The sequence below is a fragment of the Heterodontus francisci genome, unplaced genomic scaffold (genome assembly GCF_036365525.1).
Source record: "Heterodontus francisci isolate sHetFra1 unplaced genomic scaffold, sHetFra1.hap1 HAP1_SCAFFOLD_286, whole genome shotgun sequence".
Taxonomy (NCBI): domain Eukaryota; kingdom Metazoa; phylum Chordata; class Chondrichthyes; order Heterodontiformes; family Heterodontidae; genus Heterodontus; species Heterodontus francisci.
In genome coordinates, this window is record NW_027141006.1 from 2,207,727 (window position 1) to 2,279,815 (window position 72,089).

At 46.5% G+C, this 72,089-nt stretch overlaps 2 non-coding genes across 2 annotated transcripts; both read right to left on the reverse strand.

Moving 5' to 3' along the window:
* Positions 1–24,573: 24,573 nt before the first annotated feature.
* Positions 24,574–24,656, reverse strand: trnal-uag (transfer RNA leucine (anticodon UAG)). Its single transcript has one exon. It is a non-coding gene; the product is annotated as a tRNA-Leu (tRNA).
* Positions 24,657–28,372: 3,716 nt separating this feature from the next.
* On the reverse strand, positions 28,373–28,455 carry trnal-uaa (transfer RNA leucine (anticodon UAA)). Its single transcript has one exon. It is a non-coding gene; the product is annotated as a tRNA-Leu (tRNA).
* Between the last annotated feature and the right edge of the window lie 43,634 nt (positions 28,456–72,089).

Genomic DNA, 72,089 nt, shown 5'->3' on the forward strand with positions numbered 1-72,089 from the left:
TATATTTGGGCTGTGTAAATTCTCTTACCTTTTCGTTGTGCAGCTTTTCCAGGTGCATAGGCATTGCGAGCGAGGAGTGAACAGCTGGGAAGTCAATTTCATCGGGAGTTTCGGTGGAGCAGGGACTGCTGGGTAAGTAGAAACCTATATATTTGGGCTGTGTAAATTCTCTTACCTTTTCGTTGTGCAGCTTTTCCAGGAACACAGGCATTGCGAGCGAAGAGTGAACAGCTGGGAAGTCAATTTCATCGGGAGTTTCGGTGGAGCAGGGACTGCTGGGTAAGCAGAAACCTAAATATTTGGGCTGTGTAAATTCTCTTACCTTTTCGTTGTGCAGCTTTTCCAGGAGCACAGGCATTGCGAGCGAGGAGTGAACAGCTGGGAAGTCAATTTCATCGGGAGTTTCGGTGGAGCAGGGACTGCTGGGTAAGTAGAAACCTATATATTTGGGCTGTGTAAATTCTCTTACCTTTTCGTTGTGCAGCTTTTCCAGGAGCACAGGCATTGCGAGCGAGGAGTGAACTGCTGGGAAGTCAATTTCATCGGGCGTTTCGGTGGAGCAGGGACTGCTGGGAAAGTAGAAACCTATATATTTGGGCTGTGTAAATTCTCTTACCTTTTCGTTGTGCAGCTTTTCCAGGAGCACAGGCATTGCGAGCGAAGAGTGAGCAGCTGGGAAGTCAATTTCATCGGGAGTTTCGGTGGAGCAGGGACTGCTGGGTAAGTAGAAACCTATATATTTGGGCTGTGTAAATTCTCTTACCTTTTCATTGTGCAGCTTTTCCAGGAGCACAGGCATTGCGAGCGAAGAGTGAACAGCTGGGAAGTCAATTTCATCGGGAGTTTCGGTGGAGCAGGGACTGCTGGGTAAGTAGAAACCTATATATTTGGGCTGTGTAAATTCTCTTACCTTTTCGTTGTGCAGCTTTTCCAGGAGCACAGGCATTGCGAGCGAAGAGTGAACAGCTGGGAAGTCAATTTCATCGGGAGTTTCGGTGGAGCAGGGACTGCTGGGTAAGAAGAAACCTATATATTTGGGCTGTGTAAATTCTCTTACCTTTTCGTTGTGCAGCTTTTCCAGGAGCACAGGCATTGCGAGCGAAGAGTGAACAGCTGGGAAGTCAATTTCATCGGGAGTTTCGGTGGAGCAGGGACTGCTGGGTAAGTAGAAACCTATATATTTGGGCTGTGTAAATTCTCTTACCTTTTCGTTGTGCAGCTTTTCCAGGAGCACAGGCATTGCGAGCGAAGAGTGAACAGCTGGGAAGTCAATTTCATCGGGAGTTTCGGTGGAGCAGGGACTGCTGGGTAAGTAGAAACCTATATATTTGGGCTGTGTAAATTCTCTTACCTTTTCGTTGTGTAGCATTTCCAGGAGCACAGGCATTGCGAGCGAGGAGTGAACAGCTGGGAAGTCAATTTCATCGGGAGTTTCGGTAGAGCAGGGACTGCTGGGTAAGTAGAAACCTATATATTTGGGCTGTGTAAATTCTCTTACCTTTTCGTTGTGCAGCCTTTCCAGGAGCACAGGCATTGCGAGCGAGGAGTGAACAGCTGGGAAGTCAATTTCATTGGGGGTTTCGGTGGAGCAGGGACTGCTGGGTAAGTAGAAACCTATATATTTGGGCTGTGTAAATTCCCTTACGTTTTCGTTGTGCAGCTTTTCCAGGAGCACAGGCATTGCGAGCGAGGAGTGAACAGCTGGGAAGTCAATTTCATCGGGAGTTTCGGTGGAGCAGGGACTGCTGGGTAAGTAGAAACCTATATATTTGGGCTGTGTAAATTCTCTTACCTTTTCGTTGTGTAGCATTTCCAGGAGCACAGGCATTGCGAGCGAGGAGTGAACAGCTGGGAAGTCAATTTCATCGGGAGTTTCGGTAGAGCAGGGACTGCTGGGTAAGTAGAAACCTATATATTTGGGCTGTGTAAATTCTCTTACCTTTTCGTTGTGCAGCTTTTCCAGGAGCACAGGCATTGCGAGCGAGGAGTGAACAGCTGGGAAGTCAATTTCATTGGGGGTTTCGGTGGAGCAGGGACTGCTGGGTAAGTAGAAACCTATATATTTGGGCTGTGTAAATTCCCTTACGTTTTCGTTGTGCAGCTTTTCCAGGAGCACAGGCATTGCGAGCGAGGAGTGAACAGCTGGGAAGTCAATTTCATCGGGAGTTTCGGTGGAGCAGGGACTGCTGGGTAAGTAGAAACCTATATATTTGGGCTGTGTAAATTCTCTTACCTTTTCGTTGTGCAGCTTTTCCAGGAGCACAGGCATTGCGAGCGAAGAGTGAACAGCTGGGAACTCAATTTCATCGGGAGTTTCGGTGGAGCAGGGACTGCTGGGTAAGTAGAAACCTATATATTTGGGCTGTGTAAATTCTCTGACCTTTTCGTTGTGCAGCTTTTCCAGGAGCACAGGCATTGCGAGCGAAGAGTGAACAGCTGGGAAGTCAATTTCATCGGGAGTTTCGGTGGAGCAGGGACTGCTGGGTAAGTAGAAACCGATATATTTGGGCTGTGTAAATTCTCTTACCTTTTCGTTGTGCAGCTTTTCCAGGAGCACAGGCATTGCGAGCGAAGAGTGAACAGCTGGGAAGTCAATTTCATCGGGAGTTTCGGTGGAGCAGGGACTGCTGGGTAAGTAGAAACCTATATATTTGGGCTGTGTAAATTCTCTTACCTTTTCGTTGTGCAGCTTTTCCAGGAGCACAGGCATTGCGAGCGAGGAGTGAACAGCTGGGAAGTCAATTTCATCGGGAGTTTCGGTGGAGCAGGGACTGCTGGGTAAGTAGAAACCTATATATTTGGGCTGTGTAAATTCTCTTACCTTTTCGTTGTGCAGCTTTTCCAGGAGCACAGGCATTGCGAGCGAGGAGTGAACAGCTGGGAAGTCAATTTCATCGGGCGTTTCGGTGGAGCAGGGACTGCTGGGAAAGTAGAAACCTATATATTTGGGCTGTGTAAATTCTCTTACCTTTTCGTTGTGCAGCTTTTCCAGGAGCACAGGCATTGCGAGCGAACAGTGAGCAGCTGGGAAGTCAATTTCGTCGGGAGTTTCGGTGGAGCAGGGACTGCTGGGTAAGTAGAAACCTATATATTTGGGCTGTGTAAATTCTCTTACCTTTTCGTTGTGCAGCTTTTCCAGGAGCACAGGCATTGCGAGCGAGGAGTGAACAGCTGGGAAGTCAATTTCATCGGGAGTTTCGGTGGAGCAGGGACTGCTGGGTAAGTAGAAACCTATATATTTGGGCTGTGTAAATTCTCTTACCTTTTCGTTGTGCAGCTTTTCCAGGAGCACAGGCATTGCGAGCGAAGAGTGAACAGCTGGGAAGTCAATTTCATCGGGAGTTTCGGTGGAGCAGGGACTGCTGGGTAAATAGAAACCTATATATTTGGGCAGTGTAAATTCTCTTACCTTTTCGTTGTGCAGCTTTTCCAGGAGCACAGGCATTGCGAGCGAGGAGTGAACTGCTGGGAAGTCAATTTCATCGGGCGTTTCGGTGGAGCAGGGACTGCTGGGAAAGTAGAAACCTATATATTTGGGCTGTGTAAATTCTCTTACCTTTTCGTTGTGCAGCTTTTCCAGGAGCACAGGCATTGCGAGCGAAGAGTGAACAGCTGGGAAGTCAATTTCATCGGGAGTTTCGGTGGAGCAGGGACTGCTGGGTAAGTAGAAACCTATATATTTGGGCTGTGTAAATTCTCTTACCTTTTCGTTGTGTAGCATTTCCAGGAGCACAGGCATTGCGAGCGAGGAGTGAACAGCTGGGAAGTAAATTTCATCGGGAGTTTCGGTGGAGCAGGGACTGCTGGGTAAGTAGAAACCTATATATTTGGGCTGTGTAAATTCTCTTACCTTTTCGTTGTGCAGCTTTTCCAGGAGCACAGGCATTGCGAGCGAGGAGTGAACAGCTGGGAAGTCAATTTCATTGGGGGTTTCGGTGGAGTAGGGACTGCTGGGTAAGTAGAAACCTATATATTTGGGCTGTGTAAATTCTCTTACGTTTTCGTTGTGCAGCTTTTCCAGGAGCACAGGCATTGCGAGCGAAGAGTGAACAGCTGGGAAGTCAATTTCATCGGGAGTTTCGGTGGAGCAGGGACTGCTGGGTAAGTAGAAACCTATATATTTGGGCTGTGTAAATTCTCTTACCTTTTCGTTGTGCAGCTTTTCCAGGAGCACAGGCATTGCGAGCGAAGAGTGAACAGCTGGGAAGTCAATTTCATCGGGAGTTTCGGTGGAGCAGGGACTGCTGGGTAAGTAGAAACCTATATATTTGGGCTGTGTAAATTCTCTTACCTTTTCGTTGTGCAGCTTTTCCAGGAGCACAGGCATTGCGAGCGAGGAGTGAACAGCTGGGAAGTCAATTTCATCGGGAGTTTCGGTGGAGCAGGGACTGCTGGGTAAGTAGAAACCTATATATTTGGGCTGTGTAAATTCTCTTACCTTTTCGTTGTGCAGCTTTTCCAGGTGCATAGGCATTGCGAGCGAGGAGTGAACAGCTGGGAAGTCAATTTCATCGGGAGTTTCGGTGGAGCAGGGACTGCTGGGTAAGTAGAAACCTATATATTTGGGCTGTGTAAATTCTCTGACCTTTTCGTTGTGCAGCTTTTCCAGGAGCACAGGCATTGCGAGCGAAGAGTGAACAGCTGGGAAGTCAATTTCATCGGGAGTTTCGGTGGAGCAGGGACTGCTGGGTAAGTAGAAACCTATATATTTGGGCTGTGTAAATTCTCTTACCTTTTCGTTGTGCAGCTTTTCCAGGAGCACAGGCATTGCGAGCGAGGAGTGAACAGCTGGGAAGTCAATTTCATCGGGGGTTTCGGTGGAGCAGGGACTGCTGGGTAAGTAGAAACCTATATATTTGGGCTGTGTAAATTCTCTTACCTTTTCGTTGTGCAGCTTTTCCAGGAGCACAGGCATTGCGAGCGAGGAGTGAACAGCTGGGAAGTCAATTTCATCGGGAGTTTCGGTGGAGCAGGGACTGCTGAGTAAGTAGAAACCTATATATTTGGGCTGTGTAAATTCTCTTACCTTTTCGTTGTGCAGCTTTTCAAGGAGCACAGGCATTGCGAGCGAAGAGTGAACAGCTGGGAAGTCAATTTCATCGGGAGTTTCGGTGGAGCAGGGACTGCTGGGTAAGTAGAAACCTATATATTTGGGCTGTGTAAATTCTCTTACCTTTTCGTTGTGCAGCATTTCCAGGAGCACAGGCATTGCGAGCGAGGAGTGAACAGCTGGGAAGTCAATTTCATCGGGAGTTTCGGTGGAGCAGGGACTGCTGGGTAAGTAGAAACCGATATATTTGGGCTGTGTAAATTCTCTTACCTTTTCGTTGTGCAGCTTTTCCAGGAACACAGGCATTGCGAGCGAAGAGTGAACAGCTGGGATGTCAATTTCATCGGGAGTTTCGGTGGAGCAGGGACTGCTGGGTAAGCAGAAACCTAAATATTTGGGCTGTGTAAATTCTCTTACCTTTTCGTTGTGCAGCTTTTCCAGGAGCACAGGCATTGCGAGCGAGGAGTGAACAGCTGGGAAGTCAATTACATCGGGAGTTTCGGTGGAGCAGGGACTGCTGGGTAAGTAGAAACCTATATATTTGGGCTGTGTAAATTCTCTTACCTTTTCGTTGTGCAGCTTTTCCAGGAGCACAGGCATTGCGAGCGAGGAGTGAACTGCTGGGAAGTCAATTTCTTCGGGCGTTTCGGTGGAGCAGGGACTGCTGGGAAAGTAGAAACCTATATATTTGGGCTGTGTAAATTCTCTTACCTTTTCGTTGTGTAGCTTTTCCAGGAGCACAGGCATTGCGAGCGAAGAGTGAGCAGCTGGGAAGTCAATTTCATCGGGAGTTTCGGTGGAGCAGGGACTGCTGGGTAAGTAGAAACCTATATATTTGGGCTGTGTAAATTCTCTTACCTTTTCGTTGTGCAGCTTTTCCAGGAGCACAGGCATTGCGAGCGAGGAGTGAACAGCTGGGAAGTCAATTTCATCGGGAGTTTCGGTGGAGCAGGGACTGCTGGGTAAGTAGAAACCTATATATTTGGGCTGTGTAAATTCTCTTACCTTTTCGTTGTGCAGCTTTTCCAGGAGCACAGGCATTGCGAGCGAAGAGTGAACAGCTGGGAAGTCAATTTCATCGGGAGTTTCGGTGGAGCAGGGACTGCTGGGTAAGTAGAAACCTATATATTTGGGCTGTGTAAATTCTCTTACCTTTTCGCTGTGCAGCTTTTCCAGGAGCACAGGCATTGCGAGCGAGGAGTGAACAGCTGGGAAGTCAATTTCATCGGGAGTTTCGGTGGAGCAGGGACTGCTGGGTAAGTAGAAACCTATATATTTGGGCTGTGTAAATTCTCTTACCTTTTCGTTGTGCAGCTTTTCCAGGAGCACAGGCATTGCGAGCGAAGAGTGAACAGCTGGGAAGTCAATTTCATCGGGAGTTTCGGTGGAGCAGGGACTGCTGGGTAAGTAGAAACCTATATATTTGGGCTGTGTAAATTCTCTTACCTTTTCGTTGTGCAGCTTTTCCAGGAGCACAGGCATTGCGAGCGAAGAGTGAACAGCTGGGAAGTCAATTTCATCGGGAGTTTCGGTGGAGCAGGGACTGCTGGGTAAGTAGAAACCTATATATTTGGGCTGTGTAAATTCTCTTACCTTTTCGTTGTGCAGCTTTTCCAGGAGCACAGGCATTGCGAGCGAGGAGTGAACAGCTGGGAAGTCAATTTCATCGGGAGTTTCGGTGGAGCAGGGACTGCTGGGTAAGTAGAAACCTATATATTTGGGCTGTGTAAATTCTCTTACCTTTTCGTTGTGCAGCTTTTCCAGGAGCACAGGCATTGCGAGCGAAGAGTGAACAGCTGGGAAGTCAATTTCATCGGGAGTTTCGGTGGAGCAGGGACTGCTGGGTAAGTAGAAACCTATATATTTGGGCTGTGTAAATTCTCTTACCTTTTCGTTGTGTAGCATTTCCAGGAGCACAGGCATTGCGAGCGAGGAGTGAACAGCTGGGAAGTCAATTTCATCGGGAGTTTCGGTGGAGCAGGGACTGCTGGGTAAGTAGAAACCTATATATTTGGGCTGTGTAAATTCTCTTACCTTTTCGTTGTGCAGCTTTTCCAGGAGCACAGGCATTGCGAGCGAGGAGTGAACAGCTGGGAAGTCAATTTCATCGGGAGTTTCGGTGGAGCAGGGACTGCTGGGTAAGTAGAAACCTATATATTTGGGCTGTGTAAATTCTCTTACCTTTTCGTTGTGCAGCTTTTCCAGGAGCACAGGCATTGCGAGCGAAGAGTGAACAGCTGGGAAGTCAATTTCATCGGGAGTTTCGGTGGAGCAGGGACTGCTGGGTAAGTAGAAACCTATATATTTGGGCTGTGTAAATTCTCTTACCTTTTCGTTGTGCAGCTTTTCCAGGAGCACAGGCATTGCGAGCGAGGAGTGAACAGCTGGGAAGTCAATTTCATCGGGAGTTTCGGTGGAGCAGGGACTGCTGGGTAAGTAGAAACCTATATATTTGGGCTGTGTAAATTCTCTTACCTTTTCGTTGTGCAGCTTTTCCAGGAGCACAGGCATTGCGAGCGAGGAGTGAACAGCTGGGAAGTCAATTTCATCGGGAGTTTCGGTGGAGCAGGGACTGCTGGGTAAGTAGAAACCTATATATTTGGGCTGTGTAAATTCTCTTACCTTTTCGTTGTGTAGCATTTCCAGGAGCACAGGCATTGCGAGCGAGGAGTGAACAGCTGGGAAGTCAATTTCATCGGGAGTTTCGGTGGAGCAGGGACTGCTGGGTAAGTAGAAACCTATATATTTGTGCTGTGTAAATTCTCTTACCTTTTCGTTGTGCAGCTTTTCCAGGAGCACAGGCATTGCGAGCGAGGAGTGAACAGATGGGAAGTCAATTTCATTGGGGGTTTCGGTGGAGCAGGGACTGCTGGGTAAGTAGAAACCTATATATTTGGGCTGTGTAAATTCTCTTACGTTTTCGTTGTGCAGCTTTTCCAGGAGCACAGGCATTGCGAGCGAAGAGTGAACAGCTGGGAAGTCAATTTCATCGGGAGTTTCGGTGGAGCAGGGACTGCTGGGTAAGTAGAAACCTATATATTTGGGCTGTGTAAATTCTCTTACCTTTTCGTTGTGCAGCTTTTCCAGGAGCACAGGCATTGCGAGCGAAGAGTGAACAGCTGGGAAGTCAATTTCATCGGGAGTTTCGGTGGAGCAGGGACTGCTGGGTAAGTAGAAACCTATATATTTGGGCTGTGTAAATTCTCTTACCTTTTCGTTGTGCAGCTTTTCCAGGAGCACAGGCATTGCGAGCGAGGAGTGAACAGCTGGGAAGTCAATTTCATCGGGAGTTTCGGTGGAGCAGGGACTGCTGGGTAAGTAGAAACCTATATATTTGGGCTGTGTAAATTCTCTTACCTTTTCGTTGTGCAGCTTTTCCAGGAGCACAGGCATTGCGAGCGAAGAGTGAACAGCTGGGAAGTCAATTTCATCGGGAGTTTCGGTGGAGCAGGGACTGCTGGGTAGGTAGAAACCTATATATTTGGGCTGTGTAAATTCTCTTACCTTTTCGTTGTGCAGCATTTCCAGGAGCACAGGCATTGCGAGCGAGGAGTGAACAGCTGGGAAGTCAATTTCATCGGGAGTTTCGGTGGAGCAGGGACTGCTGGGTAAGTAGAAACCTATATATTTGGGCTGTGTAAATTCTCTTACCTTTTCGTTGTGCAGCTTTTCCAGGAGCACAGGCATTGCGAGCGAGGAGTGAACAGCTGGGAAGTCAATTTCATCGGGAGTTTCGGTGGAGCAGGGACTGCTGGGTAAGTAGAAACCTATATATTTGGGCTGTGTAAATTCTCTTACGTTTTCGTTGTGCAGCTTTTCCAGGAGCACAGGCATTGCGAGCGAAGAGTGAACAGCTGGGAAGTCAATTTCATCGGGAGTTTCGGTGGAGCAGGGACTGCTGGGTAAGTAGAAACCTATATATTTGGGCTGTGTAAATTCTCTTACCTTTTCGTTGTGCAGCTTTTCCAGGAGCACAGGCATTGCGAGCGATGAGTGAACAGCTGGGAAGTCAATTTCATCGGGAGTTTCGGTGGAGCAGGGACTGCTGGGTAAGTAGAAACCTATATATTTGGGCTGTGTAAATTCTCTTACCTTTTCGTTGTGCAGCTTTTCCAGGAGCACAGGCATTGCGAGCGAGGAGTGAACAGCTGGGAAGTCAATTTCATCGGGAGTTTCGGTGGAGCAGGGACTGCTGGGTAAGTAGAAACCTGTATATTTGGGCTGTGTAAATTCTCTTACCTTTTCGTTGTGCAGCTTTTCCAGGAGCACAGGCATTGCGAGCGAAGAGTGAACAGCTGGGAAGTCAATTTCATCGGGAGTTTCGGTGGAGCAGGGACTGCTGGGTAAGTAGAAACCTATATATTTGGGCTGTGTAAATTCTCTTACCTTTTCGTTGTGCAGCTTTTCCAGGAGCACAGGCATTGCGAGCGAAGAGTGAACAGCTGGGAAGTCAATTTCATCGGGCGTTTCGGTGGAGCAGGGACTGCTGGGTAAGTAGAAACCTACATATTTGAGCTGTTTCTGAACCCGAGACACTACTCTTGTAGTGTCTCCCACCCGCCCTCCTCCTCTTACCAAAAAAAAAGGACTCGGTTGTGTGTAGGTAAGGTAAGGCTTTTTCTATTTCTCTTCTTGTTTTATTGTGTGATTGGTTAAAAACTTGGGTATTTAGAATAGTGGGAATGGAGGTTAAGGCAGTTGAATGTTCCTCCTGCAGAATGTGGGAGGTAAGGGTCGCCAAGGGTGTCCCTGCTGACTGCATCTGCAGGAAGTGCACCCAGCTCCAGCTCCTCGAGGACCGCGTTAGGGAACTGGAGCTGGAGCTGGAGCTGGAGGAACTTCGGATCATTCGGGAGGCGGAGGGGATTATTGAGAGGAGTTATCGGGAGGCAGTCACACCTCAGGTAAAAGAAGAAGGTAGATGGGTTACTGTCAGGGGAAGGAGAGGGAACCAGCAGGCAGTGCAGGGATCCCCTGTGGCCGTTTCCCTCAACAACAGGTATACCGTTTTGGATACTGTTGGGGGAGACGACTTACCAGGGGTAGGCAATGGGATACAGGTCTCTGGCGCAGAGTCTGTCCCTGATGCTCAGAAGGGAAGGGGTAAGAGGAGCAGAGCATTAGTCATTGGGGACTCCATAGTTAGGGGAACAGATAGGAGGTTTTGTGGAACGAGAGAGACTCACGGTTGGTGTGTTGCCTCCCAGGTGCCAGGGTACGTGATGTCTCTGATCGTGTTTTTGGGATCCTCAAGGGGGAGGGGGAGCAGCCCCAAGTCGTGGTACAAATAGGCACCAACGACATAGGTAGGAAGACAGATGGGGATTTAAGGCAGAAATTCAGGGAGCTAGGGTGGAAGCTTAGAGCGAGAACAAACAGAGTTGTTATCTCTGGGTTGTTGCCCGTGCCACGTGCTAGCGAAGTGAGGAATAGGGAGAGAGAGGAGTTGAACACGTGGCTGCAGGGATGGTGTAGGAGGGAGGGTTTTGGTTTCCTGGATAATTGGGGCTCTTTCTGGGGTAGATGGGACCTCTACAAACAGGATGGTCTTCACCTGAACCAGAGGGGTACCAATATCCTGGGGGGGAGATTTGCTAGTGCTCTTCGGGGGAGTTTAAACTAATTCAGCAGGGGGATGGGAACCTAAATTGTAGTTCCAGTGTGCAGGATGTTGAGAGTAGTGAGGGCAGAGATAAGCTTATAAGGACACAAGAGGGCACTGGCAAGCAAGAGCTTGGTTTAAAATGTGTCTACTTCAACGCCAGGAGCATCCGGAATAAGGTGGGTGAGTTTGCAGCATGGGTTGGTACCTGGGATCTCGATGTAGTGGCCATTTCAGAGACATGGGGAGAGCAGGGGCAGGAATGGATGTTGCGGGTTCCGGGATTTAGATGTTTCACTAAGAACAGAGAAGAGGGTAAAAGAGGGGGGGGAGGTGGTGTGGCATTGTTAGTCAAGGAAAGTATTACAGCGGCAGAAAGGACGTTTGAGGACTCGTCTACAGAGGTAGTATGGGCCGAGGTTAGAAACAGGAGAGGTGAGGTCACCCTGTTGGGAGTTTTCTATAGACCTCCAAATAGTTCCAGAGATGTAGAGGAAAGGATAGCAAAGATGATTCTTGACAGGAGCGAGAGTAACAGGGTAGTGGTTTTGGGGGACTTTAACATTCCAAATATTGACTGGAAATACTATAGTTCGAGTACTTTAGATGGGTCTGTTTTTGTCCAGTGTGTGCAGGAGGGTTTTCTGACACAGTATGTAGACAGGTCAACCAGGGGCGATGCCACATTGGATTTGGTCCTGGGTAATGAACCCGGCCAGGTGTTAGATTTAGAAGTTGGTGAGCACTTTGGTGATAGTGATCGCAATTCGGTTAGGTTTACCTTCGCGATGGGCAGGGACAGGCATATACAGCAGGGCAAGAATTATAGCTGGGGGAAAGGAAATTATGATGCGATTAGGCAAGATTTAGGATGCGTAGGATGGGGAAGGAAACTGCAGGGGATGGGAACAATCGAAATGTGGAGCTTATTCAAGGAGCAGCTACTGTGTGTCCTTGATAAGTATGTACCTGTCAGGCAGGGAGGAAGTTGTCGAGCGAGGGAGCTGTGGTTTACTAAAGAAGTTGAAGAGCTTGTCAAGAGGAAGAAGAAGGCTTATGTTAGGATGAGACAAGCTAGCCAGGAAGGATCTAAAGGGAGATATAAGAAGAGCAAGGAGAGGACACGAGAAGTCATTGGCGGATAGGATCAAAGAAAACCCTAAGGCTTTCTATAGGTATATCAGGAATAAAAGAATGACGAGAGATAGGTTAGGGCCAAACAAGGATAGTAGTAGGAAGTTGTGTGTGGAATCGGAAGAGATAGGGGAAGTGTTAAATGAATATTTTTCGTCAGTATTTACTGTGGAGAAAGAAAATGTTGTCGAGGAGAATACTGAGATACAGACGACTAGGCTAGATGGGATTGAGGTTCACAAGGAGGAGGTGTTAGCAATTTTGGAGAGTGTGAAAATGGATAAGTCCCCTTGGCCAGATGGGATTTATCCTAGGATTCTCTGGGAAGCCAGGGAGGAGATTGCAGAGCCTTTGTCCTTGATTTTTATGTCGTCATTGTCGACAGGAATAGTGCCGGAAGACTGGAGGATAGCAAATGTTGTCCCCTTGTTCAAGAAGGGGAGTAGAGACAGCCCTGGTAATTATAGACCTGTGAGCCTTACTTTGGTTGTGGGTAAAATGTTGGAAAAGGTTGTAAGAGATAGGATTTATAATCATCTTGAAAAGAATAAGTTCATTAGAGATAGTCAGCACGGTTTTGTGAAGGGTAGGTCGTGCCTCACAAACCTCATTGAGTTTTTTGACAAGGTGACCAAACAGGTGGATGAGGGTAAAGCCGTGTATGTGGTATATATGGATTTCAGTAAGGCGTTTGATAAAGTTCCCCACGGTAGGCTATTGCAGAAAATACGGAAGTATGGGATTGAAGGTGAATTAGTGCTTTGGATCAGAAATTGGCTAGCTGAAAGAAGACAGAGGGTGGTGGTTAATGGGAAATGTTCATCCTGGAGTATAGTTTCTAGTGGTGTACCGCAAGGATCTGTTTTGGGGCCACAGCTGTTTGTCATTTCTATAAATGACCTGGATGAGGGTGCAGAAGGTGGGTTAGTAAATTTGCGGATGACACGAAGGTCGGTGGAGTTGTGGATAGTGCCGAAGGATGTTGTAGGTTACAGAGGGACATAGATAGGCTGCAGAGCTGGGCTGAGAGATGGCAAATGGAGTTTAATGCGGAAAAGTGTGAGGTGATTCACTTCGGAAGGAGTAACAGGATTGCAGAATACTGGGCTCATGGGAAGATTCTTGGTAGTGTAGATGAGCAGAGAGATCTTGGTGTCCAGGTACATAAATCCCTGAAAGTTGCCACCCAGGTTAATAGAGCTGTTAAGAAGGCATATGGTGTGTTAGCTTTTATTAGTAGGGGGATCGAGTTTAGGAGCCACGAGGTCATGCTGCAGCTGTACAAAACTCTGGTGCGGCCGCACCTGGAGTATTGCGTGCAGTTCTGGTCACCGCATTATCGGAAGGATGTGGAAGCTCTGGAAAAGGTGCAGAGGAGATTTACTAGGATGTTGCCTGGCATGGAGGGAAGGTCTTACGAGGAAAGGCTGAGGGACTTGAGGTTGTTTTCGTTAGAGAGAAGGAGGAGAAGAGGTGACTTCACAGAGACATATAAGATAATCAGAGGGCTGGACAGGGTGGACAGTGAGAGCCTTTTTCCTCGGATGGTGATGGCAAACACGAGGGGACATAGCTGTAAGTTGAGGGGTGATAGATATAGGACAGATGTCAGATGTAGTTTCTTTACACAGAGAGTAGTCGGGGCGTGGAACGCCCTGCCTGCAACAGCAGTAGACTCGCCAACTTTAAGGGCATTTAAGTGGTCATTGGATAGACATATGGATGAAAATGGAATAGTGTAGGTCAGATGGTTTCACAGGTCGGCGCAACATCGAGGGCTGAAGGGCCTGTACTGCGTTGTAATGTTCTATGTTCTATAACTCTCTGCAGCATCTCGCTGTGAAAGATTGAACTTTATCTCATTTCTTTTTCAGCTGGGAGTCAGTGCGGCTCAGTGGGACTACTAGCTGTCTCCCACCTCACAATCCATCAGTGCTGAGAAAGCAATGGGAGATATTACTCATGGCTGAGCAAGCACAGGACACCGATTTAAGGTGAATGGGAAAAGAACCAAAGGCAACATGAGGAAAAACCTTTTTTATGCAGCAAATGGTTAAGATCTGATAAGTACTGCCTGAGAGTGGACGGAGGAAGATTCAACCATAGCTTTCAAAAGGATATATGATAATTATCTGAAGGAAAAAAAAATTCAGGTTTTCATGGAATACATGAGGATGTGGCATGAGCTGAGTTGCTTGTGCAGAGAGGCAGCACAAGCACGATGAGCTGAAACCTCCTTTTGTGCTGTAAGTATTCTGTGATCTATGATTCTATACAAAGTGAAACCAACACTCACATCTGAGAAACTGACAGGTACAGTGTAAACCCCACACTAACAAACCAGCAAATGCCAGGGACAGAGTAAAACCAACAGTCCTCGACAAGAAACTGACAGATACTGTGTGAAACCCAAAAATCACTTATCAGGATTTGGCAGTTAATGTGTAAAAACCTCTCTTCAATATCCATCCTGCAAGGTACAAAGAAAATTAGGTACAAACCCAGGCTCATACTTCGAAGACTGAGAGATAAAGAGCAAAACACAGACTCACCTACAAGAGGCTGACAAGTACAGAGAATAAAATAGAGGGGGTGCAGATTAAAAACACATGCATGTAACGGATACTGATAGGGATAGAATCAAACCCTTTCTCACACATGACACGAAAATTGGTGGTGTCGTAAATAGTGAGGAGGAAAGCCTTAGATTACAGGCCAATATATATCGTCCGAGGCAGAGAATATAAGAGCAGGGAGGTTATGACGGAGCTGTATAAAAAACTAGTTAGGCCACAGCTGGAGTACTGTGTACTGTTCTGGGCACCACACTATAGGAAGGATGTGATTGCACTGGAGAGGGTGCAGAAGAGAGTCACCAGGATGTTGCTTGGGCTGGAGCATTTCAGCTATGAAGAGAGACTGGAAAGGCTAGGGTTGTTTTCCTTAGAGCAGAGAAGGCTGAGGGGAGATAAGATTGAGGTTTACAAAATTATGAGGGGCATTGATGGGTGAGATAGGAAGAAACATTTTACCTTAGCGGAGGGGTCAATAACCAGGTGGCATAGATTTAAGGTAAGGGGCAGGAGGTTTAGATGGGATTTGAGGAAAAAAATTTTACCCAGAGGGTGGTTGGAATCTGGAACGCACTCCCTGAAGAGGTGGTAGAGGCCGGAACCCTCACAACATTTAAGAAGTATTTAGATGAGCACTTGAAATGCTATAGCATACAAGGCTACGGGCCAAATACTGGAAAATGGGATTAGAATAGTTAGGTGCTTAATGGCCAGCACAGACACAATGGGCTGAAGGGCCTGTTTCTGTGCTGTATAACTCTATGACTCTATATCAGAAACTGATAGATCTGGACAAAAGCTGATGTTCACATCAAGTTGTTGACAGATATGTGGTGAAACTCACATTTTTTTTTATTTCCAAAATATACTTTATTCATAAAAATCTGTAAAAATTACATTCCCAAACAGTTTAAAACAGCATCAAGTCAAAGAATACAAACAGTGCAAAGGTGATCAGTTACCTTCTGTACAACCATGAGTTGCCTCACAACCCTTCCATTTCATTGTCATGCCATATACATTTTTACATTTACAGCACACAAAATTTCTCCGATACAGTTCGAGGGGTTTCCCATAGATCCAGCCCCTCAGTTCAGCTTGGTGGGGGGACCTTACACTGTGGTCTTTCCCCATTGAGCCTTTGCTGCGGCTGCCCCAAGCTTTAGTGCGTCCCTCAGCACGTAGTCCTGGACCTTGGAATGTGCCAGTCTGCAACATTCGGTGGTGGACAACTCTTTTCGCTGGAAGACCAGCAAGTTTCGGGCAGACCAAAGGGCGTCTTTCACCGAATTGATAGTCCTCCAGCAGCAGTTGATGTTTGTCTCGGTGTGCGTCCCTGGGAACAGCCCGTAGAGCACAGACTCCTGTGCTACAGAGCTGCTTGGGATGAACATCGACAAAAACCACTGCATCTCTTTCCACAAAGTTAACTCACATAGCAATAGCAGAAACAGTCACAAACCAAAAACTGAAACATACAGAGTAAAAACCCACATTCTCACACCAGAAATTCACGGCTACAAAGTGAAGCTGACTCTCTCCTCCCAGGCACTGACAGGTTCAAAAGAAAACACGCACTAACATACCAGGAAATGAAATGTAGGAAATAAAACCTGATTATCATGTCAGAGATTGGCATTAATGACAGTTGTGGTACCCAGAATGCTCTGCGCTCCAGAATTTGCCTTGTCTCTGAGAAGGAGCAGGCGCGGTAGTGGCTGACCTCCATCTGCAGCTGGAGCGGAATATTCACAAAGTGCAGGGAGACCGCGCCCTTAGTGGGTGCACACAGCTGGAGCAGGGCGTCAAGGCCACAATAGGATGGAACAATCCCGTTTGTGTCCCTGCGGGTGGCGGTGAAGCTTTTCCCTGTGAGGCGTCCCGAAACTGCCCGCCAGCAAGGTCAACTGGTCAGAGAGCGTCTGTAAATGGATAGGAATTGGGGATTGGACAGGGAGCGTCACTAAATGAATAAGATTTGGGGACTGGGCAAGGAGCGTCTGTAAATGGATAAGAATTGGGGATTTGGCAGGGAGCGTTTTTTTATCCGTTCGTGGGATGTGGGCGTCGCTGGCTCGATCTCAGCTGCAGTAATGTGTCCAGTTCTGGGCACCAGGTTTCAGAAAGGACATCAAAGCTTTTGAGACAGTTCGGAGGAGATTTACGAGAATGATACCAGAGATGAGGGGTTTCAGTTCTCTGGACAGGGTGGTGAAGCTGGGATTGTTGGCCAAAAATGTCAAGGGGAGGTGAGGAGAGATCTTTTTACCCAGTAACTGATTCGGATTTGGAATGAATTGTCTGACAGGGTGCTGGAAACAGATTCAATTATAACTTTCATAAAGGAATTGGACAAATATTTAAAAGTGAATTTCTCCAGGACTATGGGGAAATAGGCAGGGGGTTGGACTAATTGCATCATTTTTTTCACAGATTCAGCACAGGCACAAAAGACCGATTGGCCTCCTTCTGTGCTGTATGATTCTATGAAATAGTGACAGTCAGGGCAAGTCTGTATAAGAAGGAGAAATGGAGACAGGTCAGGGAGAGCACATCACCAAAACTGGGAGATACTACATTGGACAGGGAGGGTCGGAGGGGGAGAGAGCACGTACATACAGTCAGAATCAGCACCTTCAGGGGAGGAGAGAGAGAGGAACCAGTGAGTGTAGAACTGCACCCAGCCAGAGTCAACCTGCTGAAACACCAGTGAGTTCACACTGGGGAGAGATCATTCACCTGCTCCGTGTGTGGGCAGGGGTTCACTCAGTCATCCAACCTCACTGAACATCAACTTGTTCACACTGATCAGAGACCTTTTCAATGTCCTGACTGTGAGAATAGCTTGAAAAGCAGTAATGATCTGCTGAAACACCAACACATTCACTCTGGGGAGAGGCCGTTCCCCTGCCATGTGTGTGGGAAGGGATTCACTCAGTCATTCAATCTGCTGCAACATCAGCAAGTTCACATGTAACTGCAGGGGTTGGATTCTGCTGTTGTTGCTTCTATTCATCACTTTCAGAGACAAAGTTGGGTCTTACTTTATAACCAGTGTAGTCCAGAGCAAAAGCGTCTTCATAATGTTGAGATAAACGGGAGAAGAAACCGGTAAGTGGCGGCGAGGATGGGGGAGGTGCTGCACCATCACTTTAATGGTGGACCCTCCCTCCCCCGGGGTCCTTGCTGCACGTCCGCCAGGCCCAGTGGCTCTGATTGGGGTCCTGAGAGCCCCTGAGACTCGGTGCAGCTGAGGCTGCGCTCACCCCCGCTCAGCTCTGTTGTGATATTTAAAATACGAAAGGCCTGTCGGACTGAGAGCTGATCTGGAATTTAGAAAGCAGCATTACTGGAGGCTCATTGCTGCTCAGCACAATCTCACCCCCCGCTCCTGGGAATTGTTGATTCTACATCCTGTAGTTCTGTTCTTCACTTAACTAGAGGGGGAGATGTGTGACCAGAAAAACAGAGCAAATTAAAAAACACAGCTGGACAGATGTGCAACAGGTCAATCTACTGTTACAATAACTCCATCACTGACTCCCTCCTGACAGTAACCAGCCCTTTCACAGAGACTGTGGGTGGCTCTGAAAAGAGCCTTTGGTTTATTAGATGTCATTTCGGCCGCTTTCCTTTTTCTGGGAGCTCTGAGCGCTGGTTTTCTTGGGCAGCAGCAAGGCCTGGATATCAGGCAGCACCCCGCCCTGAGCGATGGTCACGTCTCCCAGCAGCTTGATGAGCTCCTCGTTGTTGTGGACGGCCAGCTGCAGGTGTCTGGGGATGATGCGGGTCTTCTTCAACGTTCCAGGGGCGGCACAGTGGCGCAGTGGTTAGCACTGCAGCCTCACAGCTCCAGCGACCCGGGTTCAATCCTGGAACTGCCTGTGTGGAGTTTGCAAGTTCTCCCTGTGTCTGCATGAGTTTTCTCCGGGTGCTCTGGTTTCCTCCCACAAGCCAAAACACTTGCAGGTTGGTAGGTAAATTGGCCATTATAAATTGTCACTCGTTTTGGTAGGTGGTAGGGAATGTAGGGACAGGTGGGGATGTTTGGTAGGAATATGGGATTAGTGTAGGATTAGTATAAATGGGTGGTTGATGTTCGGCACAGACTCGGTGGCCCGAAGGGCCTGTTTCAGTGCTGTATCTCGAAAACTAAAAACTTCTTGTTGTCCCGGGCCACGTTACCGGCCAGCTCGAGGATTTCAGCGGTCAGATACTCGAGCACAGCAGCCAGATAGACCGGGGCTCCGGCACCCACACGCTCAGCAGAGTTACCCTTTCTCAGGAGCCTGTGATCATGGCCCACCAGGAACTGCAGTCCAGCCCGTGAGGAGCGAGACTTGGCCTTGGACCGAGCTTTCCTGCCGGTCTTTCCTCTTCCAGATATTTCCACAATCTCACAAATACTTTCACAAAGAATGGATAATTTCTCAGCTTTTGTCATAAGCATGAAGCAGTTCGGATGGCCGAGTGGTATAAGGGGCGGTGTTCAGGTCGTAGTGTTTTCTGGAGGCGTGTGTTCAAATCCCACTTCTGCCAAGTTGTGTTTTGACTGAACTGGAGGGATTTGGGAGCAGCGGTGAAGGGAGAACATGGAAGAATATTGACAAGTAAAATGAAAATGGACCCAAAGATGTTTCTTCAATACATTAGAGTAAGAGGCAACTAAAGAAAGAGGAGTGCACTGAAAAGACCAAAAAATCACAGTGATTTTTGACATCTTACCAGGATTGAGTGGCGCGTGCACGGGATGATGTCATTTTGCAGCGCCAACGGCATCACATTTCCGCAACAAATCCATCTTCGTGCATGCCTGATAAAGCGTCATTGGGTATCTAGCCACCCGATCCCCCCACCACTTGGCTGGAGGAAGTGGCTGAATGGGAGATTTTGAAGCTGTAGCTCTCCCCCCTCGGCAACTCACTCCAGGCCTCGACGATTCCCCCCCTCAGCCGCTCGCTCCAGACCTCGCTGCTCCCCCACCCCCCCCCCACTCCCCTGGCCAGTTGTTCCTCGCTTCGCACCACCCCACTCTCTGGCCACTCGCTCCAGGCTGCGCCGCTTCCCTCCTCTCAGCCACTCACTCCTACGTCGCCCCGTCACCCCTTGAGGCCCTCCTGCTTCTACAGGTGGCGCCTGGTGAAGAAATGTGGGAGCGAGTGTCACGGCCAGAGCTAGCAGCTGTGGGCTGGGCTGGGACAGGGTGGGGGGTGGGGGTGCGGAGAGCGAACAGCCAGAGTGCGGAATTTCGCCAGTAGGGAGGAGGGGGAGAAAGCGAGTTGCAGAGGGGGGAGAGCGGTCAGTGAGGTGGGAGCTAGTAGCTGCGTTCGGGTGAAGTCAATCCTGGTCAGTTATATAAACAAATCACAATAACGAATTGGCAGCACATTTTATCCTCTGCCCGATTTTCCTTTCCATCGATCGGGGTGCTAATTCACTATCTTCCAATGGAAATTCAATCATAAAATTCCTTTTGTATTTAATAGGATTACTGAAATGTTAAATGGATCTGAGGATTACAGTTAGTATTAGGAAACGCACCTGAGTGAATTAGCACCCCAATCGATGGAAAGGAAAATCGGGGAAAGTATAAAATGTGCTGCCAATTCGTTATTGAGATTCGTTGAGTAATTCGATTCTGCCCAACACTGAAATTGGCGGCTTTTTTGAATTCAACCTTTCTGCCAGGACGACAATTTAAGCCAATGATTTGCTGTATTTTCTAATTCGAGGCTCGGCAATTGGTTAAGACATGCGAATGGGAAGAGGGTGACCAATCAGAAGTGGGCTCTGGATAGACAAGCAGAGTTAACGTTTCGGGTCAGTGACCCTTCTTCGGAACTGACCCGAAACGTTAACTCTGCTTCTCTTTCCACAGATGCTGCCAGACCTGCTGAGTGAATCCGGCATTTCTTGTTTTTGTTTCAGATTTCCAGCATCCGCAGTATTTTGCTTTTATTTTAGTGGGCTCTGGATAGCGCGGGCTCAAACTGCGGGAATTCCAGGTCCCTGAATGATTGAGCTGAAACTGATCAGTTTCACAAACCCTGTCAGTTTCAGTGCAGGAAACACCGTCTCGGGGGAAATAACATCACAAGTGGGTCTGGTTCCCGTGACCGATTCAACGGCTGCTGCAAAACTCCCGGATTCCCTCATTGCATCGAAATCATTTTGAAATTCTATGAAAACAATGAGTGATTCTGGAGGAGTGATGTGGCTTTTCATTGAGGGCATGTGTGGACGGGGGAAATAACTAAGTGTAGAGCCTCGGGCACTGTTTACACAGCCCGTTTAGAAAATCAAATCCACTGCACATCCTTGCTACAAATGAAATGTCAAATTTGGGGATTCTAGTTTTGTATCTCGAACACAGCACAGATTTATTCCAGACAGTTCGAAACAGCCTATCCCAGCTCCCGTTTCCAGGTCACTGCTCTCTCTGTGAGGCGGTGGGTGGCTCTTAGAAGAGCCTTTGTTGTGTTTGCTGGAAAGGGTCGAGTGTTCAGCCGCTGAAGCCGTAGAGAGTGCGGCCCTGCCGTTTCAGAGCGTACACCACATCCGTGGCAGTGACCGTCTTGCGCTTGGCATGTTCAGTGTAGGTGACCCCATCCCTGATCACATTCTCTAGGAAAACCTTCAACACCCCGCGAGTCTCCTCATAGATCAAACCCGAGATTCGCTTGACCCCGCCACGGCGAGCCAGGCGGCGGATTGCTGGTTCGGTGATGCCCTGGATATTATCACGAAGCACTTTGCGGTGCCGCTTTGCTCCGCCTTTGCCCAGTCCTTTCCCTCCTTTACCTCTGCCAGACTTTCTTTTATTAATTTCCAAAATATACTTTATTCATAAAAATCTGTAAAAAAAAATACATTACAAAACAGTTCCAAAAAGCACCAAGTCAAACAATACAAAGAGTGCAAAGGAGATCAGTTTCCTTCAATGCAGGAGTGAGTTGCCTCACAACCCTTCCATTTCATTGTCATGCCATGTACATTTTACAGCAAACCAATCTTTTCTGGCTACAGTTCGAGTGGTTTCCCATGGATCCAGCCCCTCAGTTCAGCTTGCTGAGGGGACCTTACACAGTGGTATTTCCACATTGAGCCTTTGCTGCTGCTGCCCCAAGTTTTAGTGCGTCCCTCAGCATGTAGTCCTCGACCTTGGAATGTGCCAGCCTGCAACATTCGGTCGTGGACAACTCTTTGCGCTGGAAGACCAGCAAGTTTCGGGCAGACCAAAGAGCGTCTTTCAACGAATTGATAGTCCGCCAGCAACAGTTGATGTTTATCTCGGTGTGCGTCCCTGGGAACAGCCCATAGAGCACAGACTCCTGTGCTACAGAGCTGCTTGGGATGAACCTCGACAAAAACCACTGCATCTCTTCCACACCTGCTTTGCAAAGACACATTCCAGAAAGAGGTGGGCAACGTCTCTTTTCCACCACAGCCACCTCGAGGGCCGCGTGTGGATGGGGTGAGACTTCGGGTGTGCAGGAAGGATCTGACAGGGAGGGCTCTTCTCACCATCAGCCAGGCTACATCTTGGTGCTTGTTTGAAAGTTCTGGTGATGAGGCATTCTGCCAGGGGACCATCCGACAGGATCCACCATCTCCTTTTCCCGTAGGGCCTTGAGGATATTCCGTGCAGACCACTGCCTGATGGATTGGTGGTCAAAGGTGTTTTTCCACAGAAACTTTTCCATGAAGGATAGGCAGTACGGCACAGTCCAACTGGATGGAGCATTCCGCGGCAATATGACCAGGCCCATCCTTTGCAACACTGGGGACAGATGGAACCACAGCACGTAGTGACACTTGAAGTTTGCAAACTGGGGATCTACACACAGCTTGATGCAGCCGCACACAAAGGTAGCCATAAGGATGAAGGCGACTTTGGGTACATTTTTCCCGCCCTTATCCAGAGGTTTGAACATCGTGTACCTCCGGACTCGGACCATTTTGGATCCCCAGATGAAGCGGAAAATGGCTCAGGTGATCGCCACAGCGCAGGAATGCGGTATGGGCCAGACCTGCACCACGTACAGCAATGTGAGCACCTCGCCCTTGATGACCAGGTTCTTACCCATAATGGAGAGAGATCGCTGCTCCCACATGCTCAGCTTATGTTGTACCCTGGCTACTCGCTACTTCCAGGTTTTGGTGCACGTCTCAGCCCTTCCAAACCATATCCCCAGCACCTTCAGGTAATCTGACCTAACGGTGAAGGGGACAAAGGATCGGTCAGCCGAGTTCCCAAAGAACATGGCCTCGCTCTTGCCGTGTTTAACATTGGCTCCCAAGGCCAGTTCGAGCTGGTCGCAGATGCTCATCACTCTGCGCACAGACAGTGGATCCGAGCATAAAACGGCGACGTCATCCATGTACAGGGAGGCTTTAACCTGAGTGCCTCCGCTGCCTGGGATTGTCACCCCTCTGATGCTCGCATTCTTCCTAATAGACTCAGCAAAGGGTTCAATACTGCAAGCAAACAAGACAGGGGAGAGAGGACAGCCCTGTCTGACTCCAGATTGGATCGGGAAACTTTCTGATTCCCACCCATTGATTGAGACTGCACTACTGATGTTTGTGTAGAGTAGTTTGATCCAATTGCAGATTCCATCCCCAAACCCCATTTTGGGCCACCAATTTCTGATTTCTGTCCTCTCCCCCTTCTGCTTGTCGATGAGGGTGATGATGCCTTTCCTCATGGATTCTAACATGCTGCCAGCCTGGAGCATACTCTTGTTTACTGGCAGACATGTTGATTCTTTCCTCAAATCAGTGCACAATAAAAGAGACTGATTCTGTCAGGCTCCTTTTTATACAGGCCACCTGGACCTGGCTGAGAAAGGCAGAGTGAGAGCAGGGAGGGGAGGAGACAAGAGTGAAGATTAAACAGAGAGCTAGATGGAGGAGACACCCAGAGTGACAGACAGAGAGAGAACGGCCCCTCATCTTTCAGCTCCACCTCCAGTTTCCTCCGGGCTGCCAATTTCAAACCCTTTATTAACAGTAGAACCAAAACCCAGCTCTCCACACAAACCCTTCCAGACTCGGCCTTCATAGTCAAGGCTTTCCAGAAAGCCGGAGCTTTTAAATATGGTCCCGATGCAATTAACACTCAGTAATATTCCCACCTAAACACAGTCCATTCTATACTAAGAAACCTCCTCAGTAACATCACCATTTCCTCACACATCCGCTTCCAGCAGTTCACAGCAACTTACTGCAGCTGTTTCGGGAATCTCCTGTGTTAGGATTGGAGTTGGAAAGCGGCCTTTACCCGGCAGTGTTATTGTCTCACACTGAATCTGCCAGACATCCTGTTCTCTTTATTGCGAGAGAGAAAGCACGGATTTAGGAAATGTTCATTTGAAATGATCTCTATTGAGAACGAGCCCGGCCGTGGGACAGGTATTCCAGTGCAAAAAGCTTAGAACCTTTGCCTTGGATGGGTCCACGTTGATCCATTACATTCAGAATCACCTCCTTGAAATAACTCCATAGTACAACTACAGTAACCACACAGCATCTGCTTCAAACACTCCTCCACATTTTATCTGTTCAGACCGTCAACACCTCCAGCTCTTTTGTTTAAGTGGAACCCATCAGGTGTGTATAGGCTCCTTCTATTCTGAAAGCTGTAGCACTGGTTCAGGGAATTCAGCCCTGTTTCTCTGCTCGAAAGGATCAGCCATGCTTGATCTGCCTCGTATTTTGCTTTTATTGCAACGTTACAAGACCTTCAATCCTCTGGCACACACCTGTATCCAGTGAGGGATTGGAAAATGATGGTCAGACCTTCCACTATTTCTTCCCTGGCTTCTTTCAACAGCCTGGGGTACATTTCAACTGGTCCTGATGATTTATCCACATTCAACGATGCTCATCCCATTAAGACTTCCTCTCTCCTTAAGTTATCACGTCCAATACTTCACACTCCTCCTCCTTAATAACAATATCGGCATCACCCTCTCATTCGGGAAAACAGTAAAGTATTCATTCAGGATATTGGCAACATCTTCCACCCCGATACAAAGGTTACATTTTTGATCTTTTATGTGCCCTGCTGTTTGCTCAGTTGCCTCTGACTCTCATGTTTTAATGCAACATCTTTGGGTCCATTGTTACTTTGTTGGTCCATGTTCTTTCCTGCTTTCTCTTTGCTCTTCACCGCTGCTCCCAAACGCCTCCAGTGCAGTCAAAACGCAACTTGTCAGAAGTGGGACTCGAACCCACGCCTCCAATGGAGACTGCGACCTAAACGCAGTGCCTTAAACCGCTCGGCCATCCTGACTGCCGGCGATATACTATCAATGCTAAGGAAATTATTCATTCTTTGTGAAAGTATTTGTGAGATTGTGGAAATGTCTGGAAGAGGAAAGACCGGCGGGAAAGCTCGGGCCAAGGCCAAGTCTCGCTCCTCCCGGGCTGGACTGCAGTTCCCGGTGGGCCGTGTTCGCAGGCTCCTGAGAAAGGGTAACTATGCTGAGCGTGTGGGTGCCGGAGCCCCGGTCTTTCTGGCTGCTGTGCTCGAGTATCTGACCGCTGAAATCCTCGAGCTGGCCGGCAACGCGGCCCGGGACAACAAGAAGAACCGCATCATCTCCAGACACCTGCAGCTGGCCGTCCGCAACGACGAGGAGCTCAACAAGCTGCTGGGAGGGGAGACCATCGCTCAGGGCGGGGTGCTGCCTAATATCCAGGCCGTGCTGCTGCCCAAGAAAACCAGCGCTCAGAGCTCCCAGAAAAAGTAAAGCGGCCAAAATGTCATCTAATAAACCAAAGGCTCTTTTCAGAGCCACCCACAGTCTCTGTGAAAGGGCTGGTTACTGTCAGGAGGGAATCAGAGATGGAGTTATTGGAACAGTGGATTGACCTGTTTCACATCTGTCCAGGTGTGTTTTCAGTTCCCTCTCTGGATTTCGCTCTGTTTCTCTGCTCACACATCTCCCCCTCTAGTTAAGTGAAGAAGTGAACTACAGGGTGTCAGAATCAACAATTTAATAAATCCCGCTGCCTTCGATTTGATAAATCCCGAGATTATCCCGGTGCATTAACGGGAACTGGTTCGGAGCTGATGAATTAATTTAATAATGGAAGTGTCCGGGTTAATTCTCTGTTTTTCATTTGGACAGTTTTAATTGTGTTTTTTATTTCTCTCCGGTGATCTGAGCGCCGCTTCTCAATGAGAATCTGCTCCCGGAACAGAGTAAATGCAGGAAGGAAGAGGCCATTCTCGGGCTGTGTGTCTCTCTCCTAACCTGATCTGTTTAGACCGCACTGTTCCCAGAGGACGGAATCAGTGAGAGTTGTGCACACACAGGAGCTGAGTCCATTGCAGCGCTTTAATATGTGCCTTCCCCCCGGCCCTCCCTATTCTCCGGACACAGAGCTGTCTGTTCCCCCCGGCGGCGGGATAGGGTCGGGGATTCTCTCCCCGCAGTGTCAGGGTCTGCAGCCCCGGGGAACTGGCGGTTTCAGTCAGAGTGACCGAGCTAACTTACATATCCTGCGTACTGATCTCCAATGGATTCAAATATTAGTGAACTCATTGGGTAATGTTTGTAAATAACCCTCATGTGAACGGACCCGGCTCCATTAATGCCTTCCAAATAAAACTGGGATCCATTTCTTTTCCCCAAATGCCAGCTAACGGATCCCAGGAGCGGGTTGAGATTGTGCTGAGCAGCAATGAGTCTCCGGTAATGCTGCTTTCTAAATTCCAGACCAGCTCTCAGTCCGACAGGCCTTTCGGGAAAGTGATGTGACAAAACAGAAACCATGTGACCGCCCCTCCAATCTAATGGGTTTGATGATGAACAGAGATGGCAGCTCTTTCCTTTGCTGATTTGGTGGCTCTGAAAAGAGCCCTTGTTACACTTGTTACTGAAGCTGGGTTTAAGGTGCGTTCCCCGCGGATGCGGCGGGCCAGCTGGATGTCTTTGGCCATCATGGACCGGGATCATTCTGGTGAATCTGCTCATTTTCCGACAGAAGCATCAGTCGCTGTTTGAACTGTTTAAAGTCAGGGGTGTATTAGCAGCCAGAAAGTGAAGGGCAGTTCATTGCTCCCTGCAGCATTATCCGCCTCTTTCAGGAGAAAGGATCAGAAACCGCTCGTTTCTGTCAGTCCCCGAGAAGCCTGTGAGAAGCGGTTAGTCGCTAATTTGTTCCTTTTACAGAGAGGAAGCTGATATTTGTCCCGTTTTAAATTGCTGAACTGGACCTTCCTCCCGCCGCTTACAGTTAACAGATTGACAAATGAAAACGATTCCTAAAATCGCGTCAGGATTTTGTGACGGTAAACACAGTAAAACAGAACATAAAATGAGAGGTTTTAAAATTGTTGCCTGAAAATTGAAATTTTCCATCACTTCAATTCCTTCCTGCTCTGGAATTGCCAGGCTTTTTCCAATTGGAAAATCTAAGCCAATGAGAACTTTGATTTACTTATATGTGATTCTCCTATTGGTTAAGAATTGGATTGAGAAGCGGGTGACCAATCAGAGACAGAGTCAAACTGCGGGGATTCCAGGCCCCCAGTAACTGAGCTGAAACTGTTCAGATTGACAAACCCTGGCCGTAGCTTCACACATTGGACACTTCACACTGAGTCATTCAAGGGCTGGTGTGAGAGAAGCTTCAGATCCTGTCATTGCTCTCTGACTCATTATTCATCTAGAACCAAACAATTAGTAAATGTGAAGCAGTGAAGAGTCTTTTCACTCTCACTGCAGAATGTGTCATCTGGAGAAATAAGGAACTGTTATTTTCGGAGATTCCAGGTTAATTCCTCCCTGAACAAATCCATTCCTCACATTCCCGATCACAGCCTATCCCAGCTCCTGTTGTCACCCGACTCCAGCTGAATTGGAGAAACTCATGTGTTGGGGTTTGAGTTGTGAGGTGGGGTTTCTCCGCCAGTGTTCCTGTCTTACAGACTCTCCCCCTGAATTTGTGAACTGAGACTGTACCGAACACATCTCCAGTTAGAGTGAGGGCCGGATATCCCTCTGTTTTATTACAGAGAGTGGGGAAAGGGCTGGGTGGAGGGGAGTCACCAGGGATCCTGGATTTACTCCAAATCATTTCCATGTGGAATCTGCAGGCGGGGCCGGGACAGGGATCATTTGATCAGGGGATCAGCTCTTTCCTGAGAGATGTGGGTGGCTCTGAGAAGAGCCTTTGTGTTCAGATGTTTCCAAGTTTCCCGCGCTCTTACACTTCTTTCCAGACCCTGCTTTCTGAGCCTTCGCTGCTTTCGGCTTGACCTTGCTCTTCCATGTCTGCACTTTCTTCAGCGCCTTTCCGCCCGCCGCACTCTTGCCTTTTTTGACCTTCTTCGCAGGAGACTTTTTCTGAAGCGCTGCTTTCTTCACCACCTTATTTGGCGTTGCCGCCGCCTTGCTGCTTGTTTTCTTGGCTGTTACTTTCTTTGTTGTCACTTTCACGTCTGCTGGTTTCTTCACTAAAGATTTCTTGTCTGCTGGTTTCTTCACTGAAGATTTCTTGTGTGCTGGTTTCTTCACCTTCTTTCCCACTTTTCCCTAGGTTTTCCTTCTTGCTGATTTTGAAGGAGGCGGAGGCTCCCTGTCCCTTGCTCTGCACCAGGGAGCCTTTGTTCACATTCCTCTTGATACTTTGCTTGATCTGGGTTTTGAGCTTCTCCTGAGCGGTGGCAGACCTGCAAGGAATCAACTACCAGCTAGCGTATAAAGAGAGACCAAGGCTTAGGGCCTTCAGTTACCTGGAGGGGAGTCGGAGAGGCAGCGGATCCTGTGAGGAACCACAAACCAGGAAGGATGAGAAGGTCATTGTCAGGGGACAGAGGAGATTAAGTTAAAGATTTACCAGTTTATAAGCAAGCGCAGAGCCAAGGAACGGTGCTGGGGCAGATCAAATAATAGGAAGCTGTGATCAGTTGGAAGGCAAGAGTGATTAAATGACAGAAGAGATGATGGTGCAAGGCAAAAGTCAGGGAAAGAAAAAGTAACATTTTGTAAGCACAGATACCAGGAGTGGGGTTTGAACCCACGCAGACACATGTCTATTGGATCTTAAGTCCAACGCCTTAACCACTCGGCCATCCTGGTACATTAGCCAACCACTGAAAATGAAATTTAATGTGATCCGGGTGCCATCTGGCCTTTCACAATATGAAGTTATGACTCCTCTCCCATGCTGAATTGGACCCTTCATTATTTATGAACCTCAATCGGATCACCCCTCAGTCAAGGTTTCTCTAAGGAGTAGGGTCCCAACTCTTTTAGTCTAACTTGATAACCAAGATGTCTTATACTGGGTATTCGTCGAATGTCTCTCCTCTGTACCCTTTCCAAAGCCTCAATATCACCCATCATGTGAGGAGACCAAGACTGGATACAATATTCCAAGTGAGTCCTGACCAAGGTTTCATAAAAGGACAAATTCGGGACATCTCAGATACTGAAGGAGTCCGTGTCCAGAAGCAGCAAGACCTGGACAACATTCAGACTTGGGCTGCTAAGTGGCAAGTAACATTCACACCACGTAAGTACCAGGCAATGACCATCTCCAACAAGAGAGAATGTAACCATCTCCCTTTGACGTTCAACAGCATTACCATCGCTGAATCCCCCCACCATCAACATCCTGGGGGTAACCATTGACAAAAGCTTAACTGGACCATTCAGATACATACTCTGGCTACAAGAGTAAATCAGATAGTGGGAATTCTGTGATGAGTAACTCAGCTCAATGCACGAGGTGAAATGCTCATTAGGAGAGCTGGAGAAATGGACTGGTCATGTGGGCAGAAAAGTGGCAAATGGAACTCAACTTGGAGAAGTGTGAGGTGATGCCTTTGGTGAGGTCAAACACAGCAAAGGAAGACACAATTAATGGGTGAATGCTGAGAGGTGTAGAGGAAGTGAGGGACCTTGAAGTGAATGTCCACAAATCCCTGAAAGTAGCAGGACAGGTTGATAAGTTGGTTGAGAAGGCTTATGGAATCCTTTCCTTTATTAGCCTATGTATAGAATATAAGAGCAGGGAGGTTATGCTGGAACTGTATCAATCATTAGTTAGGCCACAACTTGAGTTCTGTGTGCAGTTCTGGTCACCTCATTCCAGAAAGTATGTAATTGCACTAGAGAGGTTACAGAGGAGATTTACAAGGATGTTGCCAGGACTGGAAAAATGCAGCGATGAGGAAAGATTGGATAGACTGGGGTTTTTCTCCTTGGAATAGAAGAGGCTGAGGGGAGATTTGATTGAAATGTACAAAATTGTGACGGGTCTGGATAGAATGGATGGGAAGGGTCTATTTACATTAGTAGGGAGGTCAGTGACCAGGGGGCATAGATTTAAAGTGATGTGTTGAACAATTAGAGGGGAGATGAGGAAAGGTTTTTTCACCCAGAGGGCTGTGGGAGTCTGGAACTCACTGCCTGTAAGGGTAGCTGAAGCAGAAACCCTCAACTCATTTAAAAGGAGTTTGGATGTGCACCTCAAGTACCTGAATCTGCAGGGCTACGGTCCAAATGCTGGACAATGGGATTCAGCTGGGTGGCTCGTTTTTTGGCCTGCCTTTGCTGGAAACTTTCTATGTTCTATGATTCTATGCAGACACAATGGGCCGATGGCCTCCTTCTGCACTGCAATAATTTTGTGATTTTTGACTCTCCAAAACTTGTCAACCATCTACAAGGCACAAACCAGGATGAGTGCAGCACCAACAATACTCTAGAAACTCGACACTGTTCAGGACAAAGCAGCCACCTTGATTGTCACCCCATTCACCACCTTAAACATTCACTCCCTTCATCACTGACACACAGTGGCAGTAGTGTGTACCATCTACCAGATGCACTGCTGCAACTCACCAAGGCTCCGCAGACAGCACCTTCCAAACCGAAGACCTCCACCACCTTGAAGGACAAGGGCTGCAGATGCATGGAAACACCACCATGTGCAAGCTCCCCTCCAAGTCACACACCATCTGATCTGCAAATATATCGCTGTTCATTCACTGATGCTGGGTCAAAATCCTGGATCTCCCTTCCTAACAGCACTGTGGGTGTACCGACACCATTTGGAGTGCAGCAATTCAAGAAGGGAGCTCACCGCCATCTTGTCAAGGACAATTAGGGATGGGTAACAAATTCTGGACTTGTCAGTGTCGCTCACATCCCATGAAAGAATATGCCTCATCTTGTACTCAATTGTCCTCTGAATGCAGCCCAACCCCCTATTTGCTCCAGCTATCACTTCACAGCATTGCTGCAGTACCTTGAGAGATCTGTGCATTAGAACATCCAGATCTCTGCTCAAAATTATTTTCTTTTTTCCACCTACTTTAATGTTTGTCCCTGAAGGGTGTATGAATGTTGAGCATTCGCCCTGTCCACATGAATAACACTGCACTTACCCAAATTAAACATCATTTACCAGTCATGAACCCAATCTCCCAACACATTAAGATCAGCCTGAAACAGTCGAGTATCGTCTACAGTCTGAACACTCGCACAGATCTTCAAATCATCTGTAAATTTACAGATGGTGCCCCCAACACCTACATCCAGATCATTACTAAAAATAATAAAGAGCAACAGTCCCAACACCGATCCCTGTGAGATACCATTGGTGACTGGTCTCCAAACAGATCCAGATCCATCTGTAACTACTTTCTGCCTACGTCCTGCCAGTCAGTTCCCAATCCAGATCAATATATTACCACTGATACCAGGGACTTTAATCTGATAGAGAAGCCTCTTGTGTGGAACCTTATCAAAATCTTTTGGCTGAGATCTGCTAATTGAACACAGGCCGGGGATGAGGCCTAGGCCTGTCCTGCTTTGTGTGTGGGTCTCAGGACCACACAAGGTGAGATCAGCTCACTGAGCACAGGCCCATCCTGCTCTATATGGTGCTCAGTACCTCACCAAATGAGAATAACTAACACACCACAGGCCATGGAGCCTCGGCCCATCCTTCCCTGATTGCGGTTCAGTGCCAACCAGGTCAGATCAGCTAATTCAGCACAGGCCGGAGATGGAAGTTGGATCTTTCCTGCTCTGGGGACTCCGTACCATACCAGGTGCGATGAAGTAAAATACCACAGGCCGGGGATGGAGCCTGAGATTTCCCTGTTCTGTGTGGGGCTCTGTAGAACAACGTGTGAGAAGAACTATCATCCCTCAGGCTGAGGAAGGAGCCTGGGCCCATTCTGTTCTGTGTGGATCCTACCACACTGAGTGGGATCAGTTAACACAACACAGGCCATGAATACAACCAGGCCATTTCCTGCTCCGTGTGGCTCAGTATCACACCAGGTGGCATCAGCTAACACAGCACAGGCTGGGGCTGGGGCTGGAGCCTGGACCCGCCCTGCTCTGTGGGCTCAGTAACAACCCGTAAGATGAACTTTTTTCAAAAGACTTCAGTGTATTTATCTCTGTCCAACACTCTGAGGCAGCTTTCTGTGTTTATAAAGAGTGTAATTTATTGACTGGTCTCTTGGATCAAACAGGGTAACAGACAGAGGTCTGTGTGCAGAGGGTTTGGGGGTGAGCTCTGATTCCTAACCCTTTCTGGATTGTGAAGAATAAAGAATGAATGAGAGAGAGAGAATGTGGGAGAAGGGATGATGCAAGAATTTGTCCGTGAACCTGATTAAAAGTGGCTCAAACGCAAGATAATATTAAGATATCAAGAGCAGAACATTAACATAATCTGAGTTCCGCGATCTGGTCGGGTCCCATTCCCCTGACGTGAGGAATGAACGGGTGGGGAAATTCCGCCTGGAGTTATATTTGTCTCCAATGAAGATGAGTTCACAGTGAGGCTGGAATAGCTCAGTTGGGAGAACACTAGATTGAAGAACCAGGATACAATCCCTGGTTTCATCAGTTTTAATTTGGTGTCTCCTTCATTTTAAGTAGAGAGAATCAGAGGGGAGATTTTCCACTCGACCCCATGGGCTGAATTTTATACTAACGGTGCGGCTCTCGGCAGAGGCACCGGAAGTGGGTGCCGTCACCACACGAGTGAAATGTGGCCGGCCGACCCCGATCACGGAGCAGCCGACCAATTAATGAAGGGGAGGCGTGGGGCCCATATAAACAAGGACCAGAGGTAGGGAACGAGGCACCGATGGCACCGACATCTGACACAACGGCAGGCGCTGGCACCATATTTAAAGGGCTGCCAGCCCTGCATTCACTGCTGCCTGGTTTAAAGGAGTGTCTTCCTGAGAGCCCTCTGCTGCCCCAGGTCCCGTTCTGCTGCCCCAGGACCCATTCTGCTGCCTCTGCTGTCCCAGAACCCGTTCAGCTGCCTCTGCTGCCCCAGGATCCGTTCTGCTGCCTCTGCTGCCCCAGAACCCGTTCTGTTGCGTCTGCTGCCCCAGGACCCGTTCTGCTGCCCCAGGACCCGTTCTGCTGCCTCTGCTGCCCCAGGACCCGTGCTGCTGCCTCTGATGCCCCAGGACCCGTTCTGCTGCCCCAGGACCCGTTCTGCTGCCTCTGCTGCTCCAGGACCCGTTCTGCTGCCCCAGGACCCGTTCTGCTGCATCTCCTGCTCCAGGACCTGTTCTGCTGCATCTGCTGCCCCAGGGCCTGTTCAGCTGCCTCCGCTGCCCCAGGACCTGTTCTGCTGCATCTGCTGCCCCAGGATCTGTTCTGCTGACTCTGCTGCCCCAGGACAAGTTCTGCTGCATCTGCTGCCCCAGGACCTGTTCTGCTGCATCTGCTGCCCCAGGACCTGTTCTGCTGCATCTGCTGCCCAGGACCTGTTCTGCTGCCTCTGCTGCCCCAGGACCAGTTCTGCTGCATCTGCTGCCCCAGGACCCGTTCTGCTGCATCTGCTGCCCCAGGACCTGTTCTGCTGCATCTGCTGCCCCAGGACCTGTTCTGCTGCCTCTGCTGCCCAGGACCCGTTCTGCTGTCACTGATGCCCCAGGACCCGTTCTGCTGTCTCTGCTGCCTGATAGGTAAGGAGCTGAATGTGAGCCTGCAGTGACCATGGTACAATGGTTTGGTGATGCCTTCCTGCAGGTTCGCCTCCAGGTGACAACAGATAGGTGGAAGATCCTCTTCCCCAGGGATGGGAGGTGGAGACCTGTCCACCTGACCAAGCAAAGCTGCTTTGAGATAGTAGGTGAAGTCAGCAGCCGCGGGGTCACCCCCAAGACATGGATCCAGTGCACGAAGTGGGTCAATGACCGGATCCGGGCTGCTCAGGCGCAAACTCAAAACACTTTGGACTCTTTGGACATTGCGCATGGCAGAGTGAGAGGGAGTGTTTGGTGGAAAAGGAGTGACCACCCAGTCATGTGTATTGGGGAAGGGCAGCAGGACATGCTGCCTGAGGCTTGGCTGCATCTCGGTGGGAGGTGCACGTCAGTCATTGTATAAACTCACACAGTGCCTCGAGAGGGGCCACATGCAGGAGGAATACGTGTGTCCCCATCATGGACTGCTGGACTATCACCATCAGAGATATTGGGTTTGTCCCCGCTGGGAGACTAACTTTGTTGATCATAGTGGCTGCAGGAGAAGACAGCCCACAATCGGAAAGAGCATGTCAAGACTGGCAGTGGATGCCTTATCTCCATGTCCTCATCCCGATGGAGGAGGAGGCCATGGAACAGGCCGGGCAGCAAAGCAGCTGCTCCATAGCTGATGGAGAGACAGGGACACCTATCTAAGAGAGTGAGTGAACATCTCCTGGGGCACAAGGGAGAATCCGCTGCAAAGGAGCCACACTGCTCATCTGTTCACCACTGCATCAATGGAGCTGCACAGTAGGGGTGGTTGGAATGTCACGATGGGCAGACCCTAACCCTTCAATGTCCCTGTTTTCACATGTAGGCTAGGATGAACGACAAGAGCGAAGAGCTGGAGAGACTGTGGGACAGCCAGACACCTCTGAGGAGGAGGAGGGAGCCTCAGATGGTGCACCATCACCTCATTCCCCTGCATCCTCCACCAGCACAGAAACCCTCACTCGGTGGGTATCCACTTGCTGTTAGATTTGGGCACACAAGCTGGTGAGCACGTCACAGACAGGCCCGGGCAGCTGACGGAGGCTGTGACAGCCGAGGCCACTGGCAGTTGGAAGTCTGTGGGAGGCCAGGCCCATGCTGAGTCCCAGGCTGATGACGTGCCTCTGGTGTCACCAGCAACACGGGAAATGCTGCAGCTGCAGCAAGAGGTCAGGCAACATCTGGCAGAGTTGCCAGAGGTTATGTGTACCCAAGTTCGGATGATGGAGGAGTCCATCCAGGCCTTGCATGCTGTACTGTCTCTGATGGGGGTGTGTCTGGCTTCCTTCCTTGAGAGATTGGTGACTCTGATGGAGAGACAGATCCAGCCGACCAATCAGTGTCTGCCGGAGATGCGCGCAGACTTGCACTCCATCGCTTTGTCCATGAGCTCCATCCAGTGGTGACAAGGCGAGAGGGGGGATGAGGCACCTGAACTCTTCACCAGGTCCACATCCCTCTCAGGTCAGCAGGGAGGTACAAGTGTGTCTTATAAGGGGGTGGAGCAGCTGGCTGCTACATCTGGGGGCCCCTCTCAGGGTGCTCCTGGTGTGGACAGTAGCTCCAAAGCCCCTCTGCCAGTGACACAAGTGATGCCAATGCCTGCCTCCATCATCCTCGATGACAGAGGGGGGTCCCTGTACCTGTGCAGGAGGCCCTCAGTGTGCCGGGGCCCTCCAGGCCTCAGGCAGCAAGAGGACGGCCACCAATGTCATCCCAAGCCATGAGGCAGCAAGGTCAGCAGCCTGTCTCCAACTCAGCTGACAGAGCAGGGGGAGCACCACGTAGGAGCATGCGGAAAAGATTTAAGAAGAGCACCTAGATTCACTTGGGTTCATGGTGAATGTACATTCCAGATGGATAGGGTTGTGTTTGGTGTCCCACGGAAGAAAGAAATGATGTTCTCTCACTATGTCTCCTTCCTATTGTTGATGCCCTTTGGGACTTCATTTAAACCCTTCCTCCCAAGGGGCTGGAAGTGAGGGACCAAGCCCTGAGTTCACAAAGCTTCGGCCTTGTCACTGTGCGATGTGTACCTGGACACTGCAGTGCAGAAGGAAGGAGGCGACAACAGGGCTGCTTAAAGCTAAGACTTTTTTGCTGTGGTTCCAGAAGGTGGTAAGGCTCAAAGGAAACTTGAATGTATAAGGGTGTCTCATGTCTCCCTTGTGTGTATCTCATGGCCCCTTTCCTACTGTGCCTGAGGTTCTTCATCTGGCACTGCTTGGGCAGCATCCTCCTCCACATCCTCATCATCAGAGGAGACATCACACTCCACGATATCCTCACTAGTCAACACCTCGCCCCTCTGTAATGCCAGATTGTGCTGTGCACAGCAAACCACGACGATATGCGAGACCCTCGCCGGGACATACTGAAGGGCTCCACTGGATCGATCTAGGCACCTGAATCTCATCTTCAGGAGACCAATGGCCTCCTTGATGGTCGCTCGGGTTGACCCGCAGCAGGTGTTGTACCTCTCCTCTGCATCCGTGCGTGGGTTCCTCACAGACGTCAGTAGTCATGTCCTCAGTGGGTAGCCCTTGTCTCCAAGGATCCATCTCTGAAAGCGGATGGGGCCGCGGAAAGGTTCTGGCACCTGGGAGTGCCTTGGTATGCAGGCGTTGTGGCTGCTTCCCGGGATTTGTGCACACACCTATGGGATCCATTTGCAGTGGTCGCAGACCAATTGCACACTGAGCAAGTGGAAGCCCTTCCTGTTGAAGGCTGCTGGCTGGTCTGCAGGAGCCTTGATGGTCACATGGGTGCAGTCAATGACACCCTACACCTGGTGGAATCCAGCGATGGCCCCGAATCCTACAGCTCTCTCAGCTTGACTGTTTGGATCAATGTGCACATAGTCACTGGCCCTCCTGAACAGGACATTGGTGACCTCCTTGATGCACTGATTCACTACAGACTGTGAGATTCCACACATATCTCCAGTGGATCCCCGCAATGATCTGGTGGTGAAGAAGTTCAGTGGCACGGTGACCTTCTTTGACACTGGCATCAGGTGCCCACCAAGTCGCATGGGGCAAAGCTGCATCATGGCAGAGAGATCAGTGACGACCTCCGTGGAGAGGTGCAGTCTGCGGAGTCACTCGGACATCTGCAGGTAGTTGAACCTCGGCTGACGTGTTCCTCTGCCTCCTTCTCCAGCCTCCTGTTCGAGGCTGGCCTTCCTGTGGGCCCCCAAGCTGCTGTGGTGCCCCTGCTGGTGCCTGCGCCTCCCTCCCTTCCTCTCTACTCCTCCTCCTCCTCCTCAATGGGAGCCTCTAATGAGGCCCATGACAGGTTGCCCCTCCCTGAGTGCAAGGCCTTCACAGTAAACAACACCCAGCCACATTTACCTCATTTGTCATCCTCAATAAAGTGGCACTGCCCCAATGGCACCCTGATGTTGTTCCCTCTGCAGAGCTGGCACATTGGCCCCCACTCCTGACAGTGTTTCCCGATGCCCTTTCCCCTCCACCCTTGCTGCCAAGTGACGCTGCCTCACCCGATAGCTTCCCAGTGAAGCCAACACTCAGCTCCCACCTCCCAGTTGCCGCCTTTAACCAGGCGAGGCTCTGAAGCCCCGTGGTTCCCGTGTGCTATTAGTTCAATTGGATCCAGTGAATAAAATTGCTGACAATTGGATTCATAAATACTTTAAATGCCTTCTTGCCGTGTGGATGTGCGAACACTGCCCTCCATTTTAGCCGCAGACAGAAAAATCCGGTCCAATGTCTTCCATCCCTATTTTATACACCCCCCCTCCCCCTCCCCAGCCTCCATTCCCGTCTCCAACGGTCCCTTAAAATTCTGGCATATGTCTCCAAGACTAATGGGAGTGAAACCACATCTGCTCCTTTGACTGAACAGGGAGAGCTGCTCTCTCTGTGTTTAAAGTGAATGAATCTGATCTTTACCTTGTCTTACTGGAACTCTCTGGAAATGTCTGTTTGAAAATATTTTCCTGTTATATTAATGGAGCAGAGGAGCAGATGTGAGGTACTGTTGAACAGAGAGGTTTGGAAGTGGGTGAAGGGGTGGAGTGACGGTGGGAGTGAGAGGTACAGTGAGTTGGCCATTCTCAATAGAGTGTCAGAATGAAGGTCAGAGGAACAGACCAGGCAGGAAACACAGAAAGAGCGAGGAGAAGCTGGTGTGAAAAACAGAGATTAAACAACGGGCTTGTTCATTTGGTTTGGGTCTGGTGTTTAGAATACCCGGAATCTGGGTTCACTTCCCTTCCAACTCAGCGAATTGTACCAACATTATGTTCATAAAACCATGGAATGATACCCAAAGAAGGAGACCATTTGGTCCATTTTGTCAGTGCTGTCTCCTGTAATCTGTCCATTTTTCCTTCCAGTATTTATCCCAATTGCTTTTCAAAGTTACGACTGAATCTGCTTTCAAGTCCTGATCAGACAGTGCATTCCAGATCACAACACATCACTGTATAAAAAATCATACCTCATTTCACCTCTGGTTCTTTTCTCAATCACCTGATAAATACATCCTCTGGTTACTGACCCTTTTGCCACTGGAAACAATTTCTCCTTATTTAACTTATTGAAAACCTTCTTGATGATGTTACACACTAGACTGCCAGTAAAACTGAAGCCCATGGAATAAAAGGGACAATGGCAGCATGCATATGAAGTTTGCAGACTGATAGGAACACAGGAGCAGGAGTCGGCCATTCAGCCCGTCGAGCTCACCCTGCCATTCAATATGATGATGACTGATCATTCACATCAATGCCTTTTTTCCACACTATCTCCATATCCCCTATGTCATTTGTATTTAGAAATCTGTCAATCTCTGCTTTAAACATACTCAATGACTGAGCTTCCACAGCCCTCTGAGGTAGAGAATTCCAAAGATTCACAACCCACTGAGTAAAGAAATTTCTCCTCATCGCTGTCCTAAGTGGCTTTCGCCTTACGTTGAAATTGTGTCCCCTGGTTCTAGACTCCTCTACCGGGGGAAACATCTTAGCTTCATCTAACTGTCTATCCCTTTAAATATTTTGTAAGTTTCAATGAGATCACCTCTCATTCTTCAAAACTCTAGAGAATACAGGCCCAGTTTCCCCAATCTCTCTTCATTTGACAGTCTCGCCATCCCGGGAACAAGTCTGGTGAACCTTCGTTGCACTCCCTCGATGGCAATGATATCCTTCCTTAGGTAAGGGGAACAAAACTTCACACAGTATTCCAAACTGCAGACCAACCAAGGTTATATACAAATGAAGCAAGACTTCACTACTCCTGTACTCAAATCCTCTTGTGATCGAGGCTAACATATCATTAGCCTTCCTAATTGCTTGCTGCACCTGCATGTTAGCTTTCAGTCACTTATTGACAAGGACACCCAGGCCCCTTTGTACATTCACACTCTTACCATTTAACAAATAATCTGCACATCTGTTTCTCCTACCAAAGTGGATAACCTCACATTTTTACACATTATATTTCATGTGCCACTTTCTTGTCCACTCACTAAGTCTGTCCAAATTCCCTTGAAGCCGCTTTGCATCTTCCTCACAACACACATTCCCACCTAGTTTTTGTGTCATCTGCAAACTTGGAAATGCTACATTTGGTCCCCACATCCGAATCATTGATATATATTGTGAACAGCTGGGTCACAGTGTGGTGGTGAACAGTTGTATTTCTGTCTGGAGGAAGGTTTACAGTGGGTTCCCCATGGTTCCTCATAACTTCAGTTATGTGCAGAGACTGGAAAAGCTGAGGTTGTGCTCCTTGGAGCAGAGCAAGTTCAGAACAACTTTGACAGAGTTAGAATCAAGGAATCAAATGGTTACAGGACAGAAGGAGACCATTCAGTCCATCATGTCCATGACAGCTCTTTGCAACAGCAGATCAGCTAATTCCACTCCTCTGCCCATTCATTGTAGCCCTGCAAATTTTCTCTATTCAGTTGTTTATCCAATTCCCTTTTGAAAGCCACGATTGAATCTGCCTCCAGCACACTCTCAGGCAGTATATTCCAGATCCGAACCACTCACTCTGTCCCACACCCCTGGTACCATTGCAGAAAATCTTTTCTGTTCATTTCATCCCTCATAAATAATTGAAATGAAATGTTTGTTCGGAAATGCACAACATAAAAAGGAGAGAGAAATAAATACTGAGTAAAATGGAAGTCAATGTTTGGAAGGTAAAAAGAGCAAAAGATGTAACTTTTATTCTGGATGAGTGAGAGGAATATATCACACTTTGGGGCTTTTGCAAGAGGATTTACTGATGAACCTCGGATTTGAGAGGAAGCTGGTTCATGGTTTACAGAACAAATTCAGCCCCTGGGGTGGAGCCAACAGCTGCACCGTCCAATAACAGACAGGATGGGGCCCAGTGAGCTCAGTCGATGAAAGCATGAAACTCTGAATCTCAAGTTTTTGAGTTTGAGCCCACGGTGGGTGTTTTCTATTTCCTTTTTAGACTGATTTTACAGGCGTTATCCAGCTCTGAATTCCTCGGCAGAGAGTTCAAGGAGTGTTTGAAATGAGATTCAAAAGCAGTATGAGAAAGTCTCTCCTTGATTCAGGGCTCTTACCTCTCTGCAGCAACTCAGGGCTGAAGATTGAACTTTTTCTCATTTCATTCTCAGCTCATGGTCAGTGTGGACCCATGGGACTTCTGGCTGTCTCCCACTTCACAATCCATCAGTGCTGAGAAAGCAATGGGGAATATTACTCACATGTTACAATGTTTTATAAATACTTGAATGTATTTCACACTGTGTCTAACAGTGTGAATCTCCCCTGGTATATCAGCTCACCAACACTTCAACAGAACATTCACATAATGTGAGCTCTGAGATCTGTTCAGATCCCATTCCCAAGACCTGGAAAGTGGGATTGGGCTGGATCACTCTTTGTCAGCTGGCACACACACGATTGCTAAATGGTCTCATTCTGTGCCATACATTTTCTCCATTTTCTATGTTCTATGAAGTGAGGTGTGATTGGGAGGGGCAATTCCACCAGGGTTATATTTTCTACCAAAACAATGACACAAGGGATACTTCACATTTTTATTCATTCATTCATGCGATGTGGGCATCGCTGGCTCGGCCAGCATTTATTGCCCATCCCTAGTTGCCCATGATAAGGTGGTGGTGAACTGCCTTCTTGAACCGCTGCAGTCCATGTGGGGTAGGTACACCCACAGTGCTGTGAGGAAGGGAGTTCCAGGATTTTGACCCAGCGACAGTGAAGGGACGGCGATATAGTTCCAAGTCAGGATGGTGTGTGGCTTGGAGGGGAACTTGCATGTGGTGGTATCCCCTGCATTTGCTGCCCTTGCCCTTCTCGGTGGTATAGGTCGCTGGGTTTGGAAGGTGCTGTCTAAGGAGTCTTGGTGCATTGCTGCAGTGCATCTTGTAGACGGTACACACTGCTGCCACTGTGTGCCGATGGTGGAGGGAGTGAATGTTTGTAGATGGGGTCCCAGTCAAGTGGGCTGCTTTGTCCTGGACGGTGTTGAGATTCTTGAGTTGGAATTGCACCCATCCAGGCAAGTGGAGAGTATTCCATCACACTCTTGACTTGTGAATTGCAGATGGTGGACAGGCTTTGGGGAGTCAGGAGTCATGGATGAGTGAGAGGAATATATCACACTTTGGGGCTTTTGTAAGAGGATTTATTGATAAACCTGGGATTTGAGAGGAAGCTGCTTCATGGTTTACAGAACAAATTCAGCCCCTGGGGTGGAGCCAACAGCTGCACTGTAATTACTCACCTCAGGATTCCAAGCCTCTGACCTGCTCTTGTAGTCACGTTATTTGTATGGCTCCCCATGGTAACCTCCATGATGTTGATGGTGGGGGATTCAGTGATTGTAATGCTATTGAATGTCAAGGGGAGGTAGTTAGATTCTCTCTTGTTGGAGATGGTCATTGCCTGGCACTTGTGTGGTGCGAATGTTACTTGCCACTTATCAGCCCAAGCCTGTGAGACTGAAATAGCTCAGTTGGGAGTGTGTTAGACCGAAGATCCCAGGTTCAATCTGGGGTTTTGGCAGTTTTCCTTTATTCTGCATCGTCCTTTGGTTTTGACTCTTGAGCTGCACAATTTACACTGAAATTATTTACCCAACTCTGAAGGTTGGATTGGAATAGAGAGATATCAAGGATGGGAAATATTTACATTGTCAGCTTTAGCTTATTCTCTATCTCCTTGTGTCCTTTTCCCCAGTTTTTGAATCTTTCGGGGCCGGGTGAACATTTGATTTGCTGCATATGTCCCAAACTGAAGCCTTTTCCACATCTCTGGGCGGTCAGACTTGCTCTGTCTGTTTTTGTTGCTCGTGACCATTAACGAGAACAGGCTACGAGTTCAATGTTTATCAGCAAACGGAAGATAATTGGAAAGAATTCTGTGTTACTCCAGACCAGTGACAAAGATACAATGGATGTTATTCAAAATAAATTCCCTTTGACATTTTATGTAAACTTGTTTGCACCTGAAAGTTGGATTTTTTAAGTGTAACAAAAATGTGTCAAATTAATGACTGACCATGTGACAGCGCACATGGGGATCAAATCCACAGCCTTGTTGTTATCAACACTGCGTCCTAACCAACTGAACTAAGCAGCCTATAGACAGAGCCAGGTATGGGTTTGAGCCGCACGCTGGGCGGTTTGTGTTTTATTTCTCACACTGGGTGACAGAGCGATTGTGCAAAGAATGGACACATCACATCCCTGAAACATTGTTCTGATATAAAACAGTGTGAAATAAGAACTGAGCATGGAAATGGAACGGAACCAGAAATCAGGACTTTAATCTGTTAAAGTTGATCTTGAAATTCAACCATTCACTGAACATTCCAATGGATCGAACTCTCTTCTGATATAAAATCCAGGAACTTGAGCTGCTGTAAAACATAACTGAGCCTGACGCGATTTGAGCACGCAACTTTCTGATCTGGAGTCAGACGCGCTACCGTTGCGCCACAAGCTCACAGATAAAGCAAAGTGTTCCATTCCTGGCAGATTTACTTCTTGTTTAGATTCAGTGATTGAAATTAATTCAATCCTCATCTGACCTCCGCTCTGGAAAGGCCTGCCACCCGACCTGAACCCGACGGGACCCGTGTCGGGTTCGGGTCGTGTCGGGTCGCTCTTCCGGGTCTGGCTTTCGGGCTCGGGTCAGGTCGGGCAGTTTCGGGTCGGGCTGGGTCCAGGTCGGGCTGAGTCCGTGTCGGACACACACAGTCAGTATTACATTTAACTCTGCTGGGAAGTAGAGTTTAATAAGTGTCAAAAGTTGAAAAGCCAACCAAAGCTGGGAGTCCGGGTCATCAAGGAGGGAAACTCTGAGTCTGCTCAGTGAGCAAGTGAGCATCTCTATGACGTCATTGCGCTCATGCTGCAGCTTCCTGTAGATTCGGAATCGGGAGGTAGATAAAGTGAACATTCCGGTGGTCGGGTAAGGCTCGGGTTAGTTTGGGCGTGGGAATAAATGGAGATACTCGGGCCGGATCGGGCTCGGGTCCAATGTGGTTCTGTCGGGTTCGGGTCGGGTTTTTTTTCCTGACCCGAGCAGGCCTTTACCGCTCTGTCAGTTCAGTGCCTTATTTAAAATATTACTTGGAGTTCTGTTTTACAGGGTCTCGGCTGTTTAAGTATTTCCCAGATCCACTACTCTGATTAATCAGACATTTTGCTGCTAACTGCTGCTGCTACAATTGAAATGTAAAAAAGAATTTCCAGTGACCTGCAACCAATGGACAAATACATTTCAGAAAGATAAAGCTCATTCACCAATCCACAAATGTGTCTTTCTGCTTATATTTATAAACAACTCCTTCTCTCCACTATGAGAACTATACAATCACTACAGTTATTTGAAAGTTAGTATAAGATGTTCCAGTTCATCAATTTTAAAACTGCAGCAGGTATTTTCCAGAAAACTTCTCTGTTGGAACCTCAGTCCCATTTAGATTGAAAGTGGACAATTAATGTATTCACTTGTTCATTGTGGACAGGTGTCTGACTTGGAATAAATCTCATTAACTTTCAATGAGGTGGCAGTATTTCTGTGCTCCCATTTTACACAGTCTGTCCTGTTCATGCACCATGTTTTTATTCTCCTCTCCCATTCTCCACAGGATACAGATTACAAGCATCATCAATCTAGCTGTTGAAAAGCATTGGAAGAATCTGGTCACACAGGTATTGAAACATTCATTATCTTCCATTTTACAAGTTGGTTGCTTTAAACACAGTACAATGTGCAATCATCTTGAAAAGAGATTCTATTCAATATCCAATACAAATTGAATTACAAACCTGACAGACAAACACAGGAGAACAAGTGATGAGTGAACACAAACCTCATGGTGCTCATTTTCAGATTTATTGCAGTCATCTTACAAAACAAGTGAAAGAATATTCCAGTGAAATGATTTGGAAAGTAGGTGTGACTTTTGTTGGTGCCTTTCTTTGCTCTGTTGGTGAAACTTTCTTGCACCTGACTCCTGTTCATGTCTCTGTTTCCTCTGTTGAATGAGGAAGGAGGTATTTGATCAGAAATCAACTGGATTGTGTACCTTTGAGAGGGGATTTCTGCACCGTCAGGGCTGGAAACAGTAGTAAGTGAAAGACAATGTGTGGAGTTTGATTTTGTACAGAGGGAGAGCAAATCTTACAGGGCTGTGAGATATTGGCCTGGATTTTGCAGCCCAATAGTGGTGAACTCTGAGACTTTCACTGCTATTGAGGGTCTGAACAGCACTGAAACTGCCAGTACATGCACACACTAACACCAGCATCTGGAAGTTGTGGTGGTGAGAAATGTGCTTAGAAGGAGCCTCTGATCATAATCGCACCAGCCCACTCTTCAAAGTGACAGGGACCTGTAGTTCAGCAATTTGGGCTCATTGCCCACAACGTACCCTGATTTTTACCTGGGTTGGATTAAAGCCGGTACCAACAGGCTCAGGGCCTGCTCGGGAAGGACTTTTCTGTTGACACAACAGCTCCACTATTCCAGGAAGACACCGGCAGCAACAGGGATCAACTTTCAGAGGGAGTTCAGACATTTTAAATGTTGTATTTTGTTTCTTAATTGTATGTAACTTTTTAGCAAGGCCTTATCAGAGTTCTTAAATTTACATCTGACTTTTTATTAACAAGATTGAAGTGCTTTTAAAAGATCTCTAAATATATATGACTTTCTATCGAGATTTACCTTGCTTCTTTGTAAAGACTCGAGTAAGATTGAAATGACTTTTAAAAACTAAATCTTATCCTTTAAAATCTGGCTTACATGTAGATGACATTGGAAGATGGCTTCAGAATAACTTAGACTATCTTTCTAACAGGTACTGCAACAGCTTTAGTCCTACTTTCTGCAAAAGCTGGTGAATTACAAAGAAACAATGTATTGAGCATTTTATAAACTGTTGATGCAGATGGAATTCAAATTCATACTTGAAAAACAGAAGGAATTAATAATCCATCACCTGAACCTCTCAAACACTTCATCACCCAGCTTTGTGCCAGCAACCCATCACATGTCTTTTTTGCCTCTATGAAAATTTGGGCAGGACGGTCACCTTCAGCTCAGATCCTGACTGTGCATCGAGATGTGCAATGATGGAAATGTAGCTACTGTAAGTAAATGACATTTCCATCACATCAGGTCATGGCCTGTTGGGAATGGAGTGGTGTGAAACATTTCCAGACCATGTCCAACACGTTTCTACTCAGTTTGAAAACCCACCACGGAAAGACTGGAACATACAATCATTTGATCACATCATGATTAACATCACTCAGACACCTGAACCATTAGGTCACTGACGAAGTCATGATGACTTCGAATTTCTCATGAAATGACAACTGAACTAACTGACTGGAAGAATTGCTTTAACTCCACGTGATCAGAGAGGCACAGCCTCAGACCGACTTGGCAGATGAATATTGATTGAATAATTTCTGTGTGAGGAATGTTCCAGCATCATAAACCAGGGGAACGTGCCGACTGAGCTGTGTCTTCATCTCTTCTGGGCAGTCGGACAGTTCACCCTTCATTCTGCTCTGATTCACTTTCCCAAAGCGGATCTACAGATTCTCAAATCTGGAGACTGGGTTTTCTTATTTTGTTCCTTTTGATTTTTTTTGCTCCTGAATGATAATATATTCTAAACCTCGGATCAACCCTCCCCTTTGCGTCGTGTTATAGTCTTGGTTAAAAGAGACACAAAACGGCACAAACAGTCTGAAACATACAACACGGTCACACTTTCCTTCAGTGAGATTAATGTTGAGCTGTTTTCCAGGTTAAATGCGATTGCAAACACATTGCTCTCAAAGAAATTGTACGGGATTGAGTTGCCGTTGAAATATTAGCACTGGACATCTGTACGAGCAGGAACAGCCATTCCAAACTCACATCCTTCACAAAGGCAACCACTGAGCTGTTTTCTTTCGTGAATGAAATTCATAAGAAAAGTTAAAGTTCACAAGAAAATGGATGTAAATGATTGATAGCTAAACTTTTGAAGCAAGGATATGAATCCAAGATTTTCTGATGATTAGACAAACACTCGAACCAATTAAGCTACTGAGCCAGATCACAAGTGCTGTGACAACTAAGGGCAGAGGAGGGCACTCTTTATTCTCATCCCACTTCTCCACAGGTCACAACATCTATGTGAACTTTTCCCACATACTGATACAGTCAATCATGTACTCTATTTTCCCAGAATAGAAGACACTGACCAGGTTTCTTTAATGAAGAACAAAATTATCCATTTATTGTCAAACAAGTTTTAACTAGTCATGAAGTAAAGCATAAACACACAGGTGGAAATTTTAAAAGTTCCTTTTTCACCTTGACCAACTTTTAAAGTCCTTTTTTTATCTTCGAGCCACACGCACACACACACACACCGGATAGCTGAAAAAATAAAAGGGATTTTTTTAAAAATTCAGCACTCTGTTACAGACAAAAAAAACCTCTTGGGCTGTTTATTTGCTCATTTTTGAAGAAATCATCAGATGAGATATGTTGCTCCAAAACTGGAATACAGTCTAACTTCCGAGTATACGTAGACAGGTCACTCGGGTATTTTAGATCAGTTCTTTTCAGAAGGCATTGAGAATTAATTTTAGCAGGCCTTCTTCAAAGACATGCGACAAGATGAATTAACTCAGTAGACTTCTCAGGGTATTTTAAAGATTTTCTGGAAAACAAACTGGGTTGTGGTCTTCTCTACTTCCTTGACGATTCTTCAGGCTAACTTTCTCAGCTGCTCACTCCAGCAGGTAAAACACACTGACTGCGACAACCAAAGGTTGTGAGTTTTCTGCCTTCTTAGGTTTGCGCTGCTGCTGCCAAGCTTGTCCAATCAAGGGGCATGACTGACTTCACTAACCAGATTTCTCCCTGTTACCAGGGTTTCTGCTCTATATTTAACTTGAATTATGTGACAACCAGGAAACATCGTTGCCAAATTGGTTCTTTTGGTGCCCTCTTGAAAAAGAACTGGTCCTACATTTATTCAGTTTGATTATGACTTCTTCAAAAAATATTTAAAAAGAAACAAAATCCCTTCCATAACATCATGTACTTTCCCTAAGCTGCAGGTAATTGCAAGTCTCTCTGGCTGTGTTTATTTTCGGTGATTTTGTACTCAGGTTCTTTTGGAATCCATGTGTTTGCAGATCTTTGTGAGTGAGAGATGTGGTAATATGTTTAAAAGAGTTCCCTGTAAATTATTCATATCTCCATCTTTCCCCGAACTTTGTACAAACACATTAATATGGGAATCACACACATCAGGCCGTCAAACCTGTCTGCTAAACATTGAAAGGTGACAGTGTTTATTGTGACGGGGTTCCATTTATGAAGACACATCTTGATGATTCACACATGTAAAAATATGTATATTATGTTCATGACATAATGACATAAATAAACATGTCCTTGCACTTGCCATGCTTGGTGAACATTTTCTCTGTTGATGCCCCTTGAATATATTAGAGAACATGGTGACGAGGTTGAGATAAAAGTCTGTAAATATAGGCAGAAAACAGCAGCAGGGACTGCAGTGAAAAAGATTTACGTGACATATTTGTGCTTATGTTGGTGGGTGAAATAAGATACTAAACACACAAAATCCTACATTTGAGCTCGCGTAAAAGATTGCTCTGTCTATGGAGATAGCATCAAAGAATGCTCAGGAATTTTGACCGATGCCAGTGAACGGAACACACTTCAGGGGAACTTAAAAAAAAAAATGGTAAAATGGGCTTTCACAGAACAGATGAAATTTTACACAGAGAAGTGTGAAGTGATACAATTTGGAAGGAAGAATGCCATATAAATGAAAAGTTACAATTCTAAACTGGGTGCAGGAGCAGAGAGACAATGTACACCAATGTTAGAAGGATTGAAAAGGTAGCGAAGAGCAAACAGGACACTTGGCTTTATTAATAGAGGCAAAGAGTAAAAGCATATAAGTTATGCTAAACCTTTATAAAATACTGGGAATGAATGGCCTCCACCTGTACCTCCACAGAAAGCTTCCATTCCAGGTTTACACACACTCATCAGGATCACTCTCCACAGATCCTGCCACTCCAGGCTCGGACACCCACTTCAGGATCACTCTCCATAGATCCCAGCACTATGGGCTCGGAGACCCTCTTCAGAGATCCTAAATCTCCAGACATGGACATCCTTTGAGGACCACTCTCCACAGATTCTGCCCTCCAGGCTCAGACATCCTCTTCAGCGTCACTCTCCATACATCCCGCCGCTCCACGCACGGATATCTCCCTCAGGATCAGATCAAAGAATGTTGCTTGTCACTTATCAGCTCAAGCCTGAATGTTGTTCAGGTCTTGCTGCTTGCAGGCACAGACGGCTTCAGTATCTGAGGAGTTGTGAATTATCAGCGAACATTCCCACTTCTCACTTATGTTGAAGAGAAAGCCATCAATGAAACAGCTGAGGATGGTTGGGCCGAGGGCACTGCCCTGAGAAACTGGGTATCCAGTCATGAATGGTGGTGGACAATTAAATAACGAACCAGATGAGGAGGCTCCAAAAACATCCCTATCCTCAATGTTGGTGGAGCCGAGCACGTCAGTGCAAAAGGTGAAGCTGAAGCATTTGAAACCATCTTCAGCCAGAAATTGCTCAGTGGATGATTCATCTCGGCCTCTTGAGGTCCCCAGCATCACAGCTTCCAGTTTTCAGCCAATTCGCTTCACTCCACATAATGGCAAGAAACAGCTGAAGGCACTTGATACAGCAAAGACTATGGGCCCGAACAACATTCCGGCTCTAGTACTGAAGACTTGTGCTCCAGAACTAGCTGCGCTCTCAGCCAAGCTGTTCCAGTAGAGCTACAACACGGGCATCTACTTGACAATGTGGAAAATTGCCCAAGTGTGCCCTCTCCATAAAAAAAATGCAGGGCAAATCCAATCTGACCAATTGCCACCCCATCAGTCTCCTATCAATCATCAGCAAAGTGATGGAAGATGTCACCAACAGTGCTATCAAGCACCACGCACTAAGCAATAATCTGATCATCGATGCTCAATTTAGATTCTGCCAGGGTCTCTCAGCTCCAGGAAATAATTTGGCAGATAGAGTAGAATGTGGGAAAATGTGAGGTTATCCACTTTGGTAGGAAGAATAGAAAAGGAAAATATTATTTAAATTGTGAGAGATTACAGAATGCTGCGGTGTAGAAGGATCTGGGTGTGCTCGTACATGAATCACAAAAAGTTACCATGCAGGTACAGCAAATAATTAGGAAGGCAAATGGAATATTACCCTTTATTGCAGGGGAATGGAGTATAAAAGTAGAGAAGTCTTGCTGCAAATGTACATGGTGCTGGTGAAACCACACCTAGAGTACTGTGTCCAGTTTTGGTCTCCTTATTTAAGGAGGGATATACTTGCATTGGAGGCAGTTGAGAGAAGGTTCATTGGATTGATTCCTGTGATGAAGGTGTTGTCTTATGAGGAAAGTTGAGCAGGTTGGACCGATACTCATTGGAGTTGAGAAAAATGAAAGGTGAACGTATTGAGACATATAAGATTCTGAGGGGGCTTGACAGGGTAGATGCTGAGAGGATGTTTCCTCTCATGGTGGAATCTAGAACTAGGAGACACAGTTTCAGATTTAGGGGTTTTTCATTTGAGAAGGAATTTCTTCTCTCAGAGGGTCATTAATCTTTGGAATTCTTTACCGCAGAGAGCAGTGGAGGCTGGGTCATTGAATGTCTTCAAGATTTTTATCTACAAGAGAGCCAAGGGTTATGTGGGCAGGCAAGAAAGTGGGGTTGAGGTCATGATCAGGTCATCCATGATCCTATTGAATGGCGGAACAAGCTCGAGGGGCCAAATGGCCTACTCCTGCTACTAGTTCTTCTGATCTTCTGTTTGTATGATCTCATTGCAGCTTGGTCCAAACAGAGACGAAAGAGTGGAATTCCAGAGGAGAGGTGAGAGTGATTGCCCTTGAGTGAGTGTGGCATCAAGGATCCCTAGCAAAATTGAAGTCAATGGGAATCAGGGGGAAAACTCTCCACTTGTTGAAGTCATACCTCGCACAAAACAAGATGTTGTGGTTAGTGGAGGCCAATCATCTCAGCCCAGGACACTGCCTCAGGAGTTTCTCAGGGTTGTGTCGTAGACCCAAACATCCCAGCTGTTTCATTGACGACTTTCTCTTCAACATAAGTCAGAAGTGGGAAGGTTAGATGATGATTCACAACTCTGCAGATACTGAAGCAGTCTGTGCCTGCCAGCAGCAAGACCTGAACAACATTCAGGCTTGAGCTGATAAGTAACAAGCAACCTTCTGGCCACACAAGTGCCAAGCAGTGAACATCTCCAATGAGAGAGAAAAAAAAATCTACCTTTTGATATTCAGAAGCATTATCATAGTTAAATCCCCCACCATCAATATCTTGACCAGAAACGTAACTAGACCAGTCACATCTATGCTGTGGCTATAAGCGCAGGTCAGAGATTACGAATTCTGCAGCAAGTATCTCACCTCCTGACACCCCAAATCCTGTCCACCATCTACAAGGCACAAGTCAGGAGGGATGGAATACATCCCACTCAACAACACTCAAGAAGCTCAACACCATCCAGGACAAAGCAGCGCACTTGATCGGCACCTCACCCGCCACCTTAAACATTCAATCCCTCCACAACCAGTACACAGTGGCTGCAGTGTGTACCATCTCCATATGCACTGCAGCAACTCGCCAAGTATCCTTCAACAGCACCTTCCAAACTCGTGACCACTACCACCTCGAAGGACAAGGGCAGCAGATGCATGGGAACTCACTACCTGCAGGTTCCCCTCCAAGACACTCACCATCCTGACTTGGAACGATATCGCCATTTCTTCACTATTGTTGGGTCACAATCCTGGAACTCCCTCCCCAATAGCACTGTGGGTGTTCCTGCACCATATGGACTGCATCAGTTCAAGAAGGCAGCTCTCCACCACCTTCTCAACGGCAATAGGAATGGGTAATAAATGCTCGCCTTATCAGCGATACTCACACCCAAGAATGAATAAAAACCAAATCACTCTCCACAGATTCCCCACAATCTGGGCTTGGACATTTACTTCAGGAGCACAGAGCTTTATATCACTGCAACATGAGTTCCAATCTTCATATTCTGTTCACTTTTCACATTATTTTCTCCCAGTCCACGAGCTTTTATTAATTCAGTATTCGCATCTTTGCTCCTCCGCCGTTTCTAACATCTCACCTCTTACAAAAAAACACTCTGATCTATCGTAGGTACTAAATGACCCCTCATTTTAAACTCCATCTGCCAAAGCATTGCTCACTCACTTAATCTATCAAGAAGATTTGAAAATAAATTTCTTGCCAAAGGATAATTTTCTGCATCAGCTCCCTCGCCATTTGCTTTTCCCATTTGTCTTTCACTTGGTGCAAATCGAGAGAAAGTAAAGATGGAAGGAAGGAGGGGAGGAAAAATCCTGCTCCGTTTCGTGATCCCTATTTGATCTTCATTCCAGTGCAGTTTGGGTGAAGAATTCCAATTGTCTGTCTCAATTTTAATAAAGTATAACCAATTCTGGAATCACTGTCTGGACATGGACAAGAACAGGTTTCGACGCTGACTTCACACATAAACTCCCCCAACATAAACAATACACTAAACAGTTCATAAACTAGCGACAAGTATGGGATCCGAACCCACGTGTGCAGAACACAATGGATCATCAATACATCGCCTTAACCTCTCGGCCACCTTGTCAACTGCATAGTAATAGCTGTCACCTTCAGCACAGTTTCTGGCTGTGCAGCCAGCTGTGTAATGATGGAAATATATCTTCTGTCAGTAAATGAAGTTGGGAATGGAGCGGTGTGAAACATTTCCAGACCATGTCAAACACGTTTCTACTCAGTGTGAAAACCCACCACGGAAAGACTGGAACATACAATCATTTCAACACATCATGATTAACATCACTCAGACACCTGAGCCATCAGGTCACTGACGAAGTCATGATGACCGAATTTCTCATGAAACTACAACTGAACTAACTGACTGGAAAAATTGCTTAAACTCCACATGATCAGCGAGGCACAGCCTCAGGCCGACTTGTCGGGTGGTGTAAACAGATATCACTGCTTCTGATCTTCACCAGAACAGAGAGTGAGATGTAACATTGATCATCAAACAGACTGTGAGAGAATACAACAGAATAAAACACAAGGAGAGACACTGTGGAATAACAAATAGATTTGATTGGAATGTTGAAATTTTGATTGGAATGGATAAAACACCAGAAACAGCAGATTAAAGTGGGATTCTCATCATTATATTGATCTGGGACAGAAAAGAGAAACTGATGGAAAGAAGAGAAGAAGGAAGAAAAGAAAGGAGGGAACTGTTCAATTTTTTTCAGTTTTTTCACTCGCCCATCAAAGCTGATAAAAAAAGTTGCAAATAACAGAGAATTTCACCAAAAAGGGAGATTAAATGTTGCTGAAACCTTGGATCGAAGGATGCCCCAACAGATCACCTGTTTAACTGTCTCCTCACTCGGGGATTTCAATCAGTGAGCAATATTATTCTCTACTTTTTTTGTTAATTGGTCCCAGAACTGTCACTTGGAATTAATATCTGTGTTCCGACTCCTGAATAATAAAATTGTGAGTTTCTCGATATTTTCTGGACACAGTTCCTGCTGAAAGAACTAAGAACTCTTTTCTAATTTACACAATACTCGATACACACTCATCAAGCCTGCTAAACTAGCATCTTTGGTGCTGCTTTCTCTTCTCCCAAACTTCATCTCATGTGACTGTTCCATCATCACTCTGACAGTGGGAGGGGTTGATCCCACTATCTTCAGCATTAACCCTTTACATCCTCATACCACATTGTCTGTCCAAAAAAAATGGGTGGAGGGAGCTTCCTTCATTTATCAAAACACCAACAGCAGCACAGTGGCGCAATGGTTAGCACCGCAGCCTCACAGCTCCAGCGACCAGGATTCAGTTCTGGGTACTGCCTGTGTGGAGTTTGCAAGTTCTCCCTGTGTCTGTGTGGGTTTCTGCCGGGTACTCTGGTTTCCTCCCACCTCCAAAAGACTTGCAGGTTGGTAGGTAAATTGGGCATTGTAAATTGTCCCTAGTGTAGGTACGTGGTTGGAGAATGGTGGAGATGTGGTAGAGAATATGGGATTAATGTAGGATTAGTATAAATGGGTGGATGCTGGTTGGCACAGACTCGATGGGCCGAAGGGCCTGTTTCAGTGCTGTATCTCTCAATAAGAAAAGTAAAATAAAAGCTACCAGTCGTAAATCAACTCAAACCCATTAGAGAGATAGAGGGAGACTGTCAGAGAACTTCCTGCATCCAGTCCTGACCCTGTCACACTCAGCAGCTTCTCACCCAGACCCCACTCTCATCAACACTGAACATTGTTACCGAGACCCTTAAAATACTGTTTATAAAAGGTCGAAAAATCCAAACTTCATCACAGCTAGATTGAATAGAACAAAGTTTAATATCTTCTCGTCGTCACTCGGTAACCACATGAGACAGTCCTTAAATCAGTAGCATAAATTATCAGCTGTAAGAATGTTTGTCATTGGGTTGAATCATTTCTGTGTGAGGAATGTTCCAGCATCATAAACCAGGGGAACGTGTTGACTGAGCTGTGTCTTCATCTCTTCTTCATTCTGCTCTGATTCACTTTCCCAAAGCGGATCGACAGATTCTCAAATCTGGAGACTGGGTTTTCTTATTTTGTTCCTTTTGATTTTTCTTGCTCCTGAATGATAACATATTCCAACCTCGGATCAACCTTGCCCTGTGTCCCAGTCTCGGTTAAAAGCAAATAACGGCAACAACATTCTGAAACATACAACACGGTCACATTCTGCTTCAGTGAGATTAATGCTGAGGCAGTTTCCGTGTCGAATGCGATTGTGAACAAATTTCTCTCAAGGAAATTGTGAGTGATCGAGTATTTGCACTGAATTTCTGTGCAAGAAGGGACAGTTTCAAACAGCCATTCCCAAATCACTTCCTTCACAAAGACAAAGGCTTAACGTGTGACTCAACTTCACAAACAAATTTGAACTCGAAGTTCAGGAGAAGACAGAGATGTGAATGATTGACAGTGTAATCTTTAAATCATAATTTTCCGTTTCTTCGTTGAAGTGAGGCTCAACCCTAATCCACTAGAGATCGCGGAAAGCTACAAACATGGATCCAGAAATCAGAAAAGTAGTGAAACAGTTGGTGAGTACATTGTGACACTGAAGAATTTATCACCACATTGCAACATTGGCACATTCTTAGACTGTACATTATGAGACAGATTTGTGCTTATATTGGTGGATGAGAAAAGATACTAAACACACAAAATCCCAATTTGAGCTAGTGTGTAAGATTGCTCTTTCCACGGAGATAGCATCAAAGAATGCTCGTGAATTTCGTCCTATGCCAGTGACAGTAACACATTTCAGAGGAACTTCAACACACTGGTAAAATGGGCTTTCACACAGCAGATAAAATTTTACACAGAAAATTGTGAAGTGATACAGTTTGGGAGGAAGAATGAGACAATGTACACCAATCTTTTTTGATCAAGGTTTGAAAAGGTTGCTAAGAGCAAACAGGACACTTGGCTTTATGAATAGAGGCATAGAGTAAAAGCAAATAAGTTATGCAAAACCTTTATAAAACACTGGGGCTGAATGACCTACTCCTGTACCTCCACGGAAATCTTCCACTCCAGGCTCGGACACCCTCTTCAGGATCACTCTCCATACATCCCGCCATTCCACGCACGGATATCTCCCTCAGGATCAGATCACAGCTCCACAGTCCTGCCACATCCAGTCGTGAATGGTGGTGGATAATTAAATAACTAACAAGATGAGGAGGCTCCAAAAACATTCACATCCTCAATGATGGTGGTGCTGAGCACGTCAGTGCAAAAGATGAAGCTGAAGCATTTGCAACCATCTTCAGTCAGAAATATTAAGTGGATTTGATCTGTGCTAATTTCAGCTCCTCATGCTCGCTGGTGCCTTGGTTCTCTGGTGCTAATTTCAGAGTAAATCATGCAGCTTGACATTTGGAGCCAAAGAAAAAGACACAGGAGAGTTTGAAAGTGCCAAAACCTGGGATTGAACCAAGAACTGTTTAACTGTTAGCACAGCACGAACTCAACAAAGCTATTTCAACAACACACTAAAGCCACCATTCTGTCACTGCTTTGGAAGACAATATATACATTAAAGTGTTTGTAAAAAGTTACAGAACACAACATGTGAGTAATATTCCCCATTGTTTTCTCAGTACTGATGGAGTGTGAAGTGGGAGACAGCCAGAAGTCCCACTGTGCCACACTGACCCTGAGCTGTGAGTGAAATGAGATAAGTTCAATCTTTAGCAGAGAGATTCTGGAGAGAGGTAAGAGTCCTGAATCAAGGAATGACTTTCTGACACAATAAAAGCAAAATACTGCAGATGCTGGAAATCTGAAATAAAAACAAAAAGTGCTGGAAATACTCAATTGCTCTGGCAGCATCTGTGGTGAGAGAAACAGAGTTAACGTTTCTGGTCTGTGACCTTTCATCAGAACTGACACAGGTTAGAAAAGAATTAGGTTTTAAACAAGTGAAGGGGAGGGGCATGTGGGAGAGAACAAAAGGGAAGGTGTTTGATAGAGCAGAGGGCAGGAGAGATTAAATAACAAAGCTGTCCTGGGATAAAGGCAAAGAGTGTGTTAATGCTTGTGGTTGCCTGACACCAGTCATGCTCTGATGTTATTGAACACAATGTTCAATCCACAAGGCTGTAGAGTGCCGAATCAAAAGGTCGGGTGCTGCTCCTCGAGCTTGGTTTGATTTTCCCTGGAACACTGGAGCAGGCCAAAGACAGAAATGTTGACATGAGAGCAGGGGGGAGTGTTGAAATGGCAAGCAACCAGAAGCTCAGGGTCATGATTTTGGCCTGAGCGGAGGTGTTCCATCTAATCTGCGTTTGGTCTCCCCAGTTTAGAGGAGACCACATTGTGAGCAGTGAATTCAGTATACATAATTGAAAGAAGGACAAGTAAATCGCTGCTTCACCTAAAAGGAGTGTTTGGGACTTTGGATAATGAGCAGAGAGGAGGGAAAAGGGCAGGTATTATATCTCCTGCGATTGCATGGGAAGGTGCCTTGGAAAGGGGACGAGGTATCGGGGGTAATGGAGGAGTGGACCAGGGTGTCGCGGAGGGAACAATCCCTTCAGAATGTTGACAAGGGAGGGGAGGATGCGTTTGGTGGTGGCATCACGCTGGAGGTGGCGGAAATGGTGGAGGATGATCATTTGGATGTGGAGGCAGGTGGGGTGGAAAGTGAGGACAAGGGGAACCCTGTCGCAGTTCTGGGAGGGAGGGGAAGGGGGAAGGCAGAGGTTGAGAGTCCTGTCAACCACACTGGGAGGGGGCGGGGGCGGAGTAGTCAATTATATCTGAGGGAAGAAATGAACAGAACTGGCAGCTCAAAACTGGACATCCATGAGGCACTGTGGGCCATCAGCAGCAGCAGAATTGTATTTAAACACAATATCTTACCTCATGGCCTGACATATCCCTGACTCTGCCATTACCATCAAGCCAAGGGAGCAATAGTGCTTCAATGAAGTGTGCAGGAGGGCATGTCAGGAGCAGCACCAAGCAGACCTAAAAATGAGTGAAGCTACAAGACAGGATTACTTGCATGTCATATAGCGGAAGCAGCATGCAATAGACAGAGCTGAGTGATCTCACAACCAACAGATCAGATCAAAGCTCTGCAGTCCTGCCACATCCAGTCCTGAATGGTGGTGGATAATTAAACAATTAACAGGAGGACGAGGCTCCACAAATATCCCCATCCTTAATGATAGGGGAGACCAGTATATCAGTGCAAAATACAAGGTTGAATCATTTGCAACCATCTTCAGCCAGATGTGCCAAGTAGATGATCCATCTCGGCCTCCTCCTGAGATCCCCAGCATCACAGGTGCCAACCTTCAGCTAAAGCCACTTCACTCCACATGATATCAAGAAATGGCTGAAGGCTCTGGATACTGACAACATCCTGGCTGCAGTGCTGAAGACTTGTGCTCCAGAACTAGCCACGCCGCCTGCCAAGCTACACCACTGGCATCTACCCGGCAATGTGGAAAATTGCCCAGGTATGTCCTGTACACAAAAAGCAGGACAAATCCAACCCGGTCAATCACTGCCCCGTCAGCCTCCTCTTGATCATCAGTAAAGTGATGGAAGGTGTCGTTGACAGTGCTATCAAGCAGCACTTACTCAGCAATAACCTGCTCACCGATGCTCATTTTGGTTTCCGCCAAGGCCACTCGGTTCCTGACCTCATTATGGCCTTGGTTCAAATATGGACAGAAGAGCTGAATTCAGGAGGTGAGGTGAGGTGACAGTGACTGCTCTTGCCAAGGGCATCAAGGAGCCCTTGCAGAATTGAAGTCAATGGCAATCAAGGAGAAAAATCTCCACTGGTTGGTGGCATACCTTGCGCAAAGGAATATGGTGCTGGTTGTTGGTGGCCAATCATCTCAGTACCAGACATCGCTCAGGAGTTCCTCAGGGTAGTGTCCTCGGCCCCAACCGTCTTCAGTTGCTTCATCAATAAAATTCCTTCCACCATAAGGTTAGAAGTGGAAATGCTCACTGATAATTGCAAAATGTTCAGTTGCATTAGTAACTCCTCAGATACTGAAGCAGTCCGTGTCTACATGTAAAGAGACCTGGGCAAGATTGGGCTTGGACTGATAAGTGGCAAGTAACATGCACGCCACAAAAATGCCAGGCAATGACAATTTCCAACAAGAGTGAATCTAACCATCTCCCCTTGACAGTCAATGACATTACCATTGCTGAATCCTTCACAATCAACATCCGGGGGGTTACCAATGAGCAGAAACTGAATTGGATCAGTCATATAAATACCGTAGCTACAAGAGCAGGTCAGAGGCTGGGAATTCTGCTGCACGTAACTCACCTCCTGTCCACCATCTACAAGGCACAAGTCAGGAGTGTGATGTAATACTCCCCACTTGCCTGGATGAGTGGAGCTCCAACAACACCAAAGAAACTCAACACCATCCAGGACAAAGGAGATCACTTGATCAGCACTCCATCCACTACTTTAAAAATTCACTTCCTGCACCACCAGTGAACAGTGGCAGCAGTGTGTACCATCTACAAGATGCACTGCAGCAACTCACCAAGCCTCCTTCGACAGCACCATCCAAACCCCCAACCTCGACCACCTAGAAGGGTATTGGATGAATGGGAACACCACCATCTGCAAGCTCCCCTCCAAGTTACACACTGTCCTGACTGAGAACTATTTCACCATTCCTTCACTGTCACTGGATCAAAATCTTGGAACTCCCTTCCTAACAGCACTGTGGGTTTACGTACAACACATGGACTGCAGCAGCTCCAAAAAGGCAGCTCACCACCGCCTTCTCAAGGGCAATTAAGGATGGACAATAAAGGCTGCGTTTGCTGAGAGCACAACCACTAGGTGGCACAACTCGCTTTCTCCCCCTGCTTTGCACCGGCCGCTTCCACCCTCCACAGTCGCTCGCTCCAGACCTCGCTGCTCCCCCCCCCCTACTTCCCTGGCCGATTGTCTCCCGATCATGTCACCCCATTCTCCAGTCGTTCGCTCACTCCCCACCCCCCTCCCCTCCAGCCGCTAGCTCTAGGCTGCGCTGCTTCCCTTCTCTCGGCCACTTGCTCCCACGTTTGTCCAGTCTCCACGTGCCGCCCGAAGAAGCAAGGTGGGCTGCAAAGTGTGACGTAGGAGTGAGTAGTGAGTGGCCCAGAGGAGGGACGTGGCACGGCCTAGAGCTAGCGGCTGGAGCGGGGGTTGGGGGGCAGAGAGCAAGCGGCCATAGAGCTGGATGACGCGAGTGGGGAACAATTGTCCAGGGGAGCATCGAGGTGTGGAGCGAGCGGCTGAGGGGAGGAAGCGTCGAGGCCTGGAGCGAGTTGCCGAGGGGGGAGAGCTCCAGCCTCAAAGTCTCCTATTCAGCCGCTTCCTCCAGCTGAGTGAGGGGCTGGATACCTGATGATGCTTTCGCTCACATGTGCGAAGATGGACCAGGCGCGGATATGCGATGATGTTGGCGCTGTGCAATGACATCATCCTACGCATGTGCCACTTAATCCTGGCAAGATGTAGCTGTGCCTATGCACAGCTTGGCACAGTCCGATGATGTCAGCGGGCCGCTCCGTTGAAAGGAATCACATTGTGTCAGCAGTGCCCACATCCCAGGAAAGAATAAAAAAGAGATTTACCACAATGGTAGCAGGGTGAGGGATTTCAGTTATGTGGAGAGATTGGAGAAGCTGGGGTTGTTCTCCTTGCAGCAGAGAAAATTCAGAAGAGATTTGACACATTTGTTCAAAATCATGGAGGTTTTCAATAGTTTAAATAAGGAGAAACTGTTTCCAGTGGTAAAAGGGTCAGTAAGCAGAGGACACAGATATCAGGTGATTGGCAGAAGCACCAGAGATGACATGAGGAACCATTTTTACACAGTAATGTGTTGTGATAAAGAAAGAAAAGACTTGCATTTATATAGCACCTTTCAAGACCACTGGACATATCAAAGCACTTTGTAGACAATGAAATACTTTTGAAGTGTAATCACTGTTGTAATGTCAGAAATGCAGCAGCTGATATTCACAAACAGCAATGTGATAGTGACCAACTGATCTGATTGAGGGACAAATATTGATCACAACACCAGGGAGAATTGCTCTTCACTTGTTTGAAATTGCAGCATGGGATCTTTTACATTCACCCAAACATGCAGACCAGGTCTTGGTTTAACATCACACCTGAAAGGCAGCACCTTCAACACCCTCAGTGCTGTACTGGAGTGTCAGCTGTGAAATCTGAACCCAGAAGCTTGTGATTTCGAGGTGAGTGTGACCAACTGAGCCACAGCTTTTACCTGAGTCTCAATCCTTCCACCAACAGTTTCTATCGGGTCTGTCACGACCCCTCATGATTGTGAACACCTCTATCAAATCTCCTCTCTAAGGAGAACAACCCCAGCTTCTCCAATCTATCCACATAACTGAAATTCTAACCACATGTTGCAGAAAGGAATTTTTCCTCAAGTTCCTTCTGGTTTTGTGAGTCACCTTAAATCTATAACCTTCGGTTATTGACCTTTCAGCAGTTAGAAACAGTTCCTCAGTATTTACTCTCCCTCTAACCTTCAAGGAAGCTCTGCAAAGTAACTGAAAATCAAGTTGTCAGAAGTGGAATTTAAACACATGCCTCCAGTGAAAGCTGCAACCTGAACAGAGAAGCTGAAACCGCTCAGTCACCTCAACTGTTCAGACCTTTTTGACCTCGTCATCACTTCTGTACTTTGAAAGGTTCACTCAGTTCAGGAACTTGTTCAATGTTACTGGAATGCTCAGTGATTGGGATATTAACTCCCCCGGGTTTTCCTGAGCTTGTTCTCGGTGTATGGGGATGTTTGTCCTGGGCCGTGGAATCTTGCATCCCTGTAATGGACATTAACCCACTGATTTAATCTGTATTCACTGCTTTCCGCTGGTGCTGGGTAATTGCAGAGTGTGGGGCCGGAATGTTGCTGCTTGTCCCGGCCTCACTCACTCTGGGAAAGAGTGAATAATTGATGCGTCTGTTTCTGTATCTGAAATGTGACTCAGATCTGCTGTTATTAACCGAGGCAGTGCTGCAGGAGGATACGTTCATAATCTCTCACTAATCAACTGCAAACAGTCAGAATGTGTAACTTTGAGCGGCGCTTTCTGCAATGTCAGGGCTGGAAAGTTGAGGGAGGGAGAGAGAGTGTCAGTCTCTGAGTGTATACAGCACTGAACAGAGGAAGAGTCAATATACTGGGGCTGAGACACAGTGCATCTTTTCACATTTAATCACAATAATATCCACAGTCAGGAGCTGAAAATGATGGAAAGCCGAATAGCAAGAGCAAAAATAAGAAAAGTAAGTAATTATAGATTAGCTGATGAGCTTTCACTGTGTTACCTGGTATTCTACTGTTTTATATTCAATGCTCTCTCCACTGTGGCCAGGGAATGATTTCTTCTCAAAGGCTGAGCATTAACAAAACTGCTTGTAATTTAAAATCTTTTAAAATTAATTCCATGGAGCGAATGGGGCAAAGTCAAATAACTGCACCAATTATAGGAGAGCTGGTTGGTGATGATGTGGATGTGTCTGCAGTGTGCAGGACCAGGCTGTTTCTATAGATTCACAATGAATGTTCCACCCTTTATTTATAACAGTCAAACTGATAGTGGACAATGGCTATTCTGGTTGCAGCAACCTGAAGCTTTAACTCATTAACACCCTACTTTAGGGTAATTTAGAAAGCACAACATGCAGCTCTGTCAGTTAGTGTGTTTGTTTGTTAACCCACAATTTGATGGTTCAAGCACATAAATAGATGAGGCTTTTTTAACTTAAACTCTTCTACATCTGCTATATTACTCTTGCTGTTGATTTTTCAAAGATAAGGTTAATCAAGTCTTTCTTTGTGAAATCCATGCTGACTGTGTTTTATTATTTTTCATTTCCATCTGTATTTTCTACTTTGGAGGATTACAGGATATTATCATTTTTTTTATTCATTCATGGGAGGTGGGTGTCGCTGGCTCGGCCAGCATTTATTATCCATCCCTAATTGCCTTGAGAAGGTGGTGCTGAGCTGCCTTCTTGAACCACTGCAGTCCATGTGCTGCTGTTATGAAGAGAGTTCCAGGATTTTGACCCAGCAGCAGTGAAGGAACGGTGATACAGTTACAATTCAGGATGGTGTGTGGCTTGGAGGGGAACTTGCAGGTTGTGGTGTTCCCATGCATCTGCTGCCCTTGTCCTTCTCGGTGATAAAGTTCGCGGGTTTGGAAGGTGCTGTCTCAGGAGCCTTGGCACATTGCTGCAGTGCATCTTGTGGATGGTACACACTGCTGCCACTGTGTGCCAGTGATGGAGGGCATGAATGTTGTAAATGGGGTGCCAATCAAGCGGGCTGCTTTGTCCTGTTGAGTTTCTTGAGTATTGTTGGAGCTGCACCCAGCCAGACAAGTGCAGAGTATTCCATCATACCCCTGACTAGTGTACAGGCTTTGGGGAGTCAGGAGGTGAGTTACTTGCCGCAGGATTCCTAGTCTCTGACCTGCTCTTGTAGCCAGAATATTTATATGGCTACTGCAGTTCAGTTTCTGCTCAATGGTAACCCCCAGGTTGTTGAGAGTGGGGGATTCAGCGATGGTAATGCCATTGAATGTCAAAGGGAGATGGTTAGATTCTCTCTTGTTTGGGATGGTCATTGTCTGGCAGTTGTGTGGTGAGAATCTTACACATCTTTATTGTAGGGTACTCTATTGTACTGTTGAGTGACTACACTTGAAAAGTCCTTCCTTCATTGGCTGTAAAAGGCTTTGCAATGTCCTGTGGTCGTGAAATGCAAGTCTTGCTTTTTCCATTGTTATCAGTGTCATTGTGATCAAAAGATAGGATTCATGAGCACAAAGTTTAAATCAATTTTGATTAAAATAATGTAAAAGTAACTATATTTTTGCACTGTACTTAATAATCTCCATCTTCCTGTCCTTACCAAGTACAATGTCTTTGACCCTGAAATTGATTCCACAATCTCAGTCCCTCAGACAATTTCAGCTCAGTTCTGATGAAAGGTCACAGATCTGAAACGTTAACTTTGTTTCTCTCTCCACAGATGCTGCCAGACCTGCTGAGTATTTCCAGCATTTTCTGTTTTTATTTCAGATTTCCAGTATCAGCAGTATTTTGCTTCTGTGTTACTTTGAAAGTTAAAACTGACCCACCTGTCTACAATTCACACTGGGGTCTCCCATGAAATGATTCTGTATAATGTTGATGTAATGAATACAGACTCCGAGCACAGAGCTTCCTGTGGGGAATTGGGGATATGAAAACCAGCAGACTCTGCAGGAATTTCCACTGGGAGCACAAATTCACAAAATCTACCTTTTATATATCGATTCATTTTGATTGTCCTTCTGGAAAATTATTTTGAATCAATTTAAACATCAACCCACAGCTCCATGACTGGGTCAATGATGAGGTCATCCATTGACAGGTCATGTGACAGCTGGAGCCACAACACATCAGAACCAGATTTGTGACTGGATTAAAACCCGGAATCCTGTCCCAATGGCTTTTCAAATAAAGCTGTTGCTGTTTGAAAACACAGCAGTTAAACTTTCTGCCTGACCATGAGGGGAGCCAGGGAGAAATTTACAAAACTAAATCCTTTTACAAAATAGTTCAAAAACCATTCACTGAAAAATCATGTGAGGATTCATATGCAGTAGAGAAACAAGCAGAATACAGAAAGTACAGAGGAGAGCTGAAAAAGGAAATGAGATCAGCAAGAGAATGTATGAGAAAAGATTAGCAGGTCACATAACTGGGAACACGGAAGTCTTTTACCAACATATGGACAGTCAATGAAAGGGTGGGTCAATTCGGAGATCCTGTGGAGGCAAAGGGTGTGGCTGAGGTACTAATTAAGTACATTTCATCTGTCATCACAAAACAAACGGGTGCTGCAAATGTCACAGTAAAGGAGGAGGAAGTGGAGAATTTGGAGGGGATGAAAATAGATAAAGAGGAGACAATTACAAGGTTAGCAGTGCTCACAGTAGAAAGGTCACCCGGTCTGGATGGGCTGCATCCTGGGTTGCTGAGGGAAGTCAAGGTGGAAATAGCGGAGACTCGAACCACAATCTTTCAATCCTCCTTGAATATGGGAATGATGCCAGAGGACTGGAGGATGGAGGTAAGCTTGGGTAGTTCGATCTCAGTTTAACTTGACCATTTTTATCATGTATCCATTGTCATAACTAACAACGTTAAGAAAGCCATTTTATAATGAACACATGACCAAAGGAACCATTTTGTGTTCAGTACTGACATTTATATCCTGTATAATTAATGAGTAGCTACCCATCCTGAAACAGATGATTGTAAAAGTAATGAACCTTGATTGAGTTATAATTAATGAATCAATAAACATTTTAGAGAGAATGGGTTTTCATTTCAAGGTAGTTCAATCTAATTACTGTGAGTTTCTGTGTTTGTGTGGGAAAGGACAGTTTCAGCTAAATGTATTCAAACAATGGACCTTTCTCGGACCCCTGATAAAACCCATGGTATGCTACATCGAGACATTCAAGAGTCTAGATTTAATGAACAGGAAACTTGTTTCAGATCAGATTGGGAGACAGTGTGAAACCACTCCATTGTACTCATGTCTGAGATTCTGAGGACAGGTGACTGTTAGTGGAAGACATTATTAAGAACAAATTAAATGTACCTAGCAACAGCTAGGACCAATTATTATTTTACATGGTGGTGTGATGGCCATCCAGGGGTTAAAAGTAGGGAGCTTGTCAGGTTTCAGTGTGCAGGAACACTAGAAGGCCTCAGGGGTAAAGGCTCAGATCATCGACCAAGTTCTCCACCTGATGAGGGATCTAGACTGGACAAAGAGGACCGTGACACTCTGAGACCAAGCTCGACCAGTCCCCAGAGCTGTAAAGTTATATTCCCCAAGTTTGTTAAGTATAATTTTACTTTCAAATATTAAGTATTATTTTACTCTCAATAAAAGTTCTGGACTTATTAATCAAGTATCCTGTTGCTTTAATTGGTTAAAGTCATGCCCAAAGTGATTGTCTGCAATAGACTTTCCAGAATTAAAAGATAAGTCTGCAAGGGTTGTGAATATTACAGCCCTGTTTAAAAAGAGAGATAAACCCAGGAACTACAGACCAATTAGTCTAATGTCGATGGTGGGGAAACTTTTAGAGACAATTATCCAGGAGAAAATTAACTGTCACTTGGTAGAACATGGGCTAATAAATGACAGCCAGTACAGATTGGTTAACAGAAGATTGTGTCTGAAATAATTAATGAATTAATTTCTTTGATGAAGTTTCAGAGAGAGTTGACGAGGGTGGTGAGGTTAATGGTACGTGTCTGGACATCAAAATTGTGTTTGAAAAGGTACCATAAACTAGACTTGGGGCAGCACAATGGCACAGTGGTTGGCACTGCAACATCACAGCTCTCGCAACCCAGGTTCAGTTCTGGGTACTGCCCGTGCAGAGTTTACAAGTTCTCCCTGTGACTGTGTGTGTTTCTGCTGGGTGCTCCGGTTTCCTCCCACAAGCAAAGACTGCAGGTTGATAGGTAAATTGGCTGTTGCAAATTGCCCCTAGTGTAGGTAGGAGAATGGTGGGGATGTGGTAGGGAATATGGGATTGGTGTAGGATTACTATAAATGGGTGGTGGTTGGTCAGCACAGACTCAGTGGGCCGGATGGCCTGTTTCAGTTTTGCATCTCTCTATGACTTGTTAACAAAATTCAAGCAGAAGGGATTAAAGGGGAAGTGGCAGTGTGGATCCAAAATTGGCTGCAGGATAAAAAGTAGGGTGAATGCTTGTTTTTCAGAATGGAGGGAGTTATACAGTAATGTCCTTGTTGTTGCAATATGTTCAATGTCAGACCCCGAGCTGTCCGAGGGATGGGGCAATTTGTGATGTTCCTGTGGTTGCAATATTTGCAGTGTCTGACCTTGATCTGTCACAGGGACGTGGCATTTATGAGGTCCCTGTGGGGTGCTGTTTGTTTGGTGTATCACACTGACCTGTCCCAGAGAGCGGGAAGGTTGTGATGTCCTTGTGGGTTGCAATCTGTTCAGTGTCTGACTCTGATCTGTACCAGGGATGGGGCAGTGTGTGATATCCTTGTGCATGTCATACAGGCCCACTGGTGTGTGGTTCCATCCTGATGCCAAGAAACAGAGCCCATCTCTGGGCAAAAAGTCTCACTTCTCGATGGGTGTCTCGAGAAGACACAGTGGTGCAGTGGTTAGCACCGCAGCCTCACACCTCCAGTGACCCGCGTTCGATTCTGGGTACTGCCTGTGCAGAGTTTACAAGTTCTCCCTGTGACCACGTGGGTTTCTGCCGGGTGCTCCGGTTTCCTCCCACAGCCAAAGGTTGATAGGTAAATTGGCCATTGTAAATTGCCCCTAGTGTAGGTAGGTGGGAGGGGAATTGAGGGGATGTGGTAGGAATACGGGATTAATGTAGGATTAGTATAAATGGGTGGTTGATGGTCGGCACAGACTCGGTGGGCTGGAAGGGCCTGTTTCAGTACTGTATCTCTAAATAAATGAATAAGAAGGCTGAGGGAGTAAACCTGGAGAGTAAATCCGGAGTGGAGTCCTGGAGGCAGTTACCTGTTGCTTATCAGGCAGTTTTCCAGCAACTCCAACAGCAGAGCTGGGAACAAACAGTACTGGTTTTTCATTTCCTTTGGACAATACTAGCAATGCTGAGAGGGGGTCCTGATGCTCAGGGTCTCCATACTATTTGCCCAGGCCTGTGCCCTGGAGAGGACACTCCAGCTTCTTGGTTAAACATTCGCACAACCCGGGAATAAACAGTTACTGATTATAAGCTCTCATTGAATTGGTGGAGAGTATGAGCACCAGGGGTTACTTCGGACAGTGGGAGAGCTCTTAGTGTCTCATTGGATAGCGACCATTCACTCCAAGCTGGGCAGCCCCCAGTCAGTTAGGTGCTGTGAAGGCATGACCTGCTTGCTTCAATGGGTGCTTGGAGCTTAGAGAGTCATCTCTCAACAGGCGCATTGATTATCTATGCACCAAGAAAAACAAACTCAACAAAGAAGACACCAGTCCTTCGCATCACAAGCTGGAATGTAAGGACCATGTGTCCTGGCCTTACCGACAACCTTCTGCAGGTTGATGACACACACAAGACAGCTGTGATCGACAAGGAACTCACAAGGCTCAATGTGGACATTGCTGAGCTGCAAGAAACTAGACTCGTTCAAAGTGGATCCCTCAAAAAGAAACACTACACCTTCTTCTGGCAGGGGAAAGCCCAAGAGGCAAGTCGTGAGCATGGAGTGGGTTTCACAGTAAAAAACACGCTACTTGAGACGAGTGAACCACCCACAGTAGGCTCAGAGAGACTTCTTACTCTTCACTTGTCAACAAGCGTGGGCCCAGTTAATCTCATGTGCATCTATGTCCCGACACTCACCTCCACCCCAGATGTCAAGGATCAATTCTATGTGACACTTGACACTGCTATCAGTAGAATTCCCAGCACTGAGGGTCTGTACCTTCTAGGAGACTTCAACACAAGCTTGGATACTGAATACACAGCTTTGCCAATGTGCATAGAGCACCAGGGGATTTGCAAGATGAACGAAAATGTACAGAGGTTGCTGTACATGCAATTTTTTTCACTTCAGATAATTAGTTTATACCATTTTGAAAACCATGGTTGAATCAGCCTCCATCACACTCTCAAACAGTGCATATCAGATCTTAACCACTCGCTGTGCAAAATAAGTTTTTCCTCATGTTGCCTTTGGTTCTTTTGCCATTCACCTTAAATTAGTGTCCTCTGGTTGCAGAGCCGTGAATAATATTCCCCATTGCTTTCTCAGCACTGATGGATTGTGAAGCGGAAGACAGCCAGAAGTCCCACTGAGCCGCACTAACCCCGAGCTGGGAATGAAATGAGATGAAGTTCAATCTTTCACAGCGAGATGCTGCAGAGAGATAAGAGTCCCGAATCAAAGTGAGACTTTCTCATACTTTTGCTGAATTTCATTTCAAACACTCCTTGTACTCTCTGCTAATGAAGCCTTAAAAAAGGGAAAAACAAAATGGCACTCAAACTCACAACCCTGAAATTAAAAGTTTAATGTTCGACTGACTGAACTGTCACTTCTACTCGGTCTCTTATTGGATGGATGCAACTGTATTCTTCAACGCAGGGGTGGCATTCAAATCCTCCCATGGGTCCACATGTCAGACTGAGTTCCATGTTGTAGACTCAAGCAAAGGAAATCTGTTCAGTTCCAAAACTATCAGCGAATTGAAGCTGATTACAATCAACATCATCAGAGGTCAGAACGACCTGGTGAAAGAAGACACCCTGAAGAAGGATCCACAATTATTCAAAGGCATCGACAAAGTGAAAAACAAGAAAATCGATGAGTCAATGCAAGCCAAACAACAGAAACACTGAAGAATTCCATTCCATTCCAGTCCAGAACCCAGTCCTGTTGTTTTTGGAATCAGGTCACAATTCCAGCAACAACTTTATATTCCCACTTGGCTATCTGTACATTTAGTTAATTACAATTTTGTCGACAAGCTCTTTGAATCCAGTTGTCTTGTCCTCAAGCCAGCTCCGCATGGAAGTCAATTCCGCCTTCGGCAAGGCTGAAACCAATAGATAACCTTAATCTAAAAATGCCAGCAGACCAGGGCTCGTCCGGGACTTAAACCCGGGATCTCTCGCATGTTCATTGACCATACTCCCAAAGCGAGAATCATGCCCCTAGACCAACGAGCCACTGACAGGTCAGGCTTTATTAGCTGCTGTGGAATTTCACTGGAACCCCCCAGCCAATCATCCATTTTTTTTCAGATCAAAGCAACATCCTGCAAATGCTGAAATAAAAACAGAAAGTGCTGGAAATGTTCAGCAGCTCTGGCAGCATCTGTGCTGTGAGAAACACAGTTAACGTTTCAGGGCACTCACCTTTTGTTTCAGCCATCCTTTCAGACTGCTTCTGTCCATCCAATCTCACTTTCTATTCTATCCACATTCCAACCATTCACTACGTTACTACATTTTTCATGAATTCCTCATTTCTTTTATTAATGACAATTTTGTATTTCTGGCCTTTGCTTCAGACACCACTACAAGTGGAATCATGTCTCCATCTACCCAATCAAACCACTTCGCTGTATCCTCACATTGCAATGTTTCTTTTACCCTGACAGACTGTGGAGTTTCTGCTGCTTGATTGCAGTTCTTGCTTCCCGCCAGTAGATGTCACCTCACTCCAATACAGTGAAGTTTACAAATCTGAGAGAGACACAACAGGAAATAATTGTTCACATTTTAGTGAATGTGTGGGATTTAGAAATACTAGGAGTGGAGACGAGTTATTATTGCACTCTGCTATAACATCTTTTATAATGGACTCCAGCATTTTCCCCTCGACTGATGTCAGGCTTCTTTTGGGCCCCCTGATCTCGAGAGACAATGGATACGCGCCTGGAGGTGGTCAGTGGTTTGTGAAGCAGCGCCTGGAGTGGCTATAAAGGCCAATTCTGGAGTGACAGGCTCTTCCACAGGTGCTGCAGAGAAATTTGTTTGTCGGGGCTGTTGCACAGTTGGCTCTCCCCTTGCGCCTCTGTCTTTTTTCCTGCCAACTACTAAGTCTCTTCGACTCGCCACAATTCAGCCCTGTCTTTATGGCTGCCCGCCAGCTCTGGCGAATGCTGGCAACTGACTCCCACGACTTGTGATCAATGTCACACGATTTCATGTCGCGTTTGCAGACGTCTTGAGAGCGGATACATGGACGGCCGGTGGGTCTGATACCAGTGGCGAGCTCGCTGTACAATGTGTCTTTGGGGATCCTGCCATCTTCATTGCGGCTCACATGGCCAAGCCATCTCAAGCGCCGCTGACTCAGTAGTGTGTATAAGCTGGGGGTGTTGGCCGCTTCAAGGACTTCTGTGTTGGAGATATAGTCCTGCCACCTGATGCCAAGTATTCTCCGAAGGCAGCGAAGATGGAATGAATTGAGACGTCGCTCTTGGCTGGCATACCTTGTCCAGGCCTCGCTAACCGGTATATAATTCGCTGTTTTCTTTCTGCCTCTTTTTTTAAATAGTGGAGTTACATTAACTACCGTCCAATCCATTGGAACTGTTCCAGAGTCGATAGAATTTTGAAAAAAGACCAGAAATGCATCTGCTATTTCAAGGGCCACTTCCTTAAGTACTCTGGGATGTAGATTATCAGGCCCTGTGGATTTATCGGCCTTCAATCCCATCAATTTCCCAAACATTCCCTACTAATACTGATTTCATACAGTTCCTCCTTCTCACTAGACCCTATGTTCCCCAACATTTCTGGGAGATAATTTGTATCCTCCTTTGTGAAGACAGATCCAAAGTATGTATTTAATTGGTCTGCCATTTCTTTGTTCCCCATTATAAATTCCCCCGTTTCTGACTGTAAGGGGCCCACATTTGTCTTCACTAATCTTTTTCTCTACACATATCTATCGAAGCTTTTACAGTCAGTTTTTATGTTCTCTGCTAGCTTACTCTCATACTCTATTTCCCCCTTCTTAATCAATCCTTTTGTCCTCCTCTGCTAAATTCCAAACTGCTCACAATCTTCAGGTTTGCTGCTTGTTCTGGCCATTTTATATTTCTCCTCCTTGGATCTAATACTTTCCTTAATTTCTTTTGTAAGCCACAGTTGAGCCACCCTTCCTGTTTTACTTTTGCACAGACAGGAATGAACAATTGTTGTAATTCATCCATGCGCTCTTTAAATGCTAGCCATTGCCTATCCACTGTCAACCCTTTAAGTAACGTTCCCCAATCTATCATAGCCAACTCCCGCCTCATACCTTCATAGTTTTCTTTGTTTAGATTCAGGACCCGAGTCTCGGAATCAACTCTCTCACTCTCCATGTTAATGAAGAATTTTATCATATTATGGGCGCACTTCCCAAGGGACCCCACACAACAAGATTGTTAACTAATCCTTTCTCATTACACAATATCCAGTCCAGGATGGCCTGTTCTCTGGAGGTGTTTTACACCTCTATCAATTCTCCACTAATCTCCTTTGAGAAAGGCAGAATAATCCTAGCTTTTCCAACCTAACCTTGGAACTAAAATCCCCCATCCCTGGATCCATTCTGGTAAATCGCCTCTGCGTCCTCTCAAGGACCCTCACATTCTTTCTAAAGTCTGCTGAGCAGAACTGGAAGCAACACTCCACATGGGGCCTAACCAGAGTTTTATAATGGTTCAGCATAACTTCCCTGCTTTTGTACTCAATGCCTCTATTTATAAAGCCCAAGATCCCATATGCTTTGCGAACCACTCTCGCAATATGACTTGCCTCCTTCAAAGATTGATGCACATGAACCCCATGTCCCTCTATTCCAGAACACTCTTTAGAACTGTGCCATTAAGTATATATTGCCTCTCCCTATTCCTTATGCCAAAATACATCACCTCACAATTGTCACTATTAAATTCCATCTGCCACCTGTCTGCCCATTCTGCTAGCCTATCACTGTCCTGTTGCAGGCAGTTCATATCATCTTCACTGTTTGCCGCTCCTCCAGGTTTGGTGTCATCGGCATATTTTGAGATTCTACTCTGTATTCCAAGATCCAAGTCACTTACCTTTAGCAAAAAAAGCAGTGGTTCTAGCACTGACCCTTGGGGAACACCACTGTCGACTATCCTCCAGTCCGACAAAGAACCATTTAATAAGACTCGCTGTTTTCTGTCCTTAAACCAATTTTCTATCCAATTGGACACTGACCCTCCTATACCACGAATCTCAATTTTGTAAACCCCACTTTTATGTGGTACCTTGTCAAACGCTTCCTTAAAATCCATATAAACAACTTCCACTGCATTCCCTTCATCAAGCTGCTCTGTTAGTTCATCAAAAAATGCAATTATATTAGTCAAGCATGAACTCCCATTTATAAATCCATGCTCACTCTCCTTAATTAACTCGAACCTCTCCAAGTGACTGTTGATTTTTTACCCTGATTATTCTTTCTAAAACCTTACCCACCGCTGCTGTTAATCTAACTAGCCTGTAGTTACCCGGACTGTCCTTACACCCTTTCTTGAATAAGGGTGTCGCATTTGCCACTGTTTAATCCTCTGGCACCTCCCCCGTATCCAGGGAAGATTGGAAGATTATAGCAAGCCCTTCCGTTATCTGCATCCGCATTTCCTTTCGCAACCTGGGATGTGAGCCATCCGGACCAGGTGATTTATCTTCCCTAAGCACAGCCAGCCTTTTTAGTTCCTCCCTCTCCTAATTTGTACTCTCTCCATTGCCTCTACTCTCTTCACTTCAACTGATATTTTGTCAAATTCCACTTCCTTAGTGATCACTGATGCAAAGTACTCATTAAGTAGATTAACATTGCCCTGCACCTCTAAGCTT